Below are 71753 nucleotides of genomic sequence, written 5' to 3'. Positions count from 1 at the left end.
GCCTCCGTTGTACCATCATAGATCCCATTGCTGACTAGGTTGTCCAGCTTTGTGATCTCCTCATCAAACCGCAGCAGTCTCTTATCCATGTCACTAAAGTTATCCTTGTGCCATTGCCGCAGTGATACTGTTAAAGCCTTCAGCTTACATGTAAACTGGGCATCTCCCAATCTTCTCCATTCATTTTTCACCATCCTCAGAAAACCCTCATGCGTAAACCAGGAGTCCAAACTTCTGAACAGTCTCGGACCCCCACTTAACCTTGCACCTTCCACAATCAAGGAGCAGTGATCAGACAATCCCCGCGGACCACCTTTTAGTCGAATATCTGGAAACTTCTCAGTCCATTCAATATTGACCAAGACCCTATCAATCCGACTGCACGATCGACCCATGAACCATGTGTACTTCCTATCAGTAAGAGGTAAATCGATCAACTGCATGTCATTCCACCTCTTAAACTCTTCCGCTGATGGCGGTAAGCTAGTCATCCCTTTGCGATCCTCAACTAGCAAAATTTTATTGAAGTCCCCTAAAAAGTAGAACGGCACCTGACATAACCCCGCAATATAACTCAGTTCTTCTCACACCTCCCTCTTCTCCTCCCTCCCATGCGCCCCGTATACCAAACAAAAAGCACAAAGAAAGTTGGTCTTTGTTAACATTCCTTCAACGCACAACCACCGCTCACCTTTATAACAATTTTGTATATTAAACATTACATCATCCGAAAGCAGTAAGAGACCCCCAGCCGTTCCTACAGACTCCACAAACTCCCAACCAACAGTACTATGTCCCCAAATTCGTGCAGCGTCATATTTAGTAAGCATCTCTCTTTTTGTTTCAAGAAAGCCTAACATGTTCAAGTTATACTTTTCCTTCAAAGATTTTACCATGCTGAATTTTTCGTCTCCCCTCAACCCCCGAATATTTCAACAGCCCACCATCATTTAAGCAAATATTTACTCACCTTATTTTTATTCTTTGGCCGACTCCTTCTCGCCTTTTCTTTTTATTTCGCCAACTTTCTCTTCGCAGCTATTTCTTCATTTTGTGCTTGTAAAATTCCCATAATATCTTCTTCTACATCGTATAAGACAGCGCCTAATTCCTCCGCGAGAGCCCAGATTGCTTCTGCTCTTCCTGCGTACCCATGTATTCATCATCCCCTGAATTATCCCTTCCTTTCTCCGGTCCAGATCCTACTCCTGCCCCCAAATTGTCCTCATCGTTAGCCCCGTCTTGTATGGCGCCATCTGCTGTTCGGGGTGCACTGACAGGCCTCCCCTTCTCTCCTGCAAATACACATGACATTGTGAATTTCTCTCTTTTTTTTTTTTATGATTTATCTTTACTTTTTTATCTTCATTATTGGATGAGCAAGCTTAATAACCAAGCCACCTATAATTGTTTATTTTGTTTTGTTTCGCCACACGCCCTTTGTTTTTTTTTTTTTCACCAATAAAAACTTGGTTGTGCACTTAGATAACCCTCACACTTAAATTTCCTCTTCCAAATCTTTTATGTCTGATTTTGAAATTTCTAATTTCCCCATATTTTGCAGTTGCAGTTTTGCACGCTTGGATTATTCTTTCAATCTTTCATTCTCTTCTTCTAAATTTGCTGCCCTACTCGTTTTGAAACCAAATTTCTTTAAGAAAAGTTATCCTCTTCGTTCATTATCAATCTTCGAATTTTGCCTCTTAACAGTGGATCAGTGTAGTCAAATGATTTTTTTGGATTTCAGATATTTGTTTTTGAATTTGAAAACAATTAGCTCTGTTTAGTTTAGTGAAGGCTTATACCAAATTGAGTTTCTGTATGTTGTAATAATTCCTTTGTTAGATTTTGTAAATTTATGTATTGATTCACCGACTTATTTTTTCAATGTCAGTTTCTTGTTAGTTATAACTTATATTTTTCACGTTCCAGTATGTGCCAACGTTGAAATGTCTTTTAACACATTTGAAGATCTAGGAAAATTCTATAAAAATTATGCTAAATATAGCAGGTTTTGAAACGAAAAAACTCAAACGAAAAGGGAAAGGAAATTTAAAAAAAAAAACACATGTAATAATAGAGAGGAGGAAAGAAAATACAATGTAAGTTTAAGCAATGTTATTTTGAAGCATTCACATCCATGTTACTCTAATAAAGTAGAAATATTTAAGCAACATAGAAAACTTAGCATGTAAGACAAGGTAGTAGACCAAACAAAACATATAATTCATTTGTTACTTCAGCTGAGGTCATGATGAATTAAATTTAGCTGAAAAAGATATAAGAAATCATATGACTAAGGAGGTTTAAAATGTTTCTGAACAAATTAATGTTAGAGTATTGGACAAATATTTGTTGAGGATGAAAGTCCAGGATTTTTTTTTTTCTTTACGAAATTGATGTTGATGGTAAGAAAGCAATTTATTTTTTGTCATGGTAAAAGAGCAACTAAAAGTATATTCTGAACTGATGCCAAGCAGTTGGACTGCTTACAAGTACTAAGATGTAGATTCTTTGGATACCACTTATAATCACTATTTATTGCTTAAATTCTATGTTGCGTTTTGCCAATAATGTGTCACTTGGCCATATTTGTTTGTTATGTGGTCCTAAACAATATATGATATCTCAAATTTTTAGGTATTGTTTTCCAAACCTGTTGTATTTAGCATAATGTTTATAGCATTTTTCCACTTCCTCAAAGTGTGCTAAAAGATATGATTAAATAGTCAAATTAATCACTAAAAGATCACTCATTCTTTAATTGGTCCTCGAAAGATTTTTTTAATCAAATTCGTCTTTTAAAGATTTTAAATTAGTCATGTTAGTCCTTCCATCACTTTGTTTGTTGATGATGTCAAAATTTGTTAATGTGACACTCCAACACAGCAACACACACCTCTGTCTTAATTGACAGTTTATGAAATTAGATCAAATAAAAACTTAATTGTGGGGAGAACTTGAAACATTAGAATTCTTTAATTTGGGATTAATTTTATCTAATTTCATAAACTAATCATGTTAATAGTCAATTAAGACTTCTAGGTGTATGTTGGGATATTACTTAACGTGTCACGTTAGCAAATTTTAACACTGTCAATAAACAAAGTGATGGAAGAACTAACATGACTAATTTAAAATCTTTAAAGGATGAATTTGATTAAAAAAATCTTTTACAGATCAATTTGGAGAACGGTTGATTTTTCAGAGACTAATTTGACCATTTACTCTAAAAGATATCTTACCCTTTGGTACATATCTCTCATCAACCTCATACATAAAATTTTCACATAATATAAATCCCAACTAAGCAAAATCTAACACAGAAAAATAACCAGTGAACACAAAAATTACAAAAACTAACCAAAAAATATAACAAATAAAAGCTCAACATAATATAAATTCTTAATAAATTAAACTCAGAAAATGAGCTGATTATTTTTAAAATTATTCAAAAAAAAATAAAGCATATAAAACTCAAATAAATCAAATTTGACCAATTAGATTATCAAGATCCAAACCTCTTTTATTTGACTTGTTTGAGTGATGAACACTTCAGACAATCTAGAGAGAAATTCTGGTTAGGAAAAGAGCAGGATAGCAAATTTGGAGAAAGAGAATGGAAGTGTAAAATATAATCTAAGCGTGCAAATAAGATTTTTCATGTTAGAAAAAAAAAAAAGGCAGTGTATGGTCAATAATGAATCAGCTTAAAATAATTTTTTTAATACCCAATAAACTCAAAAAGTCATTTAAATCTAAATAACTACTCCAAATAATCTTTTAAAATTAGTTAAATTTAACCGTATGGTCAACCTAAACCTTAACTATAAGAGAACTCCTATATATCTAAGTCTTTTTAGCAACCAAGTATGACCAAGTTAGCACAAACCCAACAAAAATCAGTTTCATTAGTGGAGCGTGAATACACGCTCCAACTACGTAAACGTTCCCGCGTTTCTCTCATCCTCCTCCTTCTTCTTCTACTTCTTGGCGTTTCTCCTCCTCCTTCTTCGCATTCCTCTTCCTTCTTCTTCGTGTTCCTCCTCCTTCTTCTTCGTGTTCATTCTTTTTGGTTTTATTCCTCTTAAAAGAGTAAATCAAGAAGAATTTTGAGAAAATGAAATAAGAAGGAGAAGATGAAGGAAAAAAGATGGAAAAGAAGAAGACGAAAAGAAAGATGAGGAGGAGAAATTCAAGTGAAACGAAACCAAATGAACCTAAATTAAACTAAGAAATGAACCGAAATTTCTTAAGAAATAAAAAATTTGGTCAATACTTAACAGCAGTATCAAATGAACCTCAATTAATTCACAAATGAACCGAAATTAGTTTAAATTTGAACAAAAACTAACTAAACAACCACACATGAACAAGTTAAGCAAATTCAAGCGAAACAAAACCAAATGAACCTAAATTAAACTAAGAAATGAACCTAAATTTCTTAAGGAATAAAAAATTTGGTCAATACTTAACAGTAGCATCAAGTGAACCTCAGTTAATTCACAAATGAACCGAAATTAATTCTGATTTGAACAAAAACTAACTAAACAACCACACATGAACAAGTTTAACAAATTCAAGCGAGATTGAACCAAATGAACCTAAATTAAACTAAGAAATGAACCGAAATTTCTTAAGAAATAAAAAATTTGGTCAATACTTAACAGCAGCATCAAGTGAATACAGTTAATTTACAAATGAACTAAAATTAGTTCAGATTTGAACAAACAGTAAAAAAAACTCAATTATCAACAAAAACATACCAAATTCATTTCTGGATCCAAATGAACCTCAAATAAACTAAGAAATGAACCAAAATTATTTAATAATAGCACCAGAGAAAATCAGAACCAATAAAGATGTTAGCAAAATGTTGGTGTTGTTGGTGATAACGATAACGAAAGAGAAAGATAACGAAAAAAAAAGAAGAAGACACAGCATCAGGGTACCTGCGTGCGCGAATTTGAAAGAAGAAGAAAGCGATGGCAGTGAACATAGGCGCATGAATTTAAAATACTTGGTTGGACTTTGTTAGGGTTATGACTTGGATATAGAGATTTATTCTAAATATATTTTCAATTAACCAAAAAAATAATTATAGTTAAATTTGAACCTTCTAGTACTTTTTATACTACCGGGAACCTTAGTCTCTAATCCTAATTACCCTAAATCTATAACCTTTTAAAATTAAATTTTAACAGCCTAAGTATTCAAATATATCTTTAATCTAAGCTAAACCTAGGTCTCTAATACAAATTACTATTATCTATAACTAAAAATTAAATTTCAGCATCCTCTCATATTTCTAGGCTACGCTAATTCTATTTTTCTAATCCAAAATACTAAAATAATAACTAGCCTCGTAATCTAAGTTTGTGCGCCACATGGCAATCTGGTTGAGTTTGTTTATATCATTCGCATCATTTTTATTTATAAGCTAAGTTAGAACCGTTGATATCTAAGTTTGTTAGAATAATTCTGAATACTTCTCTTATTTATAAGCTAATTAGAACAATACCCACGCACAAGTGGAAGCACACACAAACCACAAAGGAGAAAGCAAAAACATCCACAAAGAGGATAAATAAAAAACTCGAAAAGGACACCCCAAATCCTAAACTATCAGTATATGCATCTTTTTTACATCAGAGACCTACTTTTACAATGATGTGCCTCATTTCAATGTTGTTCTGAATACTTTTGTTACTTATAACCTCATCAGAATGTTACCCAAAAGGGGGAACACAAACACCACAATGAAGAAAGCAAAAAAATCCTCTAAGAGCATATCTAAAAACCCAAAGGACCGCACCCTCAAGGTATAATATTTGCGGCCAAATAGTAATTCCAAGTTCCAGAAAAGATAAGAGACACACAGCCAAATTTACTGAGAATCTGAAAGTACACTAGGGGTCATGTGGAGATGCATACACGACTTTTCTACCTAGGTACCACAAGTGTCTCTGTACTTACCAAATACAACCAAAGTGCTCTTAACTTGCTTGAACATGTATAGAATGCTAAACTTATATTTACATTGGATACTTACGTCATTTATGTCTTCTTAGTGTTATACTCAGGGTTGTTTTGGGTCTAAAGGGAATACAAGCGCATAAACCTGATCAGTTTCTGATATAAAATTTTATGCTTTGGAAGGGTAACTTATCATTCTAAGTGTTATTCAACTAATTTTCCTCTTTAATCTTCTAGGATATATATAGAACGCTATAAATTTCATACAAGACAGCAGTTTGGAAGAGAATATGAAACTCCAAAGTATAAATAACATGAAAAATCTTGCTTAGAATTTAACAAACTTTTAACATTTTTCAACAATCAAAATACCTCATAATCTGCAATAAAGATGAACCTACTGAAATGGTCAATAACACCATCAATTCTAATTTCTAAAAGAATTTGACTTTGGAATTGCAATGATGTGAATAAACTAAAACTTTTCCATCTAAACAATGAAAATGCATTAAATAAACTGTGTCCCATGTTGCATTCTACACGTTCCATTCAATCAACAATGCAAGATCAACAGAAACAAGCAATCAGAAAATTTTGAGAACATTTCATATTTACATACCCTACTCTTGTTTGCAATTAGCGATTGCCTTCGCCGTTTATTCTTTACTGACCGGGCAGCGTGAGCAAGGTCCTAGCAAACATTAGCTTGATTGTGTGAATGTCACAACTAGTTCGTCTAGACTCTAACAACATTCCTTTGTCACTAAATTTCATCAACTCCTTTATGTTTTTCCAGCCGACACATTCACTGCCTCTAGTTAAACACATGGGGATGAATCCATCAGGAAAATCAATATTGAGCTTAGTCCAACTGGACTCCACCTTGTATTCTTTCATCACCCATAGCTCATTCCTCCAAGGTTGCCATTCCGTGTAACATATCCCAAGGTATCCTCCCAACAGCTTTAAAGTCGGGGTGCCACCACCTTGTAAATCGGGCATCGAAATTATCGATAGATTCTTTTCCTCCAAACCAAAGGCAACAATTACCCTAGCACTATCACCGACAGTGCGAACCGCAAACCAATGAATAGCACCGTTACAAAACACTCCAGAATTGCAGGTAATCAGATGGTTACTATGAAAGTCCCCTGTCTCAATTTCTTTCCATGAATGGTTTCTAACAGAGAAAAACTCCCAACGATGTCTTAAATTAGAAGTTTCTTCAAATCGATCACGCCACCCAGCAACTACTAAATAATCATCACTAGATTTGTCATAACCAATACCAGCCCAAAGTAGAAAAAAAAGACCACTTGGATATGAAACTCTTGTGTGAAAACCAGTTGTTGGATTCCACATAACAAAATGCGTACCGTTAACGCAATTAAGCAACAATATGAAGCCCCTGCAAGAACCCCTAACCCTAAGGGCATAATGTTCATAAGTTACAGGAATGCGAACCGCATAATCACGGTGAATCGATTCTTCTACATCCACACAACGAGCCACGGAATTCACGGGCGAAAAATAGATAAGCATATCGTTGGTGGTGGTAGGTGCGAGATCGAAATGCGATTTTGTGAAATGAGAATCGGAAATCATAGAGAACCATTGCTTAGAGACGCACCTGAATCGAACAAGGGATTTCAATGGTAAAAGTAACAGAATTTTCTCTATCAGTTCTTGAGGGAGAGCCACAACCTCGTGATTCCTCGTCTTCCTCTTCTTGTTCTCAATCTCCATTGCCCTAATTTTCCAACCTTATTTCTATTTGACAAACAAAAACAGACCAAAGAATCAGACGAATGCTCTTATGTATTATTTGTAGATCAAAATCAGCCACTAAAATCAGTTATTAATATATTTGTGTCTAAATATATATTTGGTTTAATTTATTTTTATAGTGTATTTATATTTTAATATGTATTTTATATTAGTAGCTGACGTGGCTAATTTTAGTGTACACGTTTTCATATGGATAAATACATGAGTTTTTTAGAATTTCACTATAGAACTAATGAAGAATCTTTACCATGAATACAATGAACTAATTATTTAGTCCAATTGAGATAAATAATAAAAATCACTTTATAGATTATCTAAATTCAAAAACTCCCGTTCATTTATTTCATATCAAATTTTAAATTTTAAATTTCTAAATTTTAAATTTTAAATTTTTAAAAAATCCAATTAGTTATTTCAAAAAAATAACCATCTGAAAATTCTAATTTACTAAAGCATTTTACTCTAATACTCTCTTTTTTTTCAATCGTCGGCCACCCCCACATTCATCAATAATCACCCCATTTCACTGTCGCTGCTTGATTTGCCACACGCCACTCACCCTTAGTAAAAATAACCATCCACTTAAGGATAAAAATAATCATCCGCATACCTAATGAATTGAACATCTAACATATTTTAATTATATATAACTAAACCCAATCCAATCAAAATAATCATCTACATAAAAATTAAAATAACCATCCACATACCTACTAAAAGACCATCGTAAATTGACCATTAAAATAGAATAAGAAGATGAATAAACAAAAGAAAAAAACTATGATCATCCAACAATTTAATTTTTATTAAAAAAAGAAAAATGTATAATTTGACACATGAGTCTCATGATTTGATGTAACCATAAAACTGGAGAAACAAAAAAAATCTTGAACAGATAAGGAGACATGAGTGAGAATCAAAAGTAAGCAATTGAGTGTTTGATTGAGTAAACTCCCAAAATGGTCCTTCAGATTGAGCCCGTGCATCGATGTTACCCCTGACTTTCGAAATGCTCTAATTGCACCCTTCAGATTGAGCTCCGTGCGAAATCCTGGTCCTTCCACCCAATTCCGGCGTGACTCAGCAGCCGGAGCGCTGAGCTGGCTGCTTATGGTCCACGTAGGCAGCCTTAAACGACGCCGTTTTGCCTGGATGGTGTTAATGAATCAGGACGACGTCGTTTTGCCTTGGAGGGGGAATTGAAAGGTTGCTTGGGGAGAGGGTTGATCAGTCATTAGTCTTTCTCCTACTTCTCTTCAAACGTTTCTTCTCTCTTTCGTCCAGAGAATGCTGTGACATTAGGGCACGTTCTGGTTAGTGCTTGACTGAGTTCTTTGGCAGGAGAAGGAAGGACGCCATAGGTACGAAGTTGTTGAAGTAGAGGGTATCGTCATCGTCAGCTACAACAAGGTTAGTAATACAATGTGTGGTTGAAGTTTAAAATTTTTTTATTGGGTTTTCATTGATGGCTCTTCACGTGGTGTATTGATTGAAGGAGAGTTCATATTCGTTTGGTGTTTTGTTTAGATTTCTATGTTGTTAGGTTTTTTGTGGTTACGTTATTAGCATGGGGTTTGGGTTGCTCTGTTTTTTTTATGTATCCAAGAAAGGTTGTTTCCTTTAATAATACGGTTCTCTAGTTATGGTCAGAAGTTAGTGTTGCATGTGTTTAATTTGTTTGTTTACTTATCTCGCAGATGGATAAAGTACTGGACATTATGTTTCATCATGGAGAAACTATTGAAAAGGGTGTGGATGAAAAGATTGGTTACTATCCGGACAACAGAAACTGCCTTGGTGATGTTGAGGTGGATAGGCTAGATGTATTTTACCTGAGAAACTATTATAAGGAGCTAGGTTATGACAGAATGAAGGAAGTCTGGTGGCTTGTACCAGGAAAGAGCATAGGGGAGGGATTGAGGAAGTTACAGAGTGATGCAGACCTAAGAGAGATGTGTGAGATGGGTTCACAGAATGCGGGTCTTGTTGATATCTACATTGAACATGAGGTTTCGTCACCTGAACTGATAGAAGGGAAGGAGGTTATGGTATACATTGATGATCAAGTAAGGGACCTTGGGACGCAAGCTAAGAAAAATGTTGCAGCTGCCCCACACAATGTTGCTAGGCCAAGTGATGAAAAGAATCCTACTGCTAATGTGAGTCGACCTAGGGAGGAAGGGGTTAAAGCATCTGTTAAGGTGCCGATCGAACAAAAACTTAAAAAGAAGGCCAAGAACACCCTGAAACCAAATCAAACAAAAGTTCACAGGAGGTATTGCCTGAGGTCTGCCACTGGGATAGGAGGCACAAAGGCTCAGAAAATGGGGCAGGGTAGGAAGATCCCAGTGATGTTGATGTCCTCTGATGAGGAGTCCTCTAATTCTGATGATAGTTTAGAAGATGAGCCCTATAAACCAGTAAGAGAAGACAGCTTATCTGATTCATGTGTTGCGGACCCTGTTCCTTCACGTAAGGTAAAGGGTAAGAAGAAAACAAGTAATAAGAGTGATTCACAGAATAAGGGTAAGGGAAAGAATAAGATGAAGAAGAAGATTTGTGTTGATGACGATGCTTATGTGGAGATTAATTCTGATGTTGAAGTGAATTTTGGGAAAGTAGGAACTGATAAGAATGATGATTATGATGTATACAATCCTGGGACTGATTCTGATGGTGCCAACTCTTGGCATTCATTGGAGATGAAAATTCCACCCAATTCTGAAGACGAATTAGAAGAGGAGACCGAGTCTGATGAGGTGTTTTCAGTTTTTAGAGAGGGGGCTAGGTTCGGGGAGCTTCACTTAGAGGTTGGAATGAAGTTTAATACGAAGTGGGATTTTAAAGAGGCTGTTAGGGAGTACACCATCCAGGAGGGAAGGCATATTCGATTCAATAAAAATGATAGGAAGAGGCTTAGGGCAGTTTGCAAGGTGAAGGAATGCCGTTGGGTTATCTTTGCTTCCAAGGACCGAGACGATACTTGCTGGCAAGTGAAGACTTTCAGAGATGATCATAGCTGTGCAAGGGAGGATAAGAGCAGAGCAGCCAATCGCAATTGGGTTGCTAGTAAGCTGGTGAAGAAAGTCAGAAAGTATCCCAACTTCAGGCATTGTGATGCAAACACCTTCTTCAAGACCAAGTATGATCTGTCATTGAATAGGAACTCGATCTCAAGGGCACTATCTGATGCTAGAAACCTTGTATATGGTGATGAAAAGGCACAGTATGCAATGGTGAGGGACTATGGGAAGACACTGCTGAAGACCAATCCGGGTTCAACTGTCCAAATTTGCACCATCCCACAGCCAAACAGTAATGTCATATTTGAGAAAATGTATGTGTGTTTAAGTGGCTGCAAGAATGGATTTAAGGTAGGATGTCGTCCACTCATTGGACTTGATGGTGCTTTCCTGAAGACTGTCTTTGGAGGGCAGATTCTATCAGCTATTGGGCAACTGCCTCTGCGTCAGCTACAACAACTACTTCCAATGCACCTCAAGCTGCAAGTGCCTCTGCTACTGCTAAAGGCTCTGGAACTGCAACAGCGTCTGCTACTGCTACTGCATCTGCCCCTGCTCCTGCCAGTCTTGTGGAAGTGGATGTCCAGCAGGCTGAGATTGATTTGTCTCAGCCCTCATACTCTGAAGCTGAAAACTCCTAAAATGTATTGTGTTTAATAATGCTTCATGTAATGTGTTTTTATTATTTGTCTTATTTTCTAGGCCTTATGTAAGGTATTGTCTGCATTGCAGGAGCATGAACAAAAGAGGAAGACACCTACAAGACCTGGGAAACTGTCACTTAGAAGAAGGTCACATACTGCAACTGGCTCTGCATCATTCAATCTAATGGAGGGAGCTAGTGAGGCAACTGCAGCAAGGCTGGCCAACTTCCTCAAGTTTGTGCCCCACCCCAGGGTTCAAACCGCCAAGAAAGAAGTGATTATGATCCTAGCTTTAGGTTGAAATTCTGAAAGTTTGCAATATTTTGTGAAACAATTATCTTAGTCTTTTTTGTTTGTTCATGGTGATTCATAGACACCTCTACAACTTTTAAATACTAACTAAGTTGCTGAAATCTAGCTGAAACAATGCTCAGTAATTTTTTGCTTGTTATTGTCATCAATGCATTATTGCAGAATTTTATATGAACTAGTGTTATTGTCATTCAGTTATGAATTGTGCCTTATGTAAGCTTTTGCTATTGTTGCTTATCCATAAGATAATTGGGTGTTTAATTATGTTTACAAAAACAAAATCAAATAGTCATTCAATATATCAAAAACAATCTAATGTCAATTACATTGTTCATAAACTAGATTACACTGGTTCTGTGTTTCAGTTTTCAGCCTAATCAAACCTTCAGCAGTAACATCAACACAAATACAAATAACACGAATACCCCTAAACCAAGCACTTGGACCATTAACTTTACATTCCTCACATCTGCTTCCAGTTTTTCCACCTTCCATGCAATGTTCATCTTCATCCCACCATGCTCATCTTCTTCATCAGACTTCAGCGGCACCTCATCCTGTACAGAATCTGCCCAGACAAATAACCCACACCAATTCTTTCCACTAGTCTGCAAATATGCATTAACCTTATCAAACAACTACCTCAACTAACCAACACTAGAAATTTCAGCCAGTAAATGCACTCACGTTATAATTCGGACACCCGAAGAACGGCTTATTAGGATGACTCTCCGTCCCTGACCACCGAAGGACAGACCTGCACCCACAACCACACCACTCTGGAATTGCTGAATGCCGGCTACGCACACTATTCCCTCTCCAGTTTCTGGTTGCAGATGAGCGATTCGACCTTCGAGAAGCGTGACTGTCACTCATGGCGGGAGAGGATGAAGAAGAAGACTAAGAGGAAGAGGGAAGAAGAGCTTGAGCTGGACGATGAACCAATTCACACAGGAAGAGGGAATAACAACTTTAGGGTTTATAATTGGTACCAGGGACTAATTCAGGGAATTCGGAGATTCTTTGATGATACTCCACATCAGCTAACCGTTTAAGGCTGCCTACGTGGACTATAAGCAGCCAGCTCAGTGCTCCGGCTGCTGAGTCACGCCGGAATTGGTTGGAAGGACCATGATTTCGCACGGAACTCAATCTGAAGGGTGCAATTAGAGCATTTGGAAAGTTAGGGGTAACATTGGTGCACAGGCTCAATCTGAGGGACCATTTTGGAGATTTACTCGTGTTTGATTTGATATTGTCTTCAAGCACGCATACATTACATCTACCATGCTCACATGTTAATTCAAATAGTGGCGTCGTTGAGCTTTTGGCAGCGTATGTGGGAACCCGTGGCGACATCGGTTGAAGTTTGCGGCAGCGTCGGCAGCACGGTTACGTGAGGGAAAGGAAAGGGTTATATTCGCGGTGAGGCTCCGACGGCGGAGGGGGCGGCGCAGCACCACTTTGGGAGGGCAGGACGTCGGTAAAGGGGGATGGCGCTGCTTCGGGAAGGGGACGGCGATGCTGAGGTTTGGGTTACCTAGTCGCCGGATGATTGCCGCCGACTATGAGGAGAGATGGGGACTATGAGGCGCACAGTGGGGTGTAGGTAGCAGATGGAGGGTGACAACTCTGCTAGGATTTAGGTGTAGGGACCATATGTAGTGTGAATGAATTTAACTACTAATTCTAATTTTTTAAATTTCAAAATCTGAATTTAAATAATTATTAAATAATTTAAAAATATGATTTTTAATTTTTAAAATACCTTTCTTTTTAAGTCCATTGTACACTAAAACCATTAGTTCCCATACTTTCTCTTTTTTTTTTAATATTATTTTGTAAAGGTGCAGAGATACTGGCCAAGGTTGTGAGATCCGGATTAGTTATTGAACCGTTTTAGGGCACCGGATTCGATGGTCCCCGAACGTTTGGACCATTAAATGGTCTCATAACAAAACATGATTTTTAAGTTTTTTAATAACTGATAAATAGTCCTTATCTAATTTTAATTACAAATTAACCCATATATTTCATTTATCATAAAAACTATTTTTTATTTTATAAATTATTTTTTTATCATTAATCTATTATGTTTATTAATAATAAAAAACAAAAACAATAACGAATTAGATCTTCCATTGATCGTAATAAACTTTTTGGCTATTCCAATTGATTAAAAGATTATATTTGATCCGTGACGTTCGTCCAGGATTGTGAAATCGTGTTTCTTTAAAAATCAATCGATTGGATTATCAAAACAATCGATTGAATTTCAGGTCTCAATCGATTGGACTACAGGTTATTATCAGAAAACAATCGATTGAAAATTGTAAGGCAGCATGGTTTTCACAAAAATCAATCGATTGGTCATATTACCCAATCAATTGAACGATGACTAAAATGTACATTTTTAATAATTCAATAAATGCTTTAAATTGAAAGAATTGATTGATAATCCACTATTAATGGAAAGAATTGAGGATATACACAACTAGAAAATTGATTAATACAGACAGATTTACAGACGGATTTAGTCTTTATTACAGACGAATTTTTGGTTACCGACGGATTTTGTCCCTCTGTAAAAGCCCCGTCGGAAATTATTTACCGACGGATTTTTACCAATTACCGACGAATTTTTCCTCTGTAAATTCTGCATCCATTTTTTCGAAGGCGACGAACTTTCCGACGGATTTTTCGTCTGTAATTACAGACGGATTTTTCGACAGATTTTCCGTCTGTAATTACAGACGGATTTTCCGACAGATTTTTCATCTGTAATTTGAACTTTAGAAAATCATCTACACTCTGATTACAAACAGAAAATCCGTCTGTAAATCCGTCGGTAGGGTAAAATATTTTTTTTAATTTTTCTATTACAAAAATAAACCTGTTTTCATACAAAATAAATATAAATTTAATAAATACAATTTTTTTATCTATTTTGTATTCGAATATTTATAATATTTCAAAAAATAAACAAATTCATCGTATTATCAAACTAAAAGAATAGTACTATAAAAAAGCAAATTAATATAATTCAAAACATAAACAAAGTGTATTAATACATTAACTATAATATTAAGTAACAACTATACATCAAAGTGTGTTGATACATCAACTATAATTCATCACAAACAAATATTTAATTAAAAGAGTATGTAGTCAAATCTTATGGAATAAAAAATCTCTTGCCGTGTATATTTGCCATGCCAAGCCAAGCCAAGCTAAACAGATCATGCTGGAACTGCATAGGTTCTTCCTCTAAATGAGACAGTTGCATCGGTGGTAGTGTTGGCATTGGTCAAGAAGCAACTTGATGATTTGTTTGAGGCATACACAGTGGCCTGAAATAATTATTTTTGAAAAGTAATTATTCATTATTGCTCTAATTCAATTAGAGGGAAAAAATAATGCAGTGTTGTAATTTTGTTTTCATGTATTTTGGTACCGTGATAGAGTTGTAGAATTTCTCCTCTAAAAGATTTCCGGAAAAACAAGAACTCGCGCTCGCCATCGGCTTTAAGCGTGACAAAAGCTAATGCAGTTCTAGCTTCAGAGTCAAACCCGCACGCCAGATGTATCAACAAAGTTCTGCTTTAAAATATCACATAACATATACCCGAATTCATCCTTTTCTACCTGAAATACACAGATGGCAAGGAATTAAGCTCTGATTATCTATTCAAGAAAATCAAGGCAGCGTTTTCCTACATGAGACATTCCTAACAGAATAAGCACTTGCTCTTGCAACCTCAGATGCTTCCTGCAGTCACTTCAATGGTTACTAAAAGTTGTTGAAATTGAAGATTTTATTTGAACTTAAAAACGAATGCCTTCAATGGTTACTAAAAGTTGTTGAAATTGAAGATTTTATTTGAACTTAAAAACGAATGCCACAGCATCCAAACAATTTCTATAAAACAAACCTCTAATAAAGAACCCCCCACTTAAATGCTCCCAGGTTCATGCAATCTTTTGCTAAACAAAGAAGCCCCAAAGCAAGCCCATATTGTGCTGGCACACATTGTGATGAAATCTCCAAAGCTTGTCAAAATTGTTCAACTCCCTTTCATGTAGAAAAACCCAAAGACAATTTCAGATAGTTATAGAATATAAACCATTGGATGTGGTTGAACAGCTTCCAGAAATTCATGAAAGGATTTGCAAAAAAATAGAATTCATTATTATCGAAGAGTACCTTCCTAAATGAACCAAGTGTCAACGAGATATTTTCGCTTTCAACCAAAGCAAAGACCATCTTATCATCCAACTCGATGGCACGGCCATAAGACTGATGGAGAATTCAAAAGTAAGTTGGTGGTTGAGGAATTAATCATCCAGAAGATTTAAGAGGAACCCAAGCAGAAGGTACCTTTATGGCTGCAGTATACCTTCCCAGTTGCTGATAAGCAAGGCCCAAATAGCAAGTGAAAAGGATGATGTCCAGAATCATAACTACCTGTGAATGCCCAACTATGAATAGCTTTGAATTTGTTACTGAATATATGTAATTGATCATTTCTGCCATATCATACAGGGCTAATTCCTGCCAGCTCCAATCCCAGAATTTCTATCAAGGGACCAAAGTTGAATCAATCACATGATGCACTGTACAAACTCTGGCTCTAACAATTCCAATAAAAATAATATACACTGAAAATGACAGTGAAATGAAAATATAAGTATCATGACAATTTAGAATATTTTCTCAAGATCAGTGATCATCAACAGTGCTATGGAACTCAATTTGGTGCTGAATATAAGTAGCTTCAGCACTGAGAACAATTTAATAATTCTTACTTCAAACATATCAAAGTAAATAGAAAAGGCTTGATAGTATTCGGCACAAACCCTTTTACTATTAAATAATTGAATGATAAAACCTACTAAAGTGTGACCTTATTCATATCAATTGCAAATGTTTTCCCCCAATTCAAATTAATAAATGAACATTTGGTTCTTAGTTTTGACTCATAATTATTTAGCATTGAACTTTATGCACTCAAAAACCAAGGATAATTTCATTAGGGACTTTGATATAAAGCCTAATGTCATATTATATCACTCCCACAAGCAGAAGCAAAAGCACAATTTGGTTATTGCACTACATGAATTAGAAAGGAAGTAAAGAGACAAGCATAAAGTTTCATGAATCCTTCTGTTCATGAATCCTTCTATTTTCAATCAAGCAAATTCATCCCAGTTCATACCCTTTGCAAGAGCTACACGAACAGCTAATATAGCAGCATCCACATCTTCTAAGTTGTATTCTATCAATTTTGCCATTTTAACACAGTGATCAGCTTCTTTCCTCAATGTGTGCACTCGATTTTCCTACACAGGGAAATGATAGATATAATTGTTTTACATGTTAGCACCATCAATGAAATCAATAATACTTGAACAGCAAGTTTTTTCACTTTTTTCTCAACTTCACATGAAAACTATGCCTGTTTATTAGATCTGAAAGAGACTTCAAATATTAGAACATAAACATGTATTTAGTCTTATAAGAGGTTCTTCTTTTGGGTTAGAATCCAGTAACATGAGTGTGACTCTGGCATGGGTACCAACCTGATCCTGGCGTATTTTATTCAGCTTCTGAGCAGCTGAGTTTTCTTTGGCTTTCTGCTGTTGTTCAGACCTTTGGCTCTCAATTTTGCTGTAGAACTCATCCAAGGAAGCATCAAATGTCTCAAATTTTGTGTAATCCCTTGACTTAAACTGGTTGACTAAGATTGGGCAGAACTCGTCATAAATCTGCATCAACATATACAGAATACCACAAAATCATTTGAGTATGCATTTTTGTCCCTAATTCTCTCCCATACTCACTATGCCCCTATAATTATAGAGAAATAGAATAAAACCTGGCTAACACTTCCTGTTTGAGAGGAAGAATCCTTTCCCAAATTTTGTTTCTGCATCAAAATGTATCCTCCAGGAACTATTTGACAGATGAAATATCTCTAAATAATATATTTGTCTGCAGATGTCAAGAGATCACAATTCTAGATCAAATTTTTCCAAAAAAACACTACCAAAATTATGTGGAAGACAGCATAATAAGTAACTAAAACTCACAAATCCAGCTGTTTAGAGGCATTCCTTGAGCTGCACGGCCAGTATTTAGAACATAACCATTCATCAGAAAGCTGTCCCTAAAAAGTGGATTCTGCGTAGTTATCACTGTATGTATAATCAAATCATTTGTTTATTCATTGATCATATAGCACTATTAGTTTGCAACCAAGGAAACAATTGCAATAAACACCTTTTTTGTATATATAAAAATGATTTTGGAAAGCCTTTCAACTTCCCTGAAATTGGTATAAGCTGATAAACAAGGGCATTATATATGCCAATGTATAAGCTGATAAGGGAGGCAGAGAAACACAAATTAACACTTAAATAAAGCAAATTATAGAGGTATAGAAGATCAAACTAAGTTACAAGAGTAACAAAATAGATAAATGCATCTAAGATGGCCCCAGGCTTGTTTTGCTTGATTGGCCCAAGTCCAAAGGCTTGACAAAGGTGAAGGAACAAAACCTGCAACTTTTTAACTATTGTAGCCATTGCTTCCTCAGAGGCTAGCTTGCAATTCCGGAAAGATGAATCTCCATATGCCTAAGACAGAGAAGAACAAACTAAGATATTTTATCAACTATCATAAGCATGTGCCTGTTAAGTTTCTAACTTTTCCAAACACATTTATGAGCACTCAATAATAACAAGAGTGGCCAAATAAATATAATTAATTACCATATTAGCATCTGGAAGTTCTCTAACAGCATCATTAACATTTTCAGCAGTTTGTTTTACCTGATTAACACAGATACATACCAACAATTATCCAATGTAAAATAAAGAGAATTGCAAGAATTAGTTAATGATTAGAAATTTAGATTAGCTGGATTCCTTCTTCCTCCTTAGAATTAGTTAACACAGATACACAGATATCACACATCATGCAATGCTAGTCTATTCATTTAGATTAGCTGGATTCCTTCTTCCTCCTTAGATTTTCACTTACTATGTGTGTGTTGTGACAAAAGAAGACAACAAATTGGATGTTTACTATTGTTCTGTTTGGTGAGTTTTCTTTTTCTTTAGGGTGTACTTTTTCCCGTTTACAGTTTACAAATTGTTGAATGAGAATAATGGTTTCCTCGGCATGGCTTATTTTTACCATCGTTGTCTGATTCTCTGATTACTTGCTGCTTTCATCTTCGTTCTATGGTAGACATGGTTATCACATTAAAGAAGAAAAGAATAATGCTTTCTATTTTTCCATGGTTCGGAGTGGTCATTGGTTCAATTACAAAATACATACAAAGATGGTGTTAAGTGAAAAAATAACTGGTTAAACTTGATGCTTAAATATGTTTGATGCTAGTGGATTAGATGTCAATGATCTGCTTTTTGGTGCATTCTTCAGCCGTCATTCTAACAAGCTAAATCTATTTCTGAAAATTTAGTACTTTATGTTTCAGACTCAGAGAATTAGAAACTATCAAGTAAAGAAATATTAACCTGAGTATTTTGACCCCACCAACTTGATCTCGTCTAACAGATCCATCGCCAGTTCTAGCAGATCCTGAGTATTCCTTCTGTATCAATCGAATCGAATCGATGTAACAGACGTAGTCAAGTCACCAAGAGAACCCCACTGCTCAGCCACCCTTTTATATATTATATTTGAAGTCTGAACCCTCTCCAACATACATATTATGCACTGTCATGCTCTGCAACATTCACAATCTCAATTACTATCAACATAATCTCATAATTAGCATATAATTAGAGACATGAAACCCTAAACTTGAGTAGAGGCGTTACAGATCCATCGTTAAGAGTGAAGATATCAGAAATTTAGAAGCAAATTTAGAAGCATAGTGTCAACAAGATCTTGAGCTGTAACACTGAATAACAAGCAAATGATTATCAAACAATGAAAGCTGTAAATAATTATCAAACAAATATCTCAAATTGAATTACAAATTACTTGAACAAAGCAGAACAGAACAGATTCAACATTCGTCCAAGCAAATGATTCAAACGAAAGCTTCGATTGCAGAAAAAATTCATCAAAATCAGAGTAAATCCGCAGATTCAAACGAAGCACAAAAGTAGAGTATGATAAACCTAAAACTGGCACAGAAAAATTGAGCCCTAAGGTTTATCACAAAGAACAGAATCACAAAATCAGGATTTATATACCTGAAATTTGAGATGGTTACAAGAAGAACTGAGAGAGCGAGTTGAGATTAGATGGAAGAGGTGCCAGAGGGAGCAGATGCGATGAGAGCGTCGGCAGAGAGAGCTCTGCGACGAGAGCGGCGGCGGGGGATCTCGTAGGACGTAAGGGATGACAGAGAGATTGTGCGATGCAAGCAGCGGCGGCAGCGGCAACGGCCACGGCAGAAGAAGCAGAAGTAGCAGCCACGGAGAGAAAAGTAACTCGTGCCAGGGAGAGAGGAAGAAGCTTGTGTTTGATTTATGAATGGAGCTCGAAACACAGTTTGAACGGGGGCTGCCACGGAGAGAGAAGAGGGTATAGGTTAGGTCTAAATTAAAATTTTCAGACAGAAAATTTTAAATTACAGACGGATTTTCCGTCTGTAATAATTTAATAAAATGCGTGTTTTATCTACTTAATTACAGACGGAAAATCCGTCTGTAACCATTCCACGGAAAAAAAATTAATTTTTCCGACGGAATTATAGACGGATTCTCTTTTCCGTCTGTAATTTATGCTAATCTATTTTTTTTGTTTTCCGACAAAAAAATCCCTCTGAAATTCCGTCTGTATTTCAGTGGGATAAAATCCGTCGAAAATATCCGTCTGTAATAACTAATTTTCTAGTAGTGATACATGCCTATTCAATTTCTCCTTTTTCTTTTCGTGGTCACCATAACATTCACACTAAGGTTAAAGTATTCTTAAAGACTTACATAATTGAGATCGACGACATTGGTTAAAAAAATATATGTTAATAAAGGTGTAAAAGCTTAATAGTTAATGATGTTGTGCAAGTCAAGAATTCTTGGGGGATATAGGCATAAGCATATAGTTGTTATATTCAGAAATTCTACTTAATTATTATTGGTGGTAGGCTGGATGCAAGGATATATTAAATTATCAACTACTATTATGATTCTGTGAATAAGTGTTACTATTTTCTTATATGTATGATCTTTTGTTGCTCCTAGGTGTGAGGCTTTTCCAACGTACCCTAGAACCTACAATTTGGTGCATGCAGACGGACTTCTATCCCTTGAAACTTCTCAGCAGCGTAGATGCACTATGCTTGATATGTTTATTCTTTCAATTTGAAGCATTCAATCGATTGAATTATTAAAAACCCACATTTTAGTCATTGCTCAATCGATTGGGTAATATGACCAATCGATTGATTTTTGTGAAAACTATGCTGCCTTACAATTTTCAATAAATTGTTTTGTGATAACAACCTGTAGTCCAATCGATTGAGTTATGGGAAACTTGAAATTCAATCGATTGTTTTGATAATTCAATCGATTGATTTTCAAAGAAACACGATTTCACAGTCCTGGACGAACGTCACGAATCAAATATAATATTTTAATCGATTGGAATAGCCAAAATGTTTATTACGATCAATGGAAGATCTAATTTGTTATTATTTTTGTTTTTTATTGTTTATTAATGATAAAATAATAATTTATAAAATAAAAAATAATTTTTATAATAATTTTTGTTTTTATGAATAAAAAATAGTTTTTGGTCAACATCAGATCTTCCTAAGAGTATGTTTTCTCTAATTATTGTCACAAACAAAGCCGATTCTTGACTCACTAGTCCTATTTGCTGCCTAACCATCTAGCCTCAAACTCTTAACATCATTCTTATCTAGCAAAACTTATCCTAAACACAATTTCTTCAATTAATTAGTCTCACATAACATATCATATTATATCATATTGCCTTTAATTAATATGCATAACTTCAGCTCCAGATTTTTTAACAAGTAAACTATATACTAAATAAAAATGATTTTTAGCAGAAAAGGAGCTTCTTAGCTTTTAGCAAAGAGCTTGGCCAAAGTGGTTGTGTGAATGGCTCCAATAATAATTATCAAAGGAACTACAATAAAAGTAACCAGTGCCAATTGCCACACAGCATCGAATTCCACAGTAAATCCAAAAATAAATGTGTCAAAGTAGTGAAAAACAATTCATGTCTTATTAATAATGAGAATAGAAAAATTCAATTTTTTTAACTTAATAATTACATTAATTATCCAATTAAATAATTGGATCACAATTACTATAAATTGATTTCAAAATCTAGAAACAGAGTAAAATTAAAAATATAAAGCATATAATAAATCAAAAGATCATCAAATATAAATTTTTTAATAAAAACAGAAGTTAAGAACAATAAAAAATAAAAAAAATTCATCAACAGTTTTCAACCCAATTTTAACCGTATGCATCTTGCATGTTGACACAATATATATCTTGCATGTTGAATTTACAGTGTCAAATAGAGGGATAACAAACATCCTGTTGGAAGGGCAGAGATTCTTTACATGATTTTGAGACATCTTTAACAGTGATTCTTCGTCACATGTTATGCTGCACGTAACACGTATCCTGTGTTACACCATCTTCAGTAGGAAACTCATATCAGTTTCTATTTATGGTCTATCTATCATAAAAAGTAACTCCACATCAACTTTTGCGTCATAAACGGTAAATAGAAACTCAAAGTATCTCTCTTCTCCATTAGGAGGAACTAACTTTAGTCTCTTTTGTGGTCCCACTTAATTAATTAATTAAAATACTTAAAATTAATGTAATTAATTTTTTAATAATATTATTTAAATTTATAAATTTAAAAATAATTCACTATTAAAAGATATTAATATTAAATAAATTCATATATAATAATAATACACAATATATAATTCGGAATTACACTAATTTATAGTTTTGTGTTTACAATTACTAATTTTAATAATATCGTAGCATTTTAAATTTTAAAAATAAAAATAACTAACTCAACTAAGAATTATTTTGTAAGGTGTAAAAATTAAATTTATTTTTTAATGTAAGTAAATTTAATTAATTATAATTTAATATAATAATATAAATAATATTTAATATTAATTATGATATAAATAATTAATATAAATCATTAATTAAATAAAAATTTAATTATTTAATCTAATTAATTATTTTTTAAATAATTAATATAAATTATTAATTAAATAAAAATATAATTATGTAATATAATTTTTATTATAATTATTACTAATTTAATTATTATTTTATTATTTAATATAATTATTTAATTATTTCAGATTTTATATTATTATTTTTTTAAAATAACTTGTCAAATGGCAAGTTATTATTGGTTAATTTGAGTCCCTATTTAGAGGGACTCCCTCACCTTGAGACCTGTGCGGAAACTCATTCCTTCTCTTTTCCAATGGTTAGAGTTTTTGTGTGTCAAAAAAAAATGAAAGAGAAACTCACCATTGTAGGTGCTCTTAGAGCAAGGTTCTAAGATACCTTTAGCCAGAAATCCTTATCATGTGTGTGCATCTTACGTGTTGATCACTTTTTTGGTTGGTCTCTATGCACCTAATAGACATGCTCTGGAAAGTACTATATATTCACAGGTTGGTGTCTTTAAAGGGGAGGGAGGAACTCGTTTTGGCTTCGTTGAGGCTTAGGGATAGTTTAGTTTGGTAAAGTTTTTACTTTTTAAAAGTTGTAGCATTTATATTTGGTAAATTAAATTAAAAATTGTTTTTAATAATCACAAGCAACAATAATTGCATTTGGTAAAATAGCTTTTAAAATTTAAAAATACTATAATAGATATAAATGCAAGTATTAAATTTGAAAATTAGTTAACATATGAGGTTATATTAGACTTCTAAATTTTGAAAAGCACAAGCCAACTTTAAAAAGCTCTATCTTATGTGCTTTCAAAAGTACTCCGATCTTTTAAAAGCTACAAACACAAGCACATAATCTTTTTTATTTACCAAACACAAAATAAGGAGTTTGAGCTTTTAAAAAACACAAGCACCTCTTCAAAAAATTTTACCAAACCAAGCCTTAAGTTTCATTTCACATTTCACCATTTACATTTTATAGAAGGTTATTGAAAGAGAAGAAGGAAAATTTTGATGAAAGTCAGATTAAGTAATGTGTTTAGTAATTATAGTATCTGATTATATTAATACATCAGAATATATTATTAATTATTTAGGACAATCTAATTATATAAATTTATTATTTTTGTAAATTTAAAATTTAGTATTTAAAATGTATTAATTTTAGTATGATTATTTTAGTATTATTCGTAGTTGTAGTAAATTAAATTATTTAAATATATTTTTTTTGTGATAATATTAATAAATTTTATTTATTTTCTCGTATTAGTTTTTTTCAAATAATATTATTGTGATTTAATCAGTTATTCTGTAGTTATTAAAATTAATAAAAAATACAAATATTGATAAAAAAGATTTTAGATCTTTCGTTATTATATTTTTTTTATGTTAAAAATTATTTTTATTGAAATTAGTAAATAAGATAATTTATCGTGTAATTTTTAAAATTAATAAATAATATAAATGGAAATTACCTTTTTGGAATTTTTTGTAATTATGTTTTATTTTATTTTATGTTATAATATTTACATTTTGTACTAGTTGGTAGTTATTAATATTAATAAATAATATAAATATAAAAATGTAATTTTTTAAATTTTATATAATTATTTTTAATTTCTGTTTAATGTTATTTTTATTTTATTATAATTTGTATTTTATTAATTTTAATAAATAATATTAATAATAATACAAATTATCTGTAATTATTATTGTATTATTTTTTTGAATTTTATGTGGTTATTTTTATTTTAAATTTTGGAGATTATAAAATTGTCTTCTATTTTCTACTTTCGATTGTCCTGTACCAAACTAACAGGAATTTTTTGTTTTTGCAGTGATGTTCGTATGCCACCAACAGCGGTGCAGCCATCAGCAAGGTTGATGCCAGCGACGCGCATCTGAGCTTGGTACACCTCCATCTGAGCTTCCAAACGTGGTTCTTGCACGACGTTGAGGCGGCTCGCGCCAAACCGCATCAGGATCGACGACTTAAGTTGCAGAGCCATTGGTGGTGTCCTCCCCATCTTGCTGAAACTGTTGAGTTGCAGCCACTAGTCTCTGTGTACAACTTTTGTGATTGGTACGACAGATATACAGTTATTCTCTAATAATTTTATAGCAGAAGATAATCAGATGTATGTTTACTCACATAATGGTCCTGAGACCATTAATAAGCAAATGTCTCTTTGTTCTCCTTCAACGTATGGGTGTACTTGAACGTCTCCGCCAATGTTGCCTTGCGATCCAACGAATTCGACTACACATGTTGCATTGAAATAATATAATTAGGATGCCTAGTAATGATATGCAGAAAAATATAACTAAGTTATTAACAAAATTAAAGTAACTTTACATACCAGCCTGGCCTTAGTCTTCATGAAGATCGCTGAGCTGCTAGTATACTTGGACGACCTAGTTAAGGCCCTGTTAGCTATATTGGTGAGACGCCGATGCCGGAACCCCTCATCAATCTTCCAATGAACAAACAAAGCCTTCTTTATAGAGTAAATAGACAAAATCGTCCCTGAAAGATACCCCGATCTCCATTTTGGTCCTCGAAAGATAAAGTTAATCGAAATCGTCTCCGAAAGATACACAATTGGTCACGTTAGTCCTTCCGTCAATTGGATGATGACGTGTCACAATATGATTGGTTGACGTGTCAGCTCAGTGACACCTGGCATGCCACGTGTCAGGTCAGTGACACGTGGCATGCCACGTGGCACTTGACATGTAAAAAAGTTATTTATAATCAAAATAGTCCTTGAAAGTTCAGACGTAAGTCATTTTCATCCCTGAAATTTTAAAAATTAATCAAATTAGTCCTTATATAATTTTTTTTTATTTTTTCTTGATAATATTAAATTTAAAATATTTTTGATACTACTAATTTTAATAGAAATATAATTGACAATCAAAAAATTAGTAATTGTATCTTTTCTTCTTAAAAATTTTTTCAATAAAATTATCTCTCTCCTTTAATTTTTGTCAAAATCTCTCTTATTCTTTTCTATTCTAAAACCTTTTCTATTATATTATTAAGAAGAACTTAAAGCTTAATGTTCCTTAGTATTTTCTTACATTTTGCTTTAGGAATGTTTCTTTTATATATATATACTCAAAATTGAAATGTATGTATTTGTTAACCTAAATAAAGTTATATATTCAAAATCAAAATTTATGTATGTTAACCTAAACAAAGTTAATAAAAATTTATACATCTTTTTTTTTTCATTATGGTATTACTTTCATTTAGGTTAACATACATAAGTTTTGATTTTGACTATATAACTTTGTTTAGGTTAACAAATATCTACATTTCAATTTTGAGTATATATATATATATAATGTAAGAAAAAGGTTTTAGAATAGAAAAGAATAAGAGAGATTTTGACAAGAATTAAAGGAGAGAGATAATTTTATTGAAAAAAATTTTAAGAAGAAAAGATACAATTACTAATTTTTGATTGTCAATTACATTTCTATTAGAATTAGTAGTATAAAAAAATATTTTAAATTTAATATTATCAAGAAAAAATAAAAAAAATTATATAAGGACTAATTTGATTAATTTTTAAAATTTCAGGGATGAAAATGACTTACGTCTGAACTTTCAAGGACTATTTTGATTATAAATAACCTTTTTACATATCAAGTGCCACGTGTCACTGATCTAACACGTGGCATGCCACGTGTCACTGACCTAACACGTGGCATGCCAGGTGTCACTAAGCTGACACGTCAACCAATCATCTTGTGACACATGGCACTAGCCCCCCACGTCATCATATGCCACATGGCACTTAACGTGACACATCATCATCCAACTGACGGAAGGAATAACGTGACAAATCGTGTATCTTTCAGGGACGATTTCGATTAACTTTATCTTTCGAGGACCAAAATGGAGATCGGAGTATCTTTCAAAGACGATTTTGTCTATTTACTCCTTTATATCTAGTCGGAGCCAGGTTGTCCGGTGTTCCCACCCCTGACAAACATTATCCAGCATCTGCTGGACCATTCTATAGTCGAATATCTTTCTGATGGTAAGGTCATTCTCAGCGTCCCACCTAAAGTGCAGCTGCAACAAAGAAACTTTAAAATTAGCTAAGCAAGATAGAAGATATAAACTAGTTAAAAATGTTTGAAACTAAAAAAAAAAGTAATTTCCACCCATTTCTGAAAGCATCGCTTCCTGGTCTAAGCAGGATTTTTTGTGTAGCTAGGCTAGGGATGGTCGTACACCAGCTTGATGATGTTGGTCATCTCTTGAGTACACGCGTTGTTGTTCGGCGCAAACTTAACAACCCACAAACAAGAATCAACCTAAATCCACTAAATAGGAATCATAATCATTGAAACCTAAAATAATAACCGGGCAACCAAATAAACCTAAATCCACTAAACATGAATCAATTTTCAAGAACTTTCAGCAATAAAGTTAATCATAGTCATTAAAATAGGAAAACACTGACCAAGCAAGAAAATCAACCTAAATCTACTAAACATGAATGAATTTTCAGGAACTTTCAGCAACAATCATAATCATTGAAACAGGAAATACTAACCAGGTAACCAAATAAACCTAAATCCACTAGACAGAAATCAATTTCCAGGAACTTTCGGCAACAAAGTTAATCATAATTATTAAAACTTAAAAAATACTAACAGCATTCAAACCTAAATCTGCTAAACTAGAATCAATTTTTAGGCATTTTTAGGAATAACCATAAACAAAAAATACATGAGACTTAACGTGATACTTACCCCGTGTTGCTATCATGCCAAATCTTCAACCGTACGATGGGAGGTGGTGGAGGGGGATTAGCTGCTGCCTCACTTACGTGGCCGGACTCCAATGCCGTGGCATCCGTCGCTGGAGGCGGCATCGACATGGATGCGAGCTACTGAGCAGTAGAAGGCGGCATCATCGCCGTAGACGGAGGCACATAGTTGGAGTTAGGGACCATGATGAACGGCTGGTCCGCTACACCCGCAACCTGTGGTGTCACCGGGGTGGTCAGAGTAGAGGGAGAGGATCCAGAAGTCTTGGGGATACTGGAAGTAACCCTCCTTCTACCTCGACCATGGCTACGACCACGACCAGCAGCCTGATCCGCAACACCTCTACCTGTCGACATGTCTGCAAATATCAAATTATCAAACAATCCCAGCAATAATTTTTCAGCAAAACAGTCATCAACGCGACAACTAACACAATTTGACAAGTCCAAATACTTCAATAATTCAAAACCTAATGTATTGAATCTAACCTAATTTAATCAATCTAAATCCACTAAGATTAGAAAACTAAAATGAACTAACTTTAAAATTGTTTCAAAATTAAAATTGAAATTCTAATCAAACCTAAACTAAATTAAACTAAAATTAAATAATTATCAAACAATCTCAACAATAATTTCTCAGCAAAACACAAGGTTGCAATAACCGAATCGATCAATAAATTAGTGGAGTGACTGATTCAACAATTCAATCGAAGTTTAATCGATTTAATTAAATATAAAATAAAATTATTAAAAATTTAATATACAAATTTCAATATTCAAATTTAATCATTTCTAATATTTTTATACAAAGTTCAACATGAAAACATATCACCGATTATCATTTTAAGCTCAAGAAGAATAACATAAATGAAAACTAAATAAATAAATAAAATGAAACTATTCTAAACTCTGATAATTTTTTTCGGCTTCAATGACTCAATCTCCATTTAATGAAGAATTCTCTTTAATTGCTTTCACCACAGTTATATTCAGAATCAATTCAATTTTTCATGCTTAAACATTACCAGCGTTAATAATACTTAAAAATTAATTACTTCTTAAAACCTTGTATTGTGCATAATGAAAACTTTAATGCAATTATAGCATTTCAAAGACATCAAGTATACTATATCTGTGGATTAGATTTTTTGCAGATACCAAATCAAAGTTCCATCCCTAGCAATGTCTATAGTAACAAATAAAAATTATAAACAATTAAATAATGACTATCATAGGATACCTTGTGCACACCTCGAAATCCACAACCCTTTTTTAGATCCACACCATGTAGTTCTAAATCAGGCTTGCTACCAAGAAAATTATCAAATTCATCATCTAGTTCTTTAATTTGTTCTTTCCATCGTCATTAACCCTATCATTTAAGCCCTCATCATTGTCACTTTCAGTTAACAATAGTACCACTGTGTTCCTGTTGTCGTCATTCCAAATGCTAAAAATAAAATGAATAAAAATCATAGTGAAACATAATCTCAAGCAGCAAGCCAGTTTTTCCAAAAATACCAGAATAACATAACCAACCTGTGTAATTTCACGACGGCAGGAGAGGGTCGTTCGTACTTCGTAGAGAGAGAGAGAGAGAGAGAGAGAGAGAGAGAGAGAGAGAGAGAGAGCACGGGCTCGACGACGACAGAAGCAACGAGGACAGAGATGATGACGCGACGGGGGCCAATGACGACAAGGACATGTCCGAGCTCGACGACGAGACAGAGATGGTGACAACAGCTCCGAACCGAACTTCTGGCGACGCGACGAGAGGAGCAACCTTTCAAGAGGTGAGGAAGGCAACTGTTGTTGTCACCGCTGGTGCCGATAGTGATGGGTGCTGATGGTGCCTACTTTGCTTTGGTAATTTCCTCTGAGGCTTTGATAGGGTTAGGGTTCTTCAGGAAGGGGGCTTTTTATTTTGAGAGAAAGAAAGAAGCAGGGATCCGTGTTCTGCTTCAGCTATTTTTTTGGGAAAATGACACTGTTTTGAGGTAGAAATTATTTTGTATATGGAGAAAGCAATGGTGCTTTCTTCAAATATTGGAATTTCGGGTGATTTTCAGAATTGTGGAGCCATCAGAAATGCTGGCCAACACGCAGATCGCGTGTTGTTCACCACGCAGCTTGTGTGCTGACGTGTCGCACATGCAAAGTGCAAGAGACAAGAGGCAACCATACATACAAGAAGCAACCATATATACTCAGTTTAACCTTGGTCCATACAAGAGGCAACCATACACACTCAGCTCTTCATCCAAGCATCATGCAGGCCGCGTGTCAACACCCAAGCAGCACACAGCGTGCGAGTTGATGACGCTACGCCACGTGCATGCCACCAAGGCAGCACGCAGGCTGCGTGTTGGTGCCGTGTCATCCATGCAGCAGCACGCGAGCTGCGTGTTGATGTCGCTACGCCACTTGTCTAGCATGCAATAGCACGTGGGATGCGTGTTGCCCCGTGTCGGCATGCAGGAGGCAGGCCCCCTCTGGGAACAAGCGTCATTAATGGTGGGAAGGAAGGTTGGTAGTGCGCCCGTCTATTAAAAGGGTAGTGAGGCTCATCGCTGTTGTATTGTTAAGAGGTGGTCGGGTTGGAGGTTTAGGGTTGCCTTCCATTGTTGAGGGAGATGAGGGTGGGCTTTTGACTTAGGATTTTGAATTAGTTTTAAGGTTGAGAGTGAGATTAGAATACTCAAAATGGTACATAATTATACGTCTCCTGAAGATCATGTGGTCAATTATTTGAGAATCATAATTATGTAAGTCTGTTATTTATGTTTAATTTATTAGTATTTACTTGGTTAACATTAATTTAGCAGTTTATAATTATTTATTTGGATATTATTATTCTAAGTGTAATGTTAAATATTAATATAAATTATAATTAATGTTAATTTTTTTTTAAATTAATATATATTTTTTGTTATTTATTAGAATATTTTTTTGAAATTAATATATATTTTTTATTATTTATTCGAAATTAATATAAATTATAATCAAACTTATATTTTGCTAGCCAATAATATATAATTATATGTTATAGTGAAACTAATAAAGAATATGGATGTGTAATAAGAAATTCGTTTACTTTTTGTTAGAAGAAGTTATCAATTTATTCGTATTGCTATTTATTAAATTAATTCCTTTTGTGGTTGAACCTTATTAGGCTAATAGGAATATTTTGCCCTGTAAGCTTGACCAACCAGAGACGTGACATTCGGGTGTTGAGCAAGTCTTACGGACCACTGGATTTTACCAACTCTCTAGAGTTGGAGTGATTAGAGGGCATTCCGCGATGCTAGCTGCTCTTGGAAAGGTGGCGGCTGGAGACACATACGTTTGTAATGCCAGTGGGTGAGGTTACAGTGACACTGGATGACGTGTTATACATATTTTGCCTACCGATCGACAGAGAAGTTGTGACTGGTTGGACCGATAGTAGTCATGACTTCTTGATCACACAGAGCCTTGCGATATTCGGTAGAGAACCCCAAGTGAGCAGTTCCTCCAAGAATTACATAAATAGACACACAACCTTTGGACACATGGGAGTCTATTATGCGCTATGTTAGGTGTCACATCTTCTATCTGCTGGGTACCACACTCTTCATGGATAAGTCGACGGCATATGCCCACGCAAAGTATCTGCCACTGCTCCAAAACTTTGATTAGATTGGCAATTACAGTTGGGGTCAGCTTGTCTAGCACACCTTTATAGGTCACTGTGTCGTGCATCACAGTACGATTGTAAGGAGATGGATGACCTACTTGATTTGTTGTTTGCTTGGGCGTGGGAGCATATGCCGTGGTTGGCGCCGATTCCCCGACACCGGCTTCCGCAGGCTGAGATACTGGTGGCACGCAGATAACCGTCATTATTTTATTGGAACTTAATGTGTATGTTATTTATGGATTACTAGCAAGATTTAATTCAAACTATGTGGATAATTTTCTATGTTGCAAATGGAGTCATCATCCATGGGTCCAAAAATGGCGAGATATGACTCAGGCATCTATTAGGCACGCAATCGACTTTATGGAGGAGGTGAGTATGGGTTTAGAGGTTTTCTTATATAATTTACAGTATTGTTAATAATCTAATGCTCCTTGAATCACTTTGCAGTTTGTCTGGAGAACGTATGTTGGCATAATCATTCCTACGGACCTATACGCACACCTTGATGTCTATGATACGGTGGGGCCATTAGTGTCGTTCCAGTGTGTCGAATGGCTTCCTGCGGACCGAGTGGTTCGCCAATACGGATATGCACAGTCCCCCCTCTGGAAATACAGGCCATACCAGTTGACACGCATTGCTATACTTTTCGGAGAGTACAACACCATGACTAGCGCGGGATTCATGACGAATGGATACAACAATAGGGTAACCACCGCAACAGTCGTCTGCGAGATAAGGGTCTGCAACCAATTGTCGACTTCACCCCGTCTGTCGATTACTGGAGTTGGTACTGTGGATCATAAGGGATGTACCTGAGGTTGTCGGCATTCACTCATCAGCACCCACCACAACCACCGCCTCAGCAGCCACTGCCTCGGCCTTATGCAGTGTTTCAGCCATTTTCGTATCATCGCCCACAGCCATCTCATAGACAGTCGAGCCGTCGCAGATCACATCACAGCCAGCACAGCAGTGTTGGATTCGGGCTCGTAGACATTCCCCCATTCTCACCAGCACAGCCATCTCTTGGGGACTACGATATCATCCGTCAATTCCTTGATAGCGGTGGTCCTGGTCTTAACTCTTAATGATGCCTACATCCCAACCATCACATCACAACAGTCCGCAATTGTAAAGGGTTTCCTCACTTAATCCCAGAATATCAAGAGGTACAATAGCAGATAATTAACAGTTAAAATAATAAGAGGTGAGAGGTAGAAGATAGGATAGATAAAGGTTGAGGTATCAATGTGATACTCTCAAGAAATATTATTCAGAAAAGAAGGAAGAAGAATGAGTAATGAAAAGAAGATTCATTTGGCATTCGAGAGGCCAAACTCTCCACTAAAAAGTCACTCTACTTATTCCCTGCCTAAAAGCTTTTCAGCTTTCTTATTTATAATACCCATATCCTAACTACTTCCCTAAACATGTGGAATAACAATAATTTGAAGTTTCAATCAGTTACGTGTTCTCCCCTCCTTCTATAAGTAAATTTAAAAGAAGTTAAATTTCGATTTGGTCTCTCCTAGTTTGTTACAATACCGGGCATCGGTGGACAGTTCGTCTCATCGACACCATCCACCGGCCACACCTGATAATCGAGCCAGTGTATGCATCGAGTCGCATATTCGGATCGATCGAGGTCGTATGAATGCATCACAGTAGGGTCCGATCGGTCTGGACTTGAATGAACTGACACAGGAGCATGATGGTGAGTATATCCCAGTCCTTCCGCCCAGACAGGTGGATTAGGTCCAGTAGACAGACAGGCAGATGGAGGTGGGTCCAGTTCGACAGAGAGACAGAGAGTTAGTCGGGGCCATCAGTACAACCTACGGACAGATGTTCGTCCACCTACCAGGTTTACACCGTCAAGTATTAGAGGGTTAGCGAACAAGGCGATGGATGTTTTCACGAAAAAGCCCTGAGTATTTGTTGTATTAGTTCTCAGTTTAGACAAGCTATGTTTATATCATCATTGAATTTGTTGTATTAGTTTTCATTTCCGTCGCACTTTGTTTACTTCATAATTTTATTTTTCGTTTTAGTTTTCAGTTAGTCGAACTTTGTTTAATTTCTCATTAGTCGAACATTTTTTACTTTTACTGTTCTATTTGTTGTATTAATTTTCAGCTTGAGTCAAAGTAGGAGTTGAATGCGTTAACTCAATACATTAACTTAAAATTACATAGATATCAAAATCCAGAATTGAACTACATGAACTGAGAATACTGCCACCAACCCTACGAGCCACCACTGCCACCAACCCCACTTGGTCCAGCACATTGAGGACATCTACTGCGACTATGACCCTGATTTTCGCAAAGATGACATACCCGAGGACCACGCATTTCCCGTGAATCCATTTCATTTAGATAGCAAGTCGATTTGGGATGACCCTTTGATTTTCATCACAATGCCGGATTCACGACCATCATCGGTCCCGTGTAATTAGGCCATGTCTCCGTGTCGCCCAACGGAACAAACTCCACTCTGTATACCTTCTGAATCTCTGACATCTTGTATACATCGCTGACATATACCTGGCAATCCATTCGCTGGTTAACGCAGCACACAATCACATGGCAACATGGAAAGTCGCTCCACCTATAAATGCCCACAGTCGCACCTCCGTCGTGCAAGATCAACAACTAACACTTTTCTACTAGGCATTTTGTGCACCTCAAACACCTCATTTCTTCTATCGAACCGGTTCACAATGATGTTACCTGCACGCTGCATGTTTTCCTACTCACAGAAAGTAAATCCAGTACGCTTGCGTTAGTAAGCCTTAGTACTCTTCCGCGTAAACAACTCGTTCAACCGATAATATGTTGCTCGGACTAGTGACAATATAGGAAGATTTCGAGCACCATTCAACACCGAATTAATCCACTCGACAAGGTTCGTCGTCATGTGACCCCATCGATGTCCCTCGTCAAAAGCCAACAACCACTGGGGACAATCGAAGTTGTCGCACCAACGAACATATGCCTCACTTCGTTCTTGCAACCTCCTATAGTCGGCGTTGTACTCCTCCACTATCCTTGAATATCCAATGTTGACCACAAGCTTTTGCAAGTACGGAACCTTGAATTACCTCAAGAAGTTACTACCAATGTGCCAAATACAAAACATCCACCATGCTCTCGGAGGTTTCCAATCACCTCCGCTACGATTTATTGCCGCCCGGATTGACTCATGACGATCAGAGATTATCCCCATGCCGTCTTTTCTTACAACATGTGTTCATAAATTACTGAGAAAAAAATGTCATGTATCAGCAGTCTCACCCTCTACAATGGCAAAAGCAATCGGTATAATGTTTTAATTCCCATCTTACGCAACTGCAACCAAAAGGAAACCTTTATATTTTTCGTATAGGTGGGTCCCGTCAACCTGCACCAGTGGCTTGCAATATTTGAAAGCTCATGCATGGATTGAAACTCCAAAATACCCGATGAAGTATCCTAAGACCGTCCACCTCTTGACTCCCGTTATACAAGGGTCGTGTTTCTATTTGGACTTGTGAACCAGGCATTTTCTGAACCATCGCCAAGAACCATAACGGAAAAGCTTGGTAAGATTCTTCCCATCCACCGAAAATCTTGGCTATCGACTTCTGCTTTACCAGCCAAGCCTTCTGGTAACTAATAGTGTAGTTGAATCTTGCCTGGACTTCTACAATTATAGATTTGACTTTTAGGGATGGGTCGGATTTAACCAATGGCTTCATAGCCTCAGCAATCGTGTCCGAGTCAAACTTGGAGTGATCGTGTGAGATCGTTCCCATGGAACACATGTGCCTCCCGTTGTATCTCCGAATCTCCTTAACAAGCTTTCTTCTGTATCAAGCTGGCTCGGATAAGCCAGTCACACCCACGTCCGTAAGTCTTGCACTTTGCATAGAACGTCTATGGTTCGGATTCATAAACAACGTAATCGACTCCTCTGGAGATAATGTAACTCCGAATTACCGCAATGACTGATTTTCTTGAACCGTATTCCATTCCAATCCTAGACTCCCCATCCTCAGGATCAGTAACACCTATAAGAAAACAAACTTGTCGTTCATTGATCCGCTAAAATAAAATCAAGTAAATATACTACCCACTGCTTACGTCCCTATGTTTGCATATCCGGAAAACTCCGGTGCATGCATGGCGTCAAGATCCAAGCTACGCATAAAGGGTGGAACGTTCATCGGTTGACTAACTGCAGATGGAACCACTAAAGTTTTTGCCACAGTCTCACCTCCCCCATCGCCATCCTCATCCTCATCACCGGCTTCATACATAGCTTCGAACTCCTCATCGCTATCATCGTTTATGCCCAAGTACGCCTCAACTCTATCATCTTGCACATCTGGGTCAGGTTGAACCTCATCTGCAACAATATGCTCAAACTCAACGTACAACTCAATCCTCAGGTGTTGCACCTGAGTTTGCTGGTGAAAATGAAACATCCGATGAATATTTGTTTCATCGACTATTGGCATAACATCAAACTATATCAAGCTGCCAAAAACAACAACCAGACTCCTGTAGAGAATGTTGGTCACCCTCTTTACAATATCAACCTCTATGCTTTGACAAAGTCCGTACTGTAGTTTTGCGAACGTTATTGTGCACGAAATGACAAACGAAAACATATTCTCACACGCAAAGCTCACACCCTCATACGTATTTTGCACGACCTCACTGTTTTAGTAAACTACTATATTTGCTGTGCCCTCCATCGTACCGACCCTGGAGGAAAATACTTCTCTCAAAATGAAGCAAAATGGTTACGAGCTTGGCTTTTTATAGGCAAAAGACTCACCTTGCAGGTTACGTGTTGCTAAGTCATCCAACCAACGTACGCCACGTGTGCAACACGCAACCTACGAGTTGTCTACCACGTAGGAATCGCGCATCATGCGTGTTGATGGATGGCCGCCACGTGTGAACACGCGACTTGTGTGTTGCTTCAGATGTGGACACGTGTCAACACGTGGCTTGCGTGTTGCTTCAGATATGGACACGTGTCAACTGGCAACCTGCATGTTGCTTTAGATTTCGAACACGTGTTCAACACGTGGGTTGCGTGCTGAGTCAGCACGTTGCCTGCGTGTTGGGCCTGCAACTCTGCAATGTCCACCTGCCTGTATATATGCCCAAAACGTCCATTTTCAGAAAAAACACACATCTTTTTTCCATATTTAAATTCTTTAGCCGTTTTGAGGGGTGGGGGTAGCAAATCAAAACTTTAAAAAATCTGGCCGGTTCATCCGGTTCACCGATTAACTATCAGTTTGACCGATTTTTATCCGATTTTTTGCAGGACGATTTTCAAGGTCAAAACCGAACCGGTTAGAGGACCGGTTCTTGATTAACCCAGTCGAACTGGCTGGTCCGGTCTGATTTTTAAAACCTTAGCAAAATAGTCATCAACGCAGCAATTAACACAATTAGACAATTCCAAACACTTCAACAATTCAAAACCTAATGTATTGAATGTAACCTAACTTAATCAACCCAACTTAACTAACTTTGAAACTGATTCAACATTAAAATTGAAATTCAAATCAAACCTAAACTAAATTAAACTAAAATTAAACAATTTGCAAACAATCTCATCAATAATTTCTCAGTAAAACAGTCATCAATTTAGGAAAACTAAACTAAATTAATCAACTTAAATCCACTAAGATTAGAAAACTAAACTGAACTAACTTTGAAGCTGATTCAAAATTAAAATTAAAATTCTACTCAAACCTAAACTAAATTAAACTAAAATTAAAGGAATTGGAAAAGAGTTGTTCAAGAACTTGTAATGAAGAATAGAGCAAGAAATAAGGGAAGAGGTGGATGTTGCAGCCTTGGTTGCCAAAGTTGCGGTGGCGGCAGATGATAGTGACGACAGATGGTGGTTATGGCAAAGGAGAGAGAGATATATGGAGGGGGAAAAGGAGAAGAATGACGAGGCATCGGCATAAAGGATTGATAGTGACGAAGAAGGGTGGCGACGACGGTGGTCTCAGCGGCGACGGCAGATGAATGTGACGGCAGCTGGAATGCCAGAGACAGAAAGGGGGATGGTGGTGAGGGTTCGAATGAGGGAGAAGAGATTAATGATTTAAATTTATGCCCCTTTTATCGTCAGATTTACCGTCAAAAAATTCTGACAGTAAACCATTGCGGGTCACCAAAATAGAATTCGTTGGTAAACAGAATTCGTCGGAAAACAGAATTCATCAATAATTACTTAACCGTATGAATTCGACGTAGTTACCACCAGTAAATTTGATGGTAAATCCATTGCTATTCTGCGACGGTAAATCCGACGGTACTCAACGTTTTTCTTGTAATGTGCCAAAGAAAATGTCAAAAGGTTTGAGAAGAATAAAGAAACAATTAACTTGAATGATGATGATAGTTTCTTAAATATGTAAGAAGGGTGGAATGATGATCCAATTATTCCTGATTCAACTAGTTATACAATGGGCTATAATCCTGAAATTAGTTTATCTAACCAATCAACTGGCTCTCATGGAACATCATCAAGAGGTATTAAACGTAAATCAACCATGAGTGATATATTAGAATCAGAAATGGAAAGAATGAGTCAGGATATTCAAGCATTGACTAAAATGATGAAGGATCGGGAATCGTTTCTATAAGAGATCAATTGATATTGCTGAAAAACAAGTGTTAACAACTAAAGAACAAGTGCTGGTAGTTAAGGAGCAAGTTCCAATAGTTAAACAACAAGTGTAAATAGCTGAAAAGGGACTTGTGATTCTTGAGCAACGTAAGCCTCAAATTTACTATGAGAATGATGTATAGACTGAGTTAGAGAATTTAGGTGTAATGTCAGCATTGCGCATGAAATGTTACTGTTTTTTATATATGCAGAGAAGATAGAGCTAAGAGAAATTTTTTTTGGTATTCTAACTACCGTGCGTCTTGCCATAATATGAGTTGATGAAAGAAGCTGATGCACTTTAGGAACAATAGTCCTAGTAATGTGGCTAATATTTTGAGACCGACATAAATATGGCTTTAGGATCAAGATACTTTATATTTTGTGAGTAACATATCTATGACTTTATGAAGGCATATGATAATAATATATGATGCCTTTATATTTTGTGATTTTCATAACTATAATTATTGTTTACTAATGCTATTAGTAATGACTTGGTCAAAAAAGTCTATGTAATTAGTAATGACTTGATCAAAGAGGTTCCAGGTAATAGTGTTAACTTCGTTAGTTCTATCATAGTGTGATTTTTGTTTTTAGTCAACCTTAACTTGTTATTATGTAAGACCTTTTTAATGTGTATTAATTAATGCAATATAAGATATAATATATTAATCAAATAATATAATATGATCTATTAATATATTTGGAGCTATTGATTTATGTATGTCTTCCTCTTAAAGTTGTCTCTAATCTGTGTTAGTATGAATAATAAACGAAAATAGAATTTATATTTAAATAGATCACTTTAATTTTATAATTTATTATTATTATTATTATTATTATTATTATTATTATTATTATTATTATTATTATTATTTATAAAATTTATATTCCTAACTTATTATATTAAAAATGTAGTTAAATTTTGTTATTATTATTTAATGAAGTTGTTAAATATATTACATAATTATATACCTAATAACATTTCTATATAGTATAAAAGATAAAATTATCATTATATAATTTTATTTACTTAATTTTTTTCTTTCACTTTTCTTTTTAAATAAATACCATAAATTAATTATTTTTTAATATTTTTTTATTTTTTTTCCATCCAAATATATTAATAGAAATTAAATTTTATCTCAATTTTTTTTCTCAATTTTATTCTTTTCTGATTTTTTTCCTCCACCAAACAAAGTCTAGAAACAAAAGGGATATTTTATATTTTTATCCAATTTTTTTAATCCATTTGTACATAATAAATTTAGTGCCTAAACATTATACATATTAATTAATTTCTACTGTGAATCCGCTTATATTGACTTATCTCTAGAAAAAGTATAATTAAAGATCAGAGGATGAAACATTTATTATTCAAATAGTGCATACTGACAATTAAAACTTAAAAGCATAACAGCAATACTAGAAATCAAGAGGGTATTAGCTAAAAATCAGTCAAATATCTTTAGATGAATCTAAAAAGATGGTGTTTATATTAGGCATTAGAATATTTTTTTACTAAGTATCAAAATGTTTCTTTTTCATATTAAATGGATATTCTTTTATATATTTTATAAATTTTTTTATATACTAAGAATCGGGATTGTTAAAAATAAAGTTCCGTAATTTTCACTCCTAATTCTCCAACATATCATTCAAAATTTTAATTTGAAGTGAGAAGCAATTAATATCAAATATTATAAATTAAAAATAAATAAAATTAATTAAATATAATTATAAATTAATTAAATTATTTACTTTTTGGTTGATGACCCCTGATTCATATACTTTTTCAAAGGATAAATAGCAGTGGATATAAAATTGTTAGGTATAGTTAGGGTGAATGCGAGCAACATTGACTCGTCAATATTACGTTTTTTTTTTTAATTTATCATATGTTGATTTTTGTTTTATAATAAAACTTAAATTATAAACTTTTTTCTCATAAAAATTTTAACATTATATTATAAAACTACTTATTTTAAAACTCTTAAATAGATAAAAAAGACACAAAATAATTATATCTTTATTAAAGTTGCCACTACTTTTAATTTCTTGGGTATAAAATAATTGTGTCAATCATCAAACTCAATAAACTAGATAATTATTCAACAAAACATTATTATTAGAAAATCAAAATAATTGGAGAAAATTAAGGAGGAAAATACAACATGGTACTTCTTCTATATTATTAGATTCTGCTTATCTAGCTAATCATTATTATTGCTTCTATATTTTTCTCTAATTTTCTAAATATGGCGTTTATATATTTGATGAGAAACAAGCGTTAGGTTGAACAAAACCAGAAGTGATTCCTTGGGCATGAACGCATGAAGCTTGAGCTTGTTTGTTGGTTTGATATGTAAGTTTGACATCTTCCAAGGTGATTTCATTGCACGGATTCCTTGGACTGCAATTGAATCTAACCGCAACTTCAGTTGCTGATGTCCCATGAATATCTTGGTACATTACATTGCTAATTTTAACCCCGGAATTCTGCTTGTATGTCCCAAAAAACAAGACATGTATTCAGTTAGCCTAATACGACATTTTTATATATAAGCAAAAAAAAAAGTATATTATATAAAAGGGGAGTCTAGAATGTTTATGCCTATCACAACATACACTTATAAAGTATTACTAAAATTAAAACTATCTTTTTTATATTTTGGTAATGTTTTTTTTTTATTTTTTAAATTAAAAAATATTATTTTATTTTTAATAATATTTTTAAGTGTTGCTAAAATTATATAGCTATCATAATCGTCACTGAAACTATAGGTATCATAACATGCGAGTTTTCTTGTCCATTCTAGCTCGCAACTCCCTACATTATTGTTCAAAAAGTATTTATTAAAATCACTTAATAATTTGTGCTATTCTTAATACTTATCAAAAGATAATTACTTATTAAAAGAGTAAAATATTTATTATATTGACTGATATAATATATTTATAATCATTACACATATTGACTTAAGAAAAAAAAGTAAATATAACGAATTAATTTTTAATTAATTAACTTTTGGTAATATTTTTATTGTATAATTATTTTTTTAACCTCCATTTTCAGAAGGTTTAGGATTTATAGTTAAAATTATAGTTTAAAATTTAATATTTAAAATTTAAAATTAAAAAATTTAAAACTTAGAGGATAAAAATAATTTTAAAAAAATTTAGTTAATATTAACTGAAAAACATTGATTATCTGGTTGAACTCATTTGATTTTGTTATTAGACAAGTGATAAAATGATCAATATTTTTATCATCATCCTATTTTATTTACCTTATGCTATTTTTAATTTTTTATTAAATATTTTGCACAATAATAAAATGAAAATGATAATATAATTATGAATATTCAACTAAGGAATCATTTTATCATCATCCTATTTTTTTTAAGGTTAACATTTTGGTTCGGTACTCAGAAAAGTAAAATTGGACAACATAATATTTACTAATTATCGGTTTTTTTTTAAAAAAAAGAGGAGTTTAATTAATATGTTCTTGAAAATTTACCTGACCGGGGCAATCCTTCTCATTAGGGCAATAATTTTGGTCAATGACTATGGGGTTTTGGACATTAATCATAGTAAGATGTTGGAAAATGATGTTCCTTGCGAAGCCATTGCTTGGTCTCCCCCAAGACTTGATTCTCACACCATTCTCAGTTCCTGTAAATGTAACTGTTTTAACGGTCACATTCTCCACACCAGCCTCTTCTAATTCTTTCCCCAAACTTCCAACACTGCCACGTAAAAAGGGTTAATAGTAAAATTAGTTCGATGAAAAATGAAAAATTAATATATGTAATTAAGTACCTGATTCCATGACCAGGTCCACAAGCTATGTTTTGTATCCACAAATTGGTTGATCCAGGACCAATTGAGATGCAATCATCACCAGTGGCAATGTTGGATGCAATGATTGTTACAAATGATGAGAGTTGAACATGAATGCCATCAGTGTTGGGACTGTTTCCTGAAGCTGAAACCCTAACACCTTGTACTTTCACATTCTTGCTTCTGTCTATTACTATGTGGTACATTTCGCTGTTCACTGAGGTCACACCGTTTATTACAATGTTGTTGGAATTCGTGAACCCTAAATTCTGTAAATATATACAAGAAAAAATAAAATCATCAGAGAAACATTTATATTATAAAAAAAATTTAAATATACTTACAAATTAATGTATTTTATTAATTTTAACGGTTGATTTTAATTAATATATTGTATATTTTTTTATAATTAAAATCAACAATTAAAATTATTAAAATATTATTGTTTTAAATATATTTAAAATTCTATATATACACTAATAGAGAGGACAATTAAGTGCAATAGTACTATTTGATTAAGGACATATATGCACTAGTAGGTAGGATGATTATTATGTTAGTTTGACATTAGCTAGATAAATGAAATAATTTCAACACTTATTTAGTAAAATTATCTTATACCAAAAAATAGTTTGATGACCATAAATGCAATTATATATTCCAACTTTCTTTTGAAAAATTTTTGGGAATTATATATTACATTGAAAAAGAAAGTCTTCAAGTAGTGATGCCTTATTAGAGGATCGTCAGCACCTATAACCTTGTGGAGAACGAGTTAAATACCAGTAGGACTATTAGATAATTAAAAAAAAAAAAACTCTTATTAGACAGGTATAAATCTAATATTTATTATAATTTAATTTTAATATATTGACAATATAAAATATTTTATACAATTGATTAATTATATTTATTTTTAGATAATTAATTACGTGATTAATGTAAAAAATAATTACTTTTATTAATATTTTATTACGTAATTAAATACACATATAAAACTGTTTTATATTAAAAGTACATCAAAATTAAATTATATTTATTATTTTTAAACTCGCTCGTTATAAAATTCTGTCAAAACATAATAAATGAATGAGTATACCTTAGACAAAGTTAATGTATGTGAACCCCATTTTTATTATTATCGTAAATGTTTCTACATACATATATAAGGTGTTGGATTACTATTTTCTTTTTTTTTTTTACCAAAGATAAAAAGACTTATATCTGCGACTTCTAGATGAGTATGGAGAGATTATGTCATTTAAGCTATAACTTGTTGGCTGTTGGACTACTATTACTCAACAAATATTTCATATATTGAATTAATTTAATTTAATTTATAATTAATAAATTACTAGTGTTGAAATAAGTAAAATTATTATGTCCATTGAATTTTCTAGAGTATTTTAAAGACTCAATGCAATTAATTAATTAAAGCTATTATACCGTAGCACCCATTGGGCAATTTCTGTTGCCAAATCTCTTGCATGCCCAAAGACCATTGCCTTGTCCATCAAGAACTCCACCAATAATTGAAACTCCATTAACATCATCAAACAACAACCAATTCCCATCATTTCCAATATCATCATAATTGGAAGGTGCAACAAGTGCACCATCAATTTTTATTGTGATTCCATTGCTCTTGCAATACTCATGACTACCCTTAAACACTACTTTTCCAATTAAGAACCTTCCTTGTGGGACATAAATTGTTGATGGTGTTATTGTGTTGCATGCACTTTCCCATGCATCTAGAAATGCTCTTGAGGAATCAATTTCACCACCTGCTTTGGCACCAAAATCTATTACATTTAGGGTTTGATCATCATAAGAAGCTATGGTTGTTTTAAATGTGAAGAGAAAATAATGTACTAGTGCTTTTATAACTAGAAGTGGAATAGTGTTATGTTTTGGCCTTAGATGTGCCATAATAAAGGAAGTAAAGAAGGTTTGAAGAAGAAATTGGGTTGGGGTGTGTTGTGATGCATGCTTAGAGGTTGTGCCATATTTATAGGTATGAAAATGAGAGTGACACAAAATTTTTAAGAATAATTTAAGAAAAATATTGTATATTTTTTTTAAGAACTATTATACTATGTGTATATAAAAAATCAACTATTCCTATAAAATATATATTAAAATTATATAAAATAACATTATAATAACTGATTAAATAAATTTTTTATATAGAAATATTTTTTTTTTATTTTTAGTATTGATAAAATATAGAAAGAATGTAGATCAGTTATCACTACAACAAAAGATCGATATTTTTAGTTGTAAATTTAAAAAATACAAAAAAAACTTTTTGAATTTTCTGTAGAAATTAATTGCGCTAATGAATAAGTTTTTAATGTTGTCCAAAAATCTCTTTTTTTTCAAAGAATTTTTTGGATTTTTTTTTGGATCTCAAGGTGTTTCTTTGGAACTGCCATACAACTGATATAATTTTTTTATTGCTACAAATCATGTGAAAGACATATCTTCTATTTCGTAAAACAAATAATTAATGGCAACTATATATGTCATTTAACTTATGTTTTTGCGATAGTTATATATTTGTCATTATTAAAATATATTATAATAATAATTATATTTTTTGTGGTCATTAAAAAATTTTTAGCGATGGAATAAATACGACTAATATTTAATTGTTAATAAATATATTAATGTTTATTTTTATTATTGTTAAAAATAAAATAAATGGTGACTAGAAAAAAAATTTTTTTGGTAGCTTACGGAAACATACATGCTGTGTCTACTAGTAAAGCAAACATTGAAGAATGGACATTATTAATGTCAGTATGGTGTAAACGTATGTAAGACAAACTACAGCATGTTGCTACTTGATTACCTTTTATTTATTTATTTATTATTGACGTAGGATGCTACTTGATAATTTGAAAGAACTCAAGTGTACGCATTTGGCCCTAAGATGAAGGGGGTAGATCTACAGGGACCGATAGTGGCCACTGGCCACGGCAGAACAATTAAACAAGAGATTTTTTTTTTTTTTTTGAGTTAACAAAAATCAAACTTTAAATTTTTAGATCATAGAAATTCAGATACTATATTATAAAATTATTTGATACAATATAACAATCATATCAAGTTTATTCTTGTGAAAATTTTTACCAATAAAGTAAAAAAATGAAACTGAGTTACATACGCTATAAAAAAATCACAATTTTATTATGTTTTTAAAATGTGGCAAAAAATTAAAAAAAGCCTAACAATAGCTTTTTGCCACGCTTTTTGAGCTACCGGCACACTTTTAAAAAGGTTACATCTGCTAGCATAGCAGTAGCTCTATTCCCATGCTTTTGTCAATCTATCACTACGTTTTATTTTTTATCACGCTTTTAAGCGTGGCTGTATGTATAACTCTATAGCCACTCTTTTAAAGCATGCTCTCTAGTGGACATATAGCCATCCTTTTAAAGTACAACCACGCTTGGAAAGCGTGCCATTAGTTAATCTATTGCCACACTCTTTTTGTAATCGTGCCTAAAGTTAATCTATCGCTACGCTTTAAAAACGGGGGGCCTATTTCTATATCAAATGAAAAAAGGAATCCTGATATATATTGCATTCATGTATACTTCAATCTGCTCTAAAAACAATAAAAAAACTAAGACAATAACTTAAAAAACTCTATAGCCACTCTTTTAAAGCATGCTCTCTGGTGGACATATAGCCATCCTTTTAAAGCACAGCCACGCTTGGAAAGCGTGCCATTAGTTAATCTATCGCCACACTCTTTTTGTAATCGTGCCTAAAGTTAATCTATTGCCACGCTTTAAAAGCGGGGGCCTATTTCTATATCAAATGAAAAAAAGAATCTTGATATATATGTGCATTCATGTATACTTCAATATGCTCCAAAAACAATAAAAAAAAACTATAAGACAATAACTTAAAAAACATCAAGTTATTACAAAATATTACAAATAGCATTTTAATGGTTCATCATTTGATACTTCACACAAATGCTCTGAAAAAATCTTCTTTAGCTTGGTGTTAGACCTACAGAAACAACAAAAAATTGGGAACAATCCAATATAAGTTTCAGAATAAATCAAAATATATTTTGCAGCAATACATTAAGTTGGATCTTACAAAATGTTTTATCTATGCCAATTTACTCATTACATCTTAAAAATAATATTAATCAGCAAAAGAATCCAGCCAGTAATAAAAACGGAAAATAAGTAAATATATCTTACCTCACGGAAGTTGCTGCTTATCTGCCCCTTCCCGAGATTGTCTTGGTATTTAGATAGTCCGATCACTCCCGCCACTTTCTTCACCAAAATCTGAAGAGATACTACATCAATGTGAAATTGGATAGAAATTCAATAGTCACAAATAGGTTTCTGGTGCTCAGACTATTCAATAGTCCTAGCAATCTGAGCTCATGAAAATCTCACAAAGTCGGAATCAAAGAAAACATAACTGCATATCACTTCATTATAATTTTATATTATGTGCATCAACATAAACATGGTCATATAAGATATTCTTTAGATAACTACACTAAAGACTGGTCACCATCAAAATATTCCATTGATCTATGATATCAGCTCTTTGCAAACCGCAATATATGTAATGGACTGAATCAGCATGGCGAGAAAATTAAAGTATACAACAAAGGTTCACAAAAGAAAAGAGGGTTACTGAGGTTGAACAAGTGGCCAAAACCATCTGAAAGAGGCTCCGCCTTCAATTTTTTTTTTACTTTACCTTCATCATTGCACAATATAAATTTTCAATCTTTTTTTATTACCAAACCTATAAATATAGTATGCAATTTTTATTACAAGACAAATCAAACAGTAATTAGTGACATATATAATATGTTAATCTAATTACAAATTCACATTTTATAATGATTAGAATTCAGAAAAGTATAGCATAGAAGTACCTTTTGCCCTTTATACGATCATGGAAGAATTCACAAGACTCCCTTGCGCCAAGAATCACAGTTCCCATTTCACCCATTGATAATGAGAATACCTACAATCAAGCAAACATGACCAGACATTGAAAACTACAAGAGCAACTCACTAAGTCAATAAAATAATCTATTTTAGTTTCTAAAGAAAGAACGGTACATTGAGTTATGAATGTGCCGAATTTCGAAGTGATAGATATTGTAAAACAGACTTAGCATGTCATTATCCTCAAATTACAGAATAGGCGAACTTACTTGCTTTCTAGTCCAGTCATACTGGCGCGAAGCAACTGTGGGTGCAAACTGAAGCAGAACATAACCTTCTATAGATATTTTGAATGCCCTTAATTGCAAAATTTCACCAAATTTTTCCAAAGTTAAAACCATTATAGTCCACAAGAATTAGAACACATCCAATGATATAACCACCAACAAAACCAAAATGAAGTAATATACATCGAAATGCAAAATGCAGAATAATATGTTGGCCTAGAGGAAATTGTGTGACTCTAGTCTAGAGGCACCTGAATTAATTATTGTAGAAAGGGTACATCTAATTCGATTATTGGCTACATGATTGGAGGCACCTGAATCAATTATAAAAGATTTTGGATTATAAGTAGAATGAGATTCAAATTATAAGTCGTCCATGAGAGAAATAGAGGTGATATGGATCTGAGTTTTCTTGGCTGATTTTTATTAAAGATACTCCAAAAACTCAACACATGATAAGACCATGGACAGACTTAGGCAAAGAACTCTTGCAACAAAAGCAATAAACTAGAAAAGGTAAAATTTGAATCACTGGCCACTTGAAAAGAACCAGGAAGCAGCTAAAAGAGGTTTGGTAAATGGCACATGAGCTAAACATGTTGACAAGATATTCTAGCAAAAAAGCATCAATGATGATAACTCAAACAATGGCACTTGAAATATTAGCAGATTTGGATAGTCTAAACAAGGTTCTAGCTCACTTGTACAGATGAGGGAGCTTGGACTAGGAATCTAACATAACAGGAGCAGTTGCTTGTTAGGCTAGATGAATCTGAACCTTACCTTAAACATCAATTCATTGCAGAGTAGACAGTGAATTGTGCTGAATCAATTACGAAAAAAACTCCCAGGATTTGAAACTCATACACTGATTGTGTAATTAGAACCTCCAATAGAAGAAGGAAGCAATACTATGATTAAACAAGAGAAGATTCGTAAATGATTTTTATATTTTTCTAATTGATATCATAAATTTAGAAAACAATTTGAAATTTCTTCAAATCCCAATCTCCAACATAATCTTAGATAAAACAAAGAAAATGAACCATAATATAGTTTTGCTAAGAAAATGGTAAACATCATAAACTAGCATAACAGAATTTTCTTTTGTTTGTTTTTATGCCTGAAATGCAAGATGTAGAATCATAATGAGAAAATTGCAAAATCAATAAACCCTAACAAAGAAGGATACAAAATCATAAGCAAATTGCAATAATAAAAAAGAAAACAGTGAACCCTCATGAAAAAACAGAATAATAAAATTCCTAAATTCAGAACGCCCAACCTTCCACCCAAAACTACACAGAACCAGATAAAAAATCCTTCTCTATTTGGTGCTATTGGAGTACTATCTTAGTTCTCCATCGCCATTTCCATCGCCAGCTTGTCATCCTTCTTTGTTATTCAAAACTAAAAAGAGACCTCGTCGTTTTCATTGAGTCGTTTCTGAAACCAATCAATGTTCAAGATCTGCACACAAAAAAATAACAACAAAAAAGTAGTTAGAATATGGACACCAGTAATATAGATAATGACAAAAATGTAGTTCGTCATAAAAAAAAGACAAACAACCATTTATCAAATTTGAAAGCACAGATAGCTCACCAAAAGATATCCAAAAATTAGTCATGTTCCTATAATCAGATTAGTCCTGATCCGATGGAGAAAAAAAAATCCCTGAACAGAAATCACCTAAGTGTGAGTCAAGGACGCGGAGTAAAGGCAGACTATAGATATGCGGAGTAGAGGGAGAATACCAACTCACTTGAAGTAGAGGTAGAAGTTTAGTTAGGGAGTTGCAGCATAGCCACACGCAGGAGAAGATAGAGACCGGCGATGCAGGAGGAAAAACAGAGCGTTATGGGTTTCAACGATGGAGGAAGGAGCAACGTTTGAGGGATTGTGAGAGAGTGGGCATGACGGAGGCTTTGAGACGAAGGGAGCGCCGATAGAGGGAGCGCCAATGGAGGGAGAGCCGATGTAGGGAGCACCGAAGCAGGGGTTGGAAGCGCGATGAAGTTCTGGGGTTAAGGTTGGAGGCGCGATGAAGAATGATGAAAAACGTTAAGTGTAGGTGTTAATAGTGAAGTGTTTTTGCTCAGTATATTAAACATACCCTATATATTGGCACACTTTACAATTGTCAACGTATGGCTACTCTATTGGCACGCTTTATAAGCATGTCTGTTGCTCTCTATGGCCACGCTTTCGAAGCATGGCACAAAAAATATGATCAAATTTCTAATCAATTGCCACCCTCATAAAAACATAGTCATTGACCATTTTGTACACGCTTTTGAAGCGTGGTATGAAAAAGCGCGGTCAAATCTTTAATCTACCGTCTCCTCATAAAAGTGTGGCCATTGACCTCTTTTAGCAACGCTTTTGAAGCGTAGTAAGGAAAAAGTGTAGCTCAGACTTTTTTTCTTATAGTGTATAAGTGTAATATTTAAATTTAGATTACAAAAATGTGATGTCGCATTCTTAACAAAAATAGAGCTCGATACAATCATTATTATTGTATTTTTCACATTCCATAACCAAAGAACATGATGCTTTACTAGACTAGTCTTTAATTAGTAATTTTATTTATATAAATAAACACCACATTTAGAATGTAGTAATTTTTGTATTTTGTTGTTAAACTAATAATTATGATCTATCGAGGCAAAGGACATTGATATCCCATTCCAGTGCAATCTCTATTGGATTGATTTTCGGAATTATAAGTCATGTGAGTATATATAGAATTAAAGTGATTGATAATCACCATAAACAAATCCCGCAAGGTGAGATATATCTTTAAGGGAGTCATTTAGATAAAGATGTCAAAAACGTCTTTTTTTAAAGATGTTTTTTAAAAAATTAAAATTTAACACATGTAATCAATTAAATTATATTATTTTTATTAAAATTAGATCGGACAAATCAGTTTAGCAAAAAAATTAATAAATTAAATTTTAAACTGGTATAAATTAATATTTTTTATAAAAAATTACTACAATATCTCTATTATAAAACACACACTACAACATTTTTGGCCTAAGGTAACCCTTATTCGAAGCAACATTTAACAATAGTTGCTTTAGATAGGCAAAGACAACATTTTTGACGTGTTACTTTTGAATAAGGCTAAGATAACTAAATTTTTGGCCACCCACAAAAATTATTGTCTTTGATATCTAAAACAACACTCAAAAAATGTTACAATATAAAATATTTAAGACAACATTTTTAAATAAAAATACAACATTTTATAAAAGTTATGAAAAAAAATTGAATAAATAACATTTATAAAAAGTTGCCTAAAATTATTCATAGCTAAAAATTTTAGAGGGAAACTTTTCATCCTATTCCCCCAATATTTACTTTCCAATCAAATAACTTAGAAAAAAAAAAAGGAAAGACCTTTGGTTTTCCTTAAATCATTTCTAGTGAGTGCTTCAGTAAGTTCATCACTATGCCCAGCACCCACCATAAGCACTAACTTTCCTAATCAACATAAAAGGGGACACAACCGGCAGCAGGAGGTCCCGGCGTTCAACTTCTGGTCTCGTTCGCGGTGCTGTCGGCGACGGGGCGGTGTTCCCTTTCAAAGGCGTTGGCGCGATGCTCTCCTTCGTGGTCATCATCTCCACGGACGCTGCTCCACGGCTTCTCCTCCCCTGTCTCGGCCCCAAGTACGCGGTCACCTTCGAGAAACCCTTCTCGTTCTTCCTCTTCTTCCTCTGTCTCACCTCCTCCTCTTCGCAACTTCACTCTCTCCGATCAACGCTTCTGCCGTCGTAGCTCACCAAGTAATTAGTTTTCTTCTTGTGCTCTTTGTTTTACCTATTTAATTTTCTCTTCCATTTAATTCAATCCTTCAATCTATTCCAACTAGTGTCTCTGTAGTGGTGCCCATTGGAAAAAAAAACTGATATGAATTAGATCTTTGTACTTGCAAATTAGGAGAAGCTGTATTTGATGATAGATATGATGCAGAAGAATGGTTATTTTAATTAATAGATAGAAAATTGTAGAAGCTTGGTTCCCATGGATTCAAAGGGTTTTGTAGGCAAAATATTATTATTGGTGTTATCTGATGATCACTACTAATTTCATTTGATTATTGCTATCTTTATATGTTGTTAATTCTTGTTTCTTTTTAATTACATGTCACAAAAAAATATCAGTTATTAATTATTAGAGTGAAATTCGAGTTCTAATTTAATTCTTTGTTGTGGACTATTGATGATAATTATTCTTAGAAGTTATTCTTTTTTAATTTGTAGCTATGCAGGGTTTGTTTATTTTGATGTTTATATAGAGACTATATTAATTGGAAGCAATTAAGATGCATGCTAGTTAAGTTCTAATTATTCTTGATATGAAAACTCAGATGAATGACAGCGCATAATGGTAACTGATAACATCAGACATGTATTTAGTTGGTTTTAGGTTTGAATTGGTTTTGTTTTGCCCAGTATGTGAGAAATGGATCAGTAACTGTTGATGAATGGTGAGTAACAGACATTAACTTTATAGAATAATGATTTAAGTTGAATTGTTTGTCCTTTAATGCAAATGGTTGTACTATAGTTGTGTTGGTTTACTATTATTATTATAGCAATAAATATGAACACACATGAATCTTTCCAAAGATTTGTGACCACTTGATGATAGTGACAGAGTACATGCACCAGCAAATAGGACAAACATGCCTTCCTATGCAAAAACTAAACAGAACCATAAGTGCATTACAAGTCTAATCTAATGTCTTGGTGTTGTGTGTGTATGTGTTTTGTATAGATAATATACTTTTTATAATGTTATCCAATTCCAAATCCACTAATTTGATTTACATATATCTTCATGACTTTATGCATTTATTCGTGTAATTGCTTTTTCTATCGCTCTTTACCAATTGCTCCACTAATTCTGATTCATGTAATTGCTTTTTCTATGACAAAAACTGAAAAGTGCTAATGACCTACTATTATTTTGGTTGATGGATACTTCTCCTACTAATGCATTTCAAAAAGTTTTTGGTAAAGAAAATCCAGGAAGAGTTCGATGTTTTGGAAGAACTGTTACAAAAGCTTCTCTTAAGAAAAATAAAGAAATAGATGAAATAAAAAAACAAAGTGAAGAGAAGGTAACAGCTTTAAAAACTGAATTAGATGACCATAAGCAACGACTGCAAGGATTAGAAGATATTGTGAAACTTATGCTGCAACAAACTTCTCCTGGTATGAATGTTGATGAAGCGCTTTCTCTCTTGCGATCTAAGCAATCGTCTGCAAATAGTGCACAAGATCCAAATTTAGTTCCTCGGCATTCTCCTCCATCGACTCATATTCCAAATCATGATTAGGTATATGTGTGCTAAATTGTTGTAACACTTGAGTATACATGTTATTGTATAGCTAATGTTTTTACTATAATTTTTTTCATTTAAATTTGACTGCAGCTTTCTTATTGTTGGATGAAGTTTTCTGAAGACATAAAGGCAATTCTTGGCGCAATGGTGAAGCACCAAGTCTTTTTGGTTTCAAGTCAAAAACTTAGTTTCTTTTTGGTTTAAGTTCATCATCAGAAAAACATGTATTTTGCTTACTTATGTTTATTATTTATTTGACTTAGTAATTTGGCAAGTATGTTAATTGGCACTTGGTAGACCTTTCTATATATATGCAATATATATTATTAGCTTATTCAAATGTGGGTGTTATATATCCTTCAAATGTCATATAAATAAAGGTAAAAAATATATTGTTTTAGATATTAAAAAAGAGAACATAAGAGAAACTCAATAAGGTGTTGCTTTAGGTATTAAAAAAAGATAACTGCAAATACACTTACATAAGTGTTGCATTAGGTCTATAAAAAAGGCAATTTAAAAAAACCTGGACAAATGTTGCTTTAGGTATATGAAAAAGGCAACCTAAAAAAATTTGGCCAAGGGTTGCTTTAGGTATATGAAAAAACAACTAGAAAAAACTTGCACAAGTGTTGCTTTAGGTATATGAAAAGGCAACTTAAAAAACTCAGGACAAGTGTTGCTTTATGTATTAGAAAATACAACTCGTAAAAAGTGTTGCCATAACGTCTCATCTCAAGCGTTGTGTTTGGGTGCTCTAAGGCAACCCTTTTGTGGAGTTGCTTTATTTGCAGAAAAGGCAACGTTTATTGAAGGTTGCCTTAAAAAGAGTTCCCTTTAATACACAAAAACGTTGCCTTAGACCAAAGGTAACGGCCGTATAGCCAACCCCCCTAAAAGCGTTGCTTTTTGACAAAAAGTGTTGCCTTTTATCAAAGGCAACACTTTTCCTTATTATAGGCAACATTTTTAAAGGGTTGCCTCAGCCCGAATTTGTTGTAGTGACAACTAAAATATCCCTATTATATATATATATATTAAAAACTTTAAATTCTAACCCTATAACAATAGAGAAGAAAATGGCTAGAATTTAGCATTCTCAAAATTAATATATATAATAAGAATATTTTAATCATTTTATATAATAGGGGTAGGTGTTGTAGTAATTTTTTATAAAAAATAATATTAATTATTTAGACAGATTCAAAATTTGATTCACTATTTTTCGGTCAAATTAATTTGTCTTACCTAATTTTAATAAAAATAACATAATTTAAATAATTATATGTGTTAAATTTTAATTATTAAAAAATATCTTTAAAAAAATACGTTTTCTGCGTCTTTATGGGAACATCCCCCTATCTTCAATACCTAATTTGCGTGTCTAAACTTTTGTTTTGGACTTGAAGAATAAGGAAGAAAATATTGTCTCCATCCATTGTACTTCTTAATCTTTCCTGATGTCAATTTTTACCGTGACTAAGATTTTAAAACTTGAAAATATAACTCTATTGGCACTAAAAATAAATCAAAGCTCATAAAAAATACTAAAATGAAAACATAAACACAAGAAACAAAAGAAGACATTAGAAACAAAATATAACCTGCATTGCTTTTCACATCTTTGATCCAAAGATGTTCTTATCAAACAATAAGTAACAAAACAAACACTACAACATTTTCAGGTTGAGGCAACATTTAAAAAGTGTTGCCTAAAGACTAACAAAAGGTTGCTTTTGATCTATGGCAACATTTTTGGACCTAAGGCAACGTTTTTGGACGGCGTTGCATATGCAGCCGTTGCCTTAGATCAAGGCAACACTTTTTTGTTTCAAAAGCAACGCTTTTGAGAGCAACACTTGGTAAGTGTTGCCTTTGGTTAGAAAACAACAACACTTCAAAAGTGTGTTTGAGACAACACTTTTGCAATGTTGTCTTTTCTCATATTTTGACCACTACTAAAAATGTTGCCTATTTGCAATAAAATTCAACCCTTTTATGTGTTGCTTATAAGTTTGAATTTGCAATACTTTAAAGTGTTGCCTATTAGTTTTGAATATGTAACCTTTTAAAGCATTGCCTTTTCTTTTGAATATACAACCTATACAAATGTTACCTTTTCTTTTGGATATGCAACCTATACAAGTGTTGCTTTTTCTTTTAGATATGCAACCATACAAGTGTTGTCTAATATTCAAAATATGCAACTAATAAAAAGGTTGCCTTTTTGATAAAAAAAATTACTTTCGTAATAAAAATACAAAAAAATTAAAATTTATAATAAAATTTTTTGTTCATATATGTTAATTATTTTAATTAATAAATAAATTTGTGCACAATAGGAAAAAATTATAAAAGAGACAAAATAACTAATAATAAAATTCTAATCAAAATAGATATTAAAAAGTTCAATTAGTATTTCAAATACATATTTCAAATACATGTTCATCAATAATTCTCAACAAAATAATAAAATTCTTGTCTAACAATAATTGTCATAACAAAATATTAATTAATATTTATAAAAAAAATATCAATCTACTTGCATATTTTATATCCATGCTTGACTTGTCCCATATGCTAAATCTGCAAATAATACACAACAAAAAATAAACAACTTATTATTAAAAATGAAAAATTATAATAATAAAAATTTCTTTATGATATTAAATATTATAGATACAAAAGCAATAAATAGATCTAAAAAACTCCTTCTAATGTGCTTAAGGTATAAATTTGATCAAGTATTTCAACAAACAAAGCTTGTCTCTTAGTCTTGATTCTCTTCGGAAAGAAAAACTATAATAAAAAAGATCAGTTAGTTAAAAGTATAAAACATGTCTCTAACTTCCATTAAAAACTTCAATAAAAAGGTTAAAAAATTGGAAACAGCAGCTATATATTTTCACAAAACTGCAGCTAAGCCATATGAAATTGGAAAAAGATGATAAAAAATTATTAGTGTATGTTAATTAAACGATGAATTCAATGCACTTTAACTTAGGAGGTGCGCTGCAAATCCTTGACTATATGATGATGAGTCCAATAATGTCAAAGGCACATGCCTTATGCCTATGCATCTTGGGATTAACAAAGATGAGACTTCTTTTTAAGGAGACTCTAGCTACTCACTTCAATATAATCCCCACTACAACCTTATACATCTGTCAATCAAAGATTCATGATAATGGCATCAAAGTACCGCTTAATTATTATTCATAAGGAGGCAATTCATGAGGAAAATTATTGTAGAAAACATACAAAGGGGAAGTTCCCAAATCTCCATAAACCACACCAAGACTCTAATATGCAAGCCGAAGAATTAACAGAGCAGAAAATTTCTGTAGAAATAAAAACAAAATTAACAAGGAACTTAATAGAAATTACTAGTAGCCAGTACAATATCTTGTAATTGGATCCAGAATGAAGATTTCCAGATTGAAATTTTACCATTTAACACTCCAAGAGTCTAACATCATCAACGAAAATTTGTGTTCTAATACAGATAACAAGTTATTAATTTCCAGCATCTGAACTTACAATGACACCATGTTCTGAAGCTGACTAAGTTCTTGAGGAATCAAATTTGACAAATCACTGCAACATAGAATGACAAAAACCAATTAACAAACAGGAAAAAAAGAAAGGGGGGGGGGGGAGAGTAACAAAGGAGAAAACAGATTTCATTAGGAAAAAAAAAGACAAATGACTTGCATGTCCATAACACTTCTAAGATTAGCAAATTCTGCTGGAATAAATCCTGTTATATGATTTCTGCTCAGGTTCCTACAAAAATCAAATAATAGCCGTGAGTAAAAGAGAAACTGCCAGATTCGAAAAACAAATAAATAACAAGAAACTTGCCACAGTACTCACAGCTTTAGAAGATGTTCCAAGTCACCGAGGGAAGAAGGAATGGAGCCAATTATATTATTATTTGAAATACCCCTAAGAAGGAATCTGAAACCATTCATCAGTATGAACCAGAGGGATATAAACAGATTTGGATCTGGAATGAACAATATGTAGAAATCTGAATTTCTTAGTCTACTTAGCATTTAGATTTGTGCTTGAATTTCTCTCGAATATTTGAAATAGACTATTATATAAAGGCATGCTCCTATACCCCAACAATTCACATTCAAAATAATTATATTGAATAATTTAACCTCTTTCCTTTTAAGATTTTTCAACATGAACTCTTTTGCAAGCATGGCACAAGCATATATCTACTGTACTACCTAATCAAAATAGCATATCTTTGAATTTCTATATATATAGTATTGAATACTGATTGATAAATCATAAATGCAATCATTCAACTCCATCAATTTATTAAGGAATTGGTCCAGAAGAAAAGAATGGTACCATAATGAAGAAAATCACACATGGTAAGAGACAAAAATCTGACCAAATAATAATTTCTTATCAATAAGATAGTAGAAGAAAAAACTATTTTAATGCTTCATAGAGATTTCCAAAAAAAATTGAAAAACATTCTTTAAATGCATGATTTTTGCCAAACATATAAATTTTCTAAATTAAAGAGGCAAATTTGCCAAACATATATGAAAATAATTTTAAAAAAATTAAAATGAAAAAGTAAATAAAAGAATGAAGAAGTAAAACTCATATGCTGCTCCAAATATCCCAATAGCAAAGTCTGAAGAAGAAAAAAAAATTAAAAGGTCTAAAAATCCACAACACAATACACATTTATACTATCTATTAATATTAAATAAAACTAAAGAGACCAAACACACGCCCATATGAACAGACCTTTTTTGAACATTCTTCAATCTCAGACTTAAACCTAAGTAAAAGATAAATGAAAAAAAAAAAATTAAATTCCAAGAGAATGATGATCAAATTAACTAAGAAGCCTGGGAGATATACTTATGATGTATGTCCAGAAATCTCACAGTTGTAGTGGCAGCTTCAGCCGCATCCAGCACTGCTTGTGCCTACTTGCACTATACAAACACAGTGCCCAATGAATCAGTCATAAAATGTAAAAATAAAGGGAAAGAAAAGAAAGAAATTCTTATCATTCTTAAGTAATATTACTATATATCGTACATGTGGACATAATCATTAATTAGTGCATTAAAAAAATCAACATATGAATAAAGAATGGTGCTCTGCTCATGAATACAAACATCACAACTGAAACTTCTATCTTACCAAAATTAACAAATATCAGATGCAAATAACTAACCTTCAATTGTAAAGTCATCAAGTTTTGCACGGCTAGCAACTAACGCATATGCATAATTGAAAAACAAATCAGCTCTCTTCAACTCTGTTTCAGATGGTTCAGGATTTTCTGGTCTATTGATGTGGAAATCACATTGCATTTTCCAATAATTGATTCTTGAAAAAAAATTTGCAGAGGAGAGAGATGATAGTAGCACATTTTACTCAGAGAGAGAGAGAGAATATTTTCTCAGCTATATGGAGGCACTTAAATGATTTCTTTAGATCCGTTTGTCGGAATAACAAACAAATAAAAATAAAAAAGGGAAAACAAAATCAACTCAGATAGATATAAAATTTCATAACTCAAATGAATGACCTGGTTATAATGACTGTTGATTGGCAAGCACAACTACGGGCGCCAACAGCAATGCATTCACAACAGCGGCAAGATCAGAAACAACAATGAACATAATAGGAGTCACCACTTGAAGCTTCAGCTGCCGCCACAACAGCAGCAACAACATCAGCAGTGGGCACAGCCTTCAGAGGACAACCTGGCTTCCTCTCCACCCCAACGTAACAACAGCCGGACCCGGAATGAGCGTCGCTGCAGTCCTAGGCGAAACCCCATTCTTCTTCACCTCAGAGCAAGGCTGCACCGCAGGCTCATCTGCAAGCCCTAGCACCGCCCACACGGACTCAGCATTCTGCTGCTGCAGTTGAAGGACATTAACATTTACATTCCTGACTTGGAAAAATAAAGGAGGGGATGAGTAAAGGCCAAAATACAATGAAAGCAAGGAGTTATAAATAAGTAAGAGTAATGCATATGATGTATGGCGGTGAAATTCAAAATTTGAAAATCAATAAGAAATTTGAAAAACAGGTACAAAAGGAAGGAAAAATTAATTGAAATAAGGGAGACAATACAACAAATTATTAATGGTTAAAGAGAATAAGAGGAGAAGTTGTCAGAAAGTATTAAAGACATTGAAGCTAATATTACCTTTGATATAACCTAATAATGATGCAGAAGAAATGAAGAAAGAGAGACCACAGATGATACAACTCTTATAAAAGGTACCATAATCAACCCAACTCTTTAAGATCTCTCCTTCAAGACACGTTGGATTTCCACTACCTGACAACCCTCTCTTAATAGTTTAGTATTAGATTGGCCAGACACACACCCATCTGAATCTGTTCCTCCTCCCTTTACTTTCTTTCACATTATCAGTATAATAGCAAGCTATCTAATCACTCTCATCTCTCCAACTAACAATAATGAGCAATGTATTGAAGTAAGACACAGACACGAAGACGGAAACACAGCCGACGGTGCTGAAGACGTCTCTGTTTTTCATAGTTAGTGCAAGCATTTGAGTTGAGTTGAGTTGAGTTGTGTATCATATCGTCATTTAAATTTAGAAAGGTTCAGCTTATTTAACCATTTATAAGTCTGATTAGTGTTTGAAACGGGAGAACACAAATTTGTACAGTTCCTTTAGAAGACTTGTTACTTTACTTATCAGGAAGTTAATTATATATTTTATAATATTAAAGTGATATAACACAGCACCCAAATGATGCATTTTACCCTCTAAAATGCAGCTTGCAACACACTCTAAAGGAACTTAATCACAACAAAACTACTTATTTGTACTTGGAGAAAAACAAAAGATAGAAAAAAGAGTAACCAATGACTGAGACAATATAACAAACAGAAAGAGCGCAAAGCTGAATAACAAGCTTAGTTAGTTACTTAGTTACCTTCGAGAGTGAAGAATATCTTTGGTTAGTGTAACCACAGGCTCAATGTCCTTCAAAATCTCCTCTTCCTTCTCCTTCCACAGGTGGTACGGGTTTGTAGCCGGTGTGGCGGCAGTGCACCACGCTCGATGCTGAGGTGGCGCAAGAGTGAAGCGAAGGTGCCGATGAAGCAAAAACTGGCGAAGAAGATTAAAAGGAGAAGAACTTTTCATAACTAAAATTTTCCAGAATAATTGCTAATCTAAAAAATTAGGATTCAAAACACAAAAATAGAAAAGAAAAACAGAGGCAGTATCATTAGTACCTGAACAATGATCAGCGGTGATGAACCCTAGCAGAAGAACACTGGCAAATTGGAAGAGATCAGATATGAACGGCAAGCAAAACCTAGAGAAGCTTGAAACAGCAAATAGCTCAGAAAAACAGCAAATAGACACACACAATTTCCTTTTTCTTGAAAAAATCACACATACACACAATTGAGCAATTAGAGTAGGAAAGGGAAGAATTGAAGTGCACACCTAATGAAATGAAACAAGTTTGGCAGCAGATCAAACGCAGAACGAAACCAGATCTTGTACTATGCAATTTTTCGGCAAAATGCAGAGAGAAGTAACCGACACCGTGCAAAGAACAGAGAAAGAGAGGAACACGAGGTAACACGAAGAGAGCATAACAAGGCGAGTAGGGAGGAACGCAAAGAGAGAGGGAATGCTTCTCCGCGAGTAGAAAAGGAACCGCGAATTTCATCAATTTAGGGGTTAGGGTTACCAGTAGCATTTTGTTTCAACGTTTTGTTAGGAATATGAAGATGATGAATGAATGAAAGTTTCTGTGTTTGAATCATTTAGTTTTCTATTGATGTATTTAGAGGAAAAATTGAAATTTAAAAGAAAAAAATACATTTATATATTTTAGACAACACTTATAATGAGAAGCTTATTAAAAATTTTAAAGCAATTTTAGAAAAGTGTAATTTATGTACATAGTAAGCGTTGCATATGTATTTTGCTGAAGCATCGCCTTTCATGTGTTCTCTATCTAATCAAAGGGAACACTTATGTAGTGTTAGTTAAAAAAGTGTTGCAATAGCAATATTTCATTGCAACAAATATTAAGCATTGTTTTTTATCATTTTAAACAACACTTTTTAAGTGTTACTTACAGTATATATTGCAATAGATAAAAAATATTGTAGTGAAAACATTAGAAATCAATTTTCTCAAAGTGATTCATACGAGAGTACAGTCAATAAATAAATCACCATATTATAAATAATGTTTCACTCATTCAACATATAATCAGGCAAAATATAGGGGAAGAGAAAAAATGAAAGCTTACCAGAGATGAAGGGAGCCAAAGCATGAAACTATTACATCGGTGGAGAAGAAGAACAAGTCCAGAAAAAATGATGACAAGTTGCGATGCTCACAACGGAGAAGAGATTAGACGACGCGACACTTTCGGCGGAAAAGAGAGAAGATGACACGACACCAACGGAGAATGGGGAAGACGACGCAACTGATACTGCAAGGAATGGATGAAGGAAGTGACGAACTGCGATGGCCGAGCAAAAATCAGATACACCAAAAATTCAAAACAATAGAAAACAATCAAAATCAAAACCCTAAAAGCTCAAAACAAACAAAATCAAAAGAATCAAAACCCCTAAAAAATTCATACGCACCAAAACCCCTGGGGCATCTCCATTCTAGATGCAGAGATTCAAAGAGGATACAGAGTGAGACGAAGGTGACGATGGTGAGTAATGATGTGTGAAAGTGAAAGACAATCCTTCTGTGCGCGGGTACATGTATTCGTGAAAACAAAAATAATTTTTTCACTAGGTTTAGACGCGTTTGATAGTAGAAGACGTTTGTAAAATGCACCCAAAACACAAATATTAGATGACTCTTGAAAAAAGTTATTTTCTGTGAAAAAAGTGTATCTATTAGTATTAAGATAAGACTATGTTTTATAAGTGATATTTTTATAATTTAAGAAAACACTTTTTAAGTGTTGTTATAACTGTGTTTTTTATTTTACTTTAAAAGAAAACACAATAAATAACCTATTCTATGAATAAAAAAAGTATTGCTAAATGGATAATTTTCTTGTAGAGCATATCGATTTCTTTTCAACTACAATCTACAAGTGATAGATTTTTCAAACATCATATTCTAGGAATTTTTTAAAAATTATTTATTATTGTAATCAATTTTTTTTCTTTTATGTTGGTGAATCAGCCATTTTTAAATTATTATCATAAATTCTATAAATAGAAAGTCACAACTTGCCATCTAAAAAGAATACAGAGCAATTTAGGGCATGCGCGCATGCTAATTTTCCGTCCCTTGCTTTAGGGCTTAGGCGCAACTAAGAACATACAAAGACGCCTCCTTATCCTCATTTCCCACCTCATTCACATATCCATCTTTATATTTCTATGTTATCCTAAGCACAAAAAATCAAGATTTTGAGTTATTAGAGCTTCATTATATGGAAATAAAAAAAATAAAAAGTCTAAGGGACCAGCAACTTTGTTAAATTTTGACCAGCATATAACCAATAAAGAAAAATGAGCCATTGGATGAAATCTCACACCAATCTCACACCATTAAAACCATCATTGATGACTATTTGATGGCTACAAATCACAAAAGTTGCTGGTGCCCTAGCATTACTTTATAAAAAATAATCAGAGCACATGTATATTCAATTAGGATTATTTTTTCAGTTTTCTCGTAACTTACGATTCTTTTATCCACGTAATGCTTAATGAGAATTAGGGCAATAATTCGCACGGATGCATGCATGTTATAGGCATGGTAATGCGGTAGATAAGGGCCGATTTTTGTTCCGACCATGTTTCACTCTCCAATAGTTTGTATAGAGTCATCTCGCTTCTTACATCCTAACTTGTTTCGTCAGTATTCGTGTCCGTTCCTATTAATTATTAAAATTTAATAAATAAAAATAATTTAAAATATTTAATCATAATTATATACTTAATATAAATTAAATTAAAAACTTAAAAATATACCATATCAAATAATATTATTATTAATTTTTTATTATATATATTATATATTAAAATTATCTATATCTATATCTATATATAATATATATACCAGGATAAATAAGGGTGAATATTTCCTAAATCCGATTCCATTTTGTTTTGTCCAAGATCTTGTCCCACAAAAAACTTAGCCCTGTTACGATAAGAACAACAATGAATGACCATGGGTGGCTAACATTTTTCATACTGAAGTTCATTATTACCAAAGCCTTTATATTTAATAACAGTGGAATAAGGTGGCCACTTTACTTGTATAAATAGAGGCTAAACCTCAGTACGTGATACAACACAAGCAAGTAATAATAAAATTACTTCTCTCTTTATGTTACAATCAAATACTCTTCTCTTTATATTTCTACTACAATTTTTTCTTTTTTTTTATTTTATTAGTATTCTAAATTCTCTTTTCTATTACTCTTTACATATAATATTAATAGCAATATTAATTATCTTTATTATATTGAGACAGTAACAATAAACATATGCAATTCTCTCTCTTTATTTTTAATACTTCTTTCTATCTTTGTATATATATATACATTACAACATATAATATTATTATACATATATAAATTATTATTGAGCTAATTATTCTAATACTAGAGTCTTCTATTTATACATCTCTATTATATATATCTTATATTTCACAACACGTTATCAGCACGAGACTCTGATCAAATTTTTAGGAAGACTCAGGTAACAAATTTTCATTATGTCGAAGCTCTCTCATCTTGAATTCAATGCTCTTGATATATCTGGAAACAATTATTTATCATGGATACTAGATGCTGAAATCCATCTTGATTCAATGGATCTTGGAGATACCATTAAGGCTGAAAATAATGCATCCCAGAAGGATAAAGCCAAAGCCATGATTTTTCTCCGTCGTCATCTTGACGAAGGATTGAAAAATGAATATCTTACATTAAAAGATCCTGCAGATCTTTGGAAAGACCTTGAAGAAAGGTATAATCATCAGAAAACGGTGATACTTCCTCAGGCCCGATATGAATGGACGCATTTGCGTTTACAAGATTTTAAATCTATAAAAGAATATAATTCTGCAATGTTTCGAATCACCTCACGAATGAAATTGTGTGGGGAAAAAAAAAACTGATCATGATATGTTGGAGAAAACTTTCTCAACCTTCCATGCCTCGAATGTGCTCCTACAGCAGCAGTATCGAGAGAAAGGGTTTAAGAAATATTCTGAGTTAATTTCTTGCCTTCTTGTTGACGAACGCAACAATGAGTTGTTATTAAAAAATCATGAAGCGCGCCCAGCTGGCGCCGCCCCATTTCCTGAAGTAAATGCGGCAAATCGTTACCTCAGAAGAGGTAAATGGCAAGCTTTTAATAACAAGAAAAATTATGGAAGGAAAAAGAATTATGTTCAAAAGAGAGGATCTCACCAGAAGTGGGATAGAGAAAGAAATATCGGGCAGAGTAAATCAACAGAGGATAAGTGTTTTCGTTGTGGTGGAAATGGCCATTGGTCTCGTACCTGTCGTACCCCAAAGCACCTAGTTGATCTTTACCAGGCATCTTTGAAAAAGGAAGATAAGGGAAAAGAGTCGAATTTCGTTTCAAATGATGCAGAAAATTCCACCACTCATTATGATGTATCTGATTTCTTTGAGGACCCTGAAGGAAATATTGGCCATTTGATCAATGATGGAATAGTTTAATATGTGAAATTGTGAAGTATCTATGTAAATAAATAATGTAAAAAATTTATTGTTAAGTTTTATTTTCTATGTATTTAAGTTTCAAATGTGATGTACATAAATAATGAAATATTAATGTTTATGAATTTTGAAATTATTAAATGTGTCAAATTTTAAAATAAAATTTTAGTATATGACATTATTTTATGTACAGTATTTCTTAGAAAAATAATTCTGATCAAGTATTCAATTTATCTGTGCATACTACTCATTTTATTATTATTTATTTTTGAAGAGAATGGCAAGGATATGTAATGAAGATGTATGCCTTGCGGATAGTGCAAGTTCGCACACTATTCTCAAAAGTGATATATATTTTACCCATCTTGTGCCAAAAGAGGAATATGTTAATACTATTATTGGCTCAGGCAATGTGATAGAAGGCTCTGGAAGAGCTATAATTTTATTTCCTGGAGGAACAAAATTTATAATAAATAATGCACTATTATCTACCAAGTCTCTGAGGAACTTGTTGAGTTTCAAAGATATTTGCAGAAATGGATATCATGTTGAGACGATGAATGAGAGAAATCATGAGTATTTATGTATCACAACTCATGATTCAAATAAGAAAGTTATATTAGAAAAATTACCCTCACTTTCATCTGGGTTGTATTATACCAAGATTAGTGCAATTGAATCACATGCCACTGTAAACCAGAAGTTTATTAGCCCAAATGAATTCATAACTTGGCACGACCGATTGGGTCATCCGAGAACAACCATGATGAGAAGAATTATTGAAAACTCTCATGGACATTCACTAAAGAACCAGAAGATTCTTAAAACTAGTGAATTTTGTTGTGCTGCATGTTCTCAAGGAAAGTTAATTTTAAGGCCATCACTAGTAAAGATTGGATTTGAGTCTCCTGAATTCCTGGAAAGGATTCAAGGTGATATATGTGGACCTATTCATCCACCATGTGGATCTTTTAGATATTTTATGGTCCTAATAGACGCATCTTCGAGATGGTCACATGTGTGCTTATTATCTTCTCGCAACCTGGCGTTTGCGAGATTATTGGCTCAAATTATTCGATTAAAAGCACAATTTCCAGAAAATCCAATCAAAGCAATTCGTCTTGATAATGCTGGTGAATTTACTTCCCAAGCTTTTGATGCTTATTGTATGGCTAATGGAATAAGTGTTGAACATCCAGTAGCTTATGTTCACACGCAAAATGGGTTAGCAGAATCACTTATTAAGCGCCTCCAATTAATTGCTAGACCCTTACTTATGAGAACAAATCTCCCAACCTCGGTTTGGGGGCATGCTATTTTACATGCCGCAGCACTTATTCGTTTGAGGCCAACGAGTTATCATCAATTCTCTCCTATGCAATTAGCTTTTGGCCAGCAGCCAAATGTTTCCCATTTAAGAATATTTGGGTGTGCGATAGATATTCCTATTGCACCACCTAATCGCACCAAAATGGGACCCCAAAGAAAATTGGAAATATATGTTGGATATGATTCTCCCTCTATAGTGAGGTATCTTGAGATACAAACTGGAGATGTATTTAAAGCCCGGTTTGCGGATTGTCATTTTGATGAATTAAAATTTCCAACATTAGAGGGAGAGAATAAGCTTCCTGAAAAGGAGCTTAACTGGAATGCATCATCATTGATGCATTTAGATCCTCGATCAGGGCAATGTGAACTGGAAGTTCAAAAGATTATACATTTGCAAAGAATAGCAAATGAATTGCCTGATGCATTTTCCAATACAAAGAGGATAACCAAATCTTACATACCAGCGGAAAATGCCTCAATTCGAATTGACGTCCCAATAGGACAAGTAGCCACTGAAGCAAATTCACGCCAGAAGCGTGGCAGGACGGAAAATGCCCCAATTCGAATTGATGTCCCAGTAGGACAAATAGCCACGGAAGCAAATACACGCCAGAAGCGTGGCAGGCCTGTCGGTTCCAAAGATAAAAATCCTCGAAAGAGAAAAGAGGTAAATACGATTCCTGTTGAAAAAGACATAGTAAAGACACCGGCAGTTGTCCAAAATTCTGATATAACGTAGAAGACGTTCAGGTACCTGAAAATTGTAAAAATAACGAGATCTCGATAAATTATGTCTTTACAGGAGAGAAATGAGACCGAAATAAGACAATTGCCAATGAAATATTTGCATATAATGTGGCATTAGATATCATGCATGAAAGTAAGGATCTTGAGCCAAGATCAGTCGAAGAATGTCGACAAAGGAATGATTGGCCAAAATGGAAAGAAGCCATGAAGGCTGAATTAGACTCACTTGCAAAACGTAAAGTTTTTGGACCTGTAGTCCGTACACACCTGAAGATGTAAAACCTGTTGGATATAAGTGGGTATTTGTGAGAAAACGAAATGAGAAAAATGAAGTTGTGCGCTACAAAGCTCGTCTTGTGGCACAAGGTTTTTCACAAAGGCCCGGTATAGATTATGAAGAAACGTATTCCCCTGTAGTGGATGCGATAACATTGCGCTATTTGGTCAGTTTATCTGCATATCATAAATTGCATATGCATTTAATGGATGTGGTAACAGCCTATTTGTACGGCTCATTAGATCGGGATATCTATATGAAAGTCCCTGAAGGACTAAAGATATCCAAACCATCCAATGAATATTCGCAAGGGTTATACTCAGTCAAATTGCAAAGATCTTTATATGGTCTAAAGCAATCTGGACGAATATGGTATAATCGTCTTACTGAGTATCTGTCCAAAAACGGATTCAAGAATGATGATATCTGCCCGTGTGTTTTCATAAAGAAATTTGCATCTGGATTCATTATAATTGCTGTGTACGTTGATGATTTAAATATCATTGGGACTCCTGAAGAGATTCCAACAATTATAAAAACTCTAAAAGAAGAGTTTGAGATGAAAGATCTTGGAAAGACTAAATTTTGTCTCGGCCTGCAAATCGAGCATATAAAAAGTGGGATCTTTATTCATCAAACAACATACACAGAAAAGATCTTGAAAAGATTTTATATGGATAAGTCACATCCATTAAGTACCCCAATGATCGTAAGATCTTTGGATGTGAAAAAGGATCAATTCCGTCCTAAAGAAGAAAATGAAGATATCCTTGGTCCTGAAGTACCATATCTTAGTGCCATTGGAGCGCTAATGTATATTGCTAATAATACGCGACCCGATATATCATTTGCTGTGAATTTACTAGCAATATATAGTTCCTCTCCAACCAGAAGACATTGGAGTGGAATCAAACAAATCTTTCGATATCTTCATGGGACGGTTGATATGGGATTGTTTTATCCCTATGGATCCAAATCACAACTAGTTGGCTATGCAGATGCCGGATACTTGTCTGATCCACATAAAGGGAGATCTCAAACAGGATACCTGTTCACATATGGTGGTACAGCTATATCTTGGAGGTCCACAAAACAGACGATTGCTGCAACATCCTCTAATCATGCTGAAATACTGGCGATTCATGAAGCTAGTCGCGAGTGTTTTTGGTTGAGGAGTCTGATTCAATATATTCTGTCATCATGTGGACTGATTGATCATAAGATAGCTCCAACTGTCCTGTTTGAAGATAATGCAGCATGCATTGCTCAACTTAAGGGTGGATACATCAAGGGTGATAGAACAAAGCATATTTCTCCCAAATTCTTCTTCACTCATGACCTTCAAAATCAAGGGACAATTGATGTCCAACAGATCCGCTCAAGTGACAATCTGGCAGATTTATTTACAAAGTCACTCCCAAAATCCTCCTTTGAAAGATTAGTACATGAGATTGGGATGCGCCGATTTCGAGACATTAAATGATGTCGGCAAGAGGGGGAGACTGTACTCTTTTTCCCTTGGTCAGGTTTTTTTTCCATTGGATTTTTCTTGACAAGGTTTTTAATGAGGCAGTCCCCATCACAAAGGATATTGTACTCTTTTTCCTTCACTAAAGTTTTTTCCCATTGGGTTTTCTTTAGTAAGGTTTTAACGAGGCATAATCCTAAATGGTCATTCAAGGGGGAGTGTTACGATAAGAACAACAATGAATGACCATGGGTGGCTAACATTTTCCATACTGAAGTTCATTATTACCAAAGCCTTTGTATTTAATAACAGTGGAATAAGGTGGCCTCTTTACTTGTATAAATAGAGACTAAACCTCAGTACGTGATACAACACAAGCAAGTAATAATAAAATCACTTCTCTCTTTATGTTACAATCAAATACTCTTCTCTTTATATTTCTACTACAATTCTTTCTCTTCTTTTATTTTATTAGTATTCTAAATTTTCTTTTCTATTACTCTTTACATATAATATTAATAGCAATATTAATCATCTTTATTATATTGAGATAGTAACAATAAACATATGCAATTCTCTCTCTCTTTATTTTTAATACTTCTTTCTATATATATATATATATATATATATATATATAATATTATTATACATATATAAATTATTATTGAGCTAATTATTCTAATACTAGAGTCTTCTATTTATACATCTCTATTATATATATCTTTTATTTCACAACAAGCCCAACTGAGTAGGAACGAAACAAGTATTCTCATATTTAGGTATTATTGTCACCTCTACTGTTAAGGAAGTGATGTTCATGTCTTTTTTATTTCATATTATTTCATAATAAAATAAACAAAAATATTATTTATATACTAAATTAATTATTAAAATTAGTCATTAATTTACGATATATATATAGTTTTTTTATTTTTAACGTATATTTTATATTTTAATATGTATTATATATTAATTATTAATTTTAGTAGTTAATTTTAGTATATATTTAATATAATTATAAAATAAATAATACACTATATTATTTTTAAAACACTAAGGTATTAATAATTAACTTAGTCATAAAAAATGTATAGTACTCATAACTTAGTTATTGAAAAGTTTATATAGTCTTGGGGGAGCAATTTTGGGTAAATAATGGACAAATCTATTATCTTAGGGTTTGGGAAGATGATAAGTACATCAAGAATATGATATTTTGACTATATTTGGAAGAGAGATTAAGACTAATTAAAAAAAATTGGGAAGCAAAAATTAAAATATAAAATTAAATTAAGTCTTTATATTATATTTGGTTTAAAATATACATGATTAAATTATGTCTTAGTATTATATTTAATTTAATTAAATACAGAGATTGAAATAAGTAAAATTATATATACTCTTATTAATTAAAAAATAAAAACAAAATATTCAATTACTTAAATTACAATTTCATCAACAATTTTTTTATTATTTTGCAGTACCACCCTCCTCATCTTGTGACTCGTTCCACTTATTCTTCCGTTTTTTCTATTGCTGCTGTTGCGGTGTCGGTGCAGCCTGTGGTGGTGCCGCCTTAGCAGTATCCTCCTCTTCCTTCTTCTTCTTAGCAATGGTGTTCAGGGAAATGATCTGCTCGACCCTCCTTTGGCGGTATTCATCCTCCTTATCGGTAATCTTGCCATCACCGACACCTGACATTTTCTTGAGCAGAGATTTGGGGGTAGTAACCTCATTATTTATGGCGTCGATATTTCTTCATTTTCGTTGGTAGGAATTGAGGTGAGGTAGGAGCTCTTGTTCGGAACTGCCATAAAAGTCAATGTTGAAAGAAAAATGAGGCTGGTCTTTTGGGTGGAACAGGTCACTGTAGAGTGATGCGACATTTTCTCTCTCTTCTGTCCATATTTAATTAAGGTTATAAATATAGTAGGGGTGTGCATGGCCCGGCCCAGCCCGAAGGCCCGATCCGGTCCCGAACACTTTAGGGACTAATTTGGTGTGATTTCATCGGGTCTAGGGTCGGGTATGGGTCTCAAAAATAGACCCGGTCATAATTTCGGGTCGGGTCCGGGCCATAGCTCGGGTCACCTGAAATCGGCCCGGTGGCCCGGTCATCATATATAATTAATATTTTGTGTTATTAGTGATGGATAATGGCTATTATTATGTGAAATTTAAGTGTTGTAAACCTTAATATTTTATGTTATTAGTCATTATATATAAGACTATAAGTTAATATTTTATATTTAAAATGCATAAGACTTTAGACTAATGCATAATCTTGTGTTATTTGTATTGATTTAAATATTTGGTGTTATTAGGCAATATTAGTATTGATTATGGTTATGCTTTAATTTTAGAGAAGAGTTGGTTCTTAGTATATATTTCTAAGTGAATTTTACCATGTCAAATAATGATTGGAGTCTTGGAAATTTGGATATTTTTACATGCTAACTTACAAGAAGGTATCAAGGTAATATAATGTTAACGACCCGGTTTTCACCCGGTTTTTACCCGGTATAATCGTGGCCCAAAAGTGTATAGGTTTCATCGGGTCTAGGGTCGGGTTCGGGTCTTAAAAATAGGCCCGGTATATATTTCGGGTCGGGTCTGGGTCACACCAAACCCGGTTTCACCCGGCCCATGCACACCCCTAAAATATAGTAATCGAATCGGTTAAATTATAGAAAAGTTTTCAGATGTACCATATCACTTTATTGGAAATCTGCTATTCCATTATTTGTAGGCGTTCAGATCTATATTAAAATATTGTAATGGACATGATTGATTGTTAAAAATCTGCAATATACTTCATAAAATGGGAGTGCAAGGAAAACCTTCAACCTGTGATACCCTTATCCAAAAGCACCATGTTGTCAATTACAGAATTACCTTTGTGTTTTCCTAAACGCATCAAGCCATTGTCGATAGTAGGAAGTCGGTTGCCTAATTGCCTGGGGAGCCGATTGAAAAATATTGGGTTAGAGATTTTTTTTTAATGGTTTCATGGACGTTAGATATGGAAACAAAATACTCTGTAGATTATTGTAATTTGCAACAGTGATAAATGTATTGCAATAAAATATTAATATTTTGTTAGATTTATTTTAAATATTCAAATTTTAGTCTAACTTAATATAAAAACAACAAGTTTTTTTTTTGTGACAATTCAAAAACAACAATTTATATTAGGTCAATTTAATATATATAATTTTGTAAATTTTATATAATAAATTTTTAAAATCTTATTTTTAAAGATTATATTTAATAATTATATAATACTTATATAAAAATTATTTTAGAATAAAAATAACATTATATATTATAAAAAATATCAATTACAATATAAAAATATAATATTGTTTATTAATTTCACTTTAAAATGAGTATTTTATTTATAAATTATGTCTTTATACCAAGTTAAATCTACATTAAGCATGATTCAAATCCAATTCAAAAAGTATATTAGACCATAAATTTATAAAAAAATAATTATATAAACATTTAAGATATCAAAGCTAAGCATTTGTACAAGAAATAATAAATATAAACACACAAAAATAATCTTGAGTCTCAATTGGACTAATATTTTTATTATTTAAGCTTTTTAGTTATTAATTTATATTATTTTTAATTATACACTACTCATAAATAGATAAAA

The 71753-nt window shown here is 33.4% G+C and overlaps 5 protein-coding genes and 1 long non-coding RNA gene across 65 annotated transcripts; 1 reads left to right on the top strand and 5 right to left on the bottom strand.

Moving 5' to 3' along the window:
• Nucleotides 1-6458: 6458 nt before the first annotated feature.
• Nucleotides 6459-7774, bottom strand: LOC112778219 (F-box/kelch-repeat protein At3g23880). The gene has a single exon (XM_025822565.2). The coding sequence runs from the start codon at nt 7720-7722 to the stop codon at nt 6640-6642; it is 1083 nt and encodes a 360-aa protein (XP_025678350.1). The 5' UTR covers nt 7723-7774; the 3' UTR covers nt 6459-6639.
• Nucleotides 7775-14794: 7020 nt separating this feature from the next.
• Nucleotides 14795-20303, bottom strand: LOC112777566 (uncharacterized). Of its 6 annotated transcripts, none has more exons than XM_072227563.1 (13): nt 19973-20302; nt 19286-19497; nt 18515-18574; nt 18302-18379; nt 17834-17910; nt 17620-17735; nt 17324-17509; nt 16960-17083; nt 16122-16208; nt 15948-16040; nt 15676-15815; nt 15198-15388; nt 14795-15093 (listed from the first exon to the last, which is right to left on the bottom strand). In XM_072227563.1, the coding sequence occupies exons 6-10, from the start codon at nt 17674-17676 to the stop codon at nt 16012-16014; spliced, it is 483 nt and encodes a 160-aa protein (XP_072083664.1). In that variant the 5' UTR covers nt 17677-17735; nt 17834-17910; nt 18302-18379; nt 18515-18574; nt 19286-19497; nt 19973-20302; the 3' UTR covers nt 14795-15093; nt 15198-15388; nt 15676-15815; nt 15948-16011. The 6 variants fall into 6 exon arrangements, with proteins under 6 accessions (XP_072083664.1, XP_072083662.1, XP_072083667.1 ...); XM_072227561.1 differs by adding an exon at nt 15461-15512 and having other exon boundaries at nt 17834-18379; nt 19973-20301; XM_072227566.1 differs by having other exon boundaries at nt 16122-16319; nt 17834-17938; nt 19973-20301.
• A 20053-nt stretch (nt 20304-40356) lies between these two features.
• Nucleotides 40357-43869, bottom strand: LOC112777030 (polygalacturonase-like). The gene is made up of 4 exons (XM_025821308.2): nt 43384-43869; nt 41917-42206; nt 41615-41843; nt 40357-40590 (listed from the first exon to the last, which is right to left on the bottom strand). Exons 1-4 carry the CDS (start codon nt 43867-43869, stop codon nt 40357-40359), a joined length of 1239 nt encoding a protein of 412 aa, XP_025677093.1.
• A 1900-nt stretch (nt 43870-45769) lies between these two features.
• On the bottom strand, nt 45770-49263 carry LOC112779691 (single-stranded DNA-binding protein WHY1, chloroplastic-like). 6 transcript variants are annotated; one of them, XR_011877706.1, is made up of 8 exons: nt 48933-49257; nt 48773-48844; nt 48453-48637; nt 47951-48078; nt 47150-47237; nt 46865-46956; nt 46167-46256; nt 45770-45966 (listed from the first exon to the last, which is right to left on the bottom strand). XR_011877706.1 is itself a non-coding variant. In XM_072227865.1 (6 exons), exons 3-5 carry the CDS (start codon nt 47279-47281, stop codon nt 46216-46218), a joined length of 276 nt encoding a protein of 91 aa, XP_072083966.1. In that variant the 5' UTR covers nt 47282-48637; nt 48773-48844; nt 48933-49263; the 3' UTR covers nt 45770-45966; nt 46167-46215. The 6 variants fall into 6 exon arrangements, 2 of the variants coding, with proteins under 2 accessions (XP_072083966.1, XP_072083967.1); XR_011877705.1 differs by lacking the exon at nt 47951-48078; XR_003190819.3 differs by having other exon boundaries at nt 47150-48637; nt 48933-49263.
• Nucleotides 49264-50578: 1315 nt separating this feature from the next.
• On the top strand, nt 50579-52869 carry LOC112779590 (uncharacterized). Its single transcript, XR_003190793.2, has 3 exons — nt 50579-50964; nt 52192-52523; nt 52620-52869. It is a non-coding gene; the product is annotated as an uncharacterized lncRNA (long non-coding RNA).
• Nucleotides 52870-54899: 2030 nt separating this feature from the next.
• LOC112776115 (uncharacterized) lies at nt 54900-61872 on the bottom strand. 50 transcript variants are annotated; one of them, XR_011877123.1, is made up of 11 exons: nt 61186-61872; nt 60840-61055; nt 59803-59885; nt 59499-59674; nt 58105-58472; nt 57452-57502; nt 57309-57342; nt 56406-56489; nt 56244-56315; nt 56070-56126; nt 54900-55115 (listed from the first exon to the last, which is right to left on the bottom strand). XR_011877123.1 is itself a non-coding variant. In XM_072227026.1 (10 exons), exons 6-10 carry the CDS (start codon nt 57475-57477, stop codon nt 55049-55051), a joined length of 306 nt encoding a protein of 101 aa, XP_072083127.1. In that variant the 5' UTR covers nt 57478-57502; nt 57748-58472; nt 59499-59674; nt 59803-59894; nt 60840-61055; nt 61186-61448; the 3' UTR covers nt 54900-55048. The 50 variants fall into 50 exon arrangements, 19 of the variants coding, with proteins under 19 accessions (XP_072083127.1, XP_072083138.1, XP_072083131.1 ...); XR_003189795.3 differs by having other exon boundaries at nt 57426-57502; nt 57748-58472; nt 59803-59894; nt 61186-61448; XR_011877120.1 differs by having other exon boundaries at nt 56406-56477; nt 57426-57502; nt 57748-58472; nt 59803-59894; nt 61186-61448.
• Between the last annotated feature and the right edge of the window lie 9881 nt (nt 61873-71753).

This window comes from Arachis hypogaea, chromosome 19, assembly GCF_003086295.3.
Source record: "Arachis hypogaea cultivar Tifrunner chromosome 19, arahy.Tifrunner.gnm2.J5K5, whole genome shotgun sequence".
NCBI classification, from domain to species: Eukaryota; Viridiplantae; Streptophyta; class Magnoliopsida; order Fabales; family Fabaceae; genus Arachis; species Arachis hypogaea.
The sequence above is the reverse complement of the archived record's forward strand: the minus strand, read 5'-3'. Positions and strand labels throughout refer to the sequence as shown.

Excerpts from the sequence above, each read along its gene's own strand:
- LOC112778219 (XM_025822565.2), bottom strand. The coding sequence starts at position 7,722 with ATGGAGATTGAGAACAAGAAGAGGAAGACGAGGAATCACGAGGTTGTG.
- LOC112777566 (XM_072227563.1), bottom strand. The coding sequence starts at position 17,676 with ATGCAGAAACAAAATTTGGGAAAGGATTCTTCCTCTCAAACAGGAAGT. Across the intron at positions 17,510-17,619 it reads AAACAGGAAGTGTTAGCCAG|ATTTATGACGAGTTCTGCCC; the intron begins GTTTTATTCTAT and ends ATGTTGATGCAG. Across the intron at positions 16,209-16,959 it reads TCGTGTAGCTCTTGCAAAGG|GTAGTTATGATTCTGGACAT; the intron begins GTATGAACTGGG and ends GGGCATTCACAG.
- LOC112777030 (XM_025821308.2), bottom strand. The coding sequence starts at position 43,869 with ATGGCACATCTAAGGCCAAAACATAACACTATTCCACTTCTAGTTATA. Across the intron at positions 41,844-41,916 it reads GGACCTGGTCATGGAATCAG|TGTTGGAAGTTTGGGGAAAG; the intron begins GTACTTAATTAC and ends TTTACGTGGCAG. Across the intron at positions 40,591-41,614 it reads AGAAGGATTGCCCCGGTCAG|AATTCCGGGGTTAAAATTAG; the intron begins GTAAATTTTCAA and ends ACATACAAGCAG.
- LOC112779691 (XM_072227865.1), bottom strand. The coding sequence starts at position 47,281 with ATGGTTTTAACTTTGGAAAAATTTGGTGAAATTTTGCAATTAAGGGCA. Across the intron at positions 46,957-47,149 it reads ATGACTGGACTAGAAAGCAA|GTATTCTCATTATCAATGGG; the intron begins GTAAGTTCGCCT and ends GCTTGATTGTAG. Across the intron at positions 46,268-46,864 it reads GATCGTATAAAGGGCAAAAG|TATCTCTTCAGATTTTGGTG; the intron begins GTACTTCTATGC and ends ACATTGATGTAG.
- LOC112776115 (XM_025820120.3), bottom strand. The coding sequence starts at position 56,587 with ATGCTAAGTAGACTAAGAAATTCAGATTTCTACATATTGTTCATTCCA. Across the intron at positions 56,127-56,243 it reads CTTAGAAGTGTTATGGACAT|TGATTTGTCAAATTTGATTC; the intron begins GCAAGTCATTTG and ends TCTATGTTGCAG. Across the intron at positions 55,116-56,069 it reads CTTCAGAACATGGTGTCATT|ATTTAGCATATGGGACAAGT; the intron begins GTAAGTTCAGAT and ends TATTATTTGCAG.